The 72,089-nt window shown below is 41.0% G+C and overlaps 3 protein-coding genes across 3 annotated transcripts; all 3 read left to right on the top strand.

The window, feature by feature from the left end:
• Positions 1 to 25,120: 25,120 nt before the first annotated feature.
• On the top strand, positions 25,121 to 26,050 carry LOC145823686 (protein FAR1-RELATED SEQUENCE 5-like). Its single transcript, XM_082923196.1, has one exon. The coding sequence runs from the start codon at positions 25,121 to 25,123 to the stop codon at positions 26,048 to 26,050; it is 930 nt and encodes a 309-aa protein (XP_082779322.1).
• Positions 26,051 to 26,373: 323 nt separating this feature from the next.
• On the top strand, positions 26,374 to 26,979 carry LOC145823685 (protein FAR-RED IMPAIRED RESPONSE 1-like). The gene has a single exon (XM_082923194.1). The coding sequence runs from the start codon at positions 26,374 to 26,376 to the stop codon at positions 26,977 to 26,979; it is 606 nt and encodes a 201-aa protein (XP_082779320.1).
• Positions 26,980 to 71,051: 44,072 nt separating this feature from the next.
• Positions 71,052 to 71,603, top strand: LOC145823684 (uncharacterized). The gene has a single exon (XM_082923193.1). The coding sequence runs from the start codon at positions 71,052 to 71,054 to the stop codon at positions 71,601 to 71,603; it is 552 nt and encodes a 183-aa protein (XP_082779319.1).
• The last annotated feature ends 486 nt before the right edge of the window (positions 71,604 to 72,089 follow it).

The following is a 72,089-nucleotide window of genomic DNA, read 5'->3' as shown; positions in this document are numbered from 1 at the left end:
CTGGCTGAGTGTCAGATAGCCGAAGCAGATTGGCAACAGAGCAGATTTGAAGAACTCATGCTTTTTGACGAACACAGGCTGAAAGCACGGTACCATGTTCAAGGCTATCAACGCAGAATTACCCGGGCTTTCAACAAGAAAGCTAAGTCCAGGAATCTAAAAGAAGGAGATTTGGTGCTCAAGGACAACTGAGCTTCCATCCACGACCCTAGAGGCAAGTTCAGACCTAATTGGACTAGTCCCTACATCATCAAGTCCATCTGGTCAGGTGGAGCTGTGGTTCTAATGGACCTAGATGGCCTAGAATTCTCGCAACCGATCAACATGGACAAGTTGAAGAAATATTACCCCTGAGAGGCTCGCTAGGCCGAAAACCCGAAAGGGCGACCTAGGCAAAAGTCAGAGCACAAAAAAATTTGAAATTATAAAAACTGAGCTCGCAAGGTTGAAAACCCGCAAAGGGTGGCCTTGGCAAAAGTTAGAGCGTAAAAGGAGAGGTTAATACCCGAGTGTACCTTAGCTTGAACTACGTAAGGCTTGATTCCCATCTTTGGGATACGTAGGCAACTTCATCCTGAAGTTCAACCATAAACTTTTCCCCAATCAACTTAGTCCATTTGATCATCTCGGCCATCTTTGTCTATTCAGCATTCAAGAGTTCGGTTATGATCTCCGGTGCAGTGGTCTTCAAGCTAGGGGCAACTTTTTGTTGCTGCACAGTGTTGCGGTACTATTCAGAATAGGGGCAACTTTCCAGTTGCTGGGATCCGAGGTTGTGCATCTCAGTGACAGATTTCAGGCGTGTCTAGTTCTGATTCATATCGAAAATGGTTTTGAAAAGTTTTAATAAAAGTTGACTTTGTTCAAAATTAATCTTTTTACAATTCAGACCATTTTTGGACCAAAGCGGAAAATTTTCAGTACCAACAACCTTCAATTTCATTGATTTCAATAAAGAGTTCTCCTGCTCTTGCATATAAATTGAACTTGCTTTTATTACAATCATAAAGAAAACTTGAAAGTACGAATAAAACAATAAATCGGGGACATAGCTAAGTCAGGTGTTCTTGCGCCCCTCCCAGAGCTGGTCGAAGCCTCTAATGCCAAAGTGGGCCCTTCTTGTGCCTCTTCGTTAAGCCAATCCAAGCACTCATCAGACAAAGTGCAACTGAAAGTGGGAGCGGGGGCCAGGAGCTCTTTAGTCCTCCATGCTGTGGCATACCGGGCAAGCTGTGCGCCTCGAATCGGGAATGCAGCAGGATACTCTATCCCTTCTGGCGGGCAAGTTTGATCATGTCTGAAGTGGCGCTGGAACCGAAAAGGAAAGTAGAAGACACAGTGTGTCATGCCAATCAATTGAATCCCAGGTTGACGGGTCATGTTGTAACTCATTGCCGGCAGGTTGAGCCAAGGACAATGCCAAGCAATGCGGTCCACAGACAAATTGCACATCCAGCTGTACCACCACCCCTCATCCGGGGCATCGACCAGGCGTTGTCGAAAAAAGTAGCCGCGAGCTGAGTATGCGAGGCAAGACTCCACAATCTGTAACTTGTCCATCAACCACACCTGGGGAAGGATTGAAAAATGAGAGAATAAAGAATAGAGAGATGTTCGGTGAGAGAAAAGTAAGAAAAGGGTTTTGCGAGAAAAACCAAGCCTGAGGGCCGAGTGATGTGAGCAATACATATGTAAGATTGGGTGGGAAACCTTACCTGCAGTAGTAGTGGACTCCCCGTAAATCTGGTCGTCTCTCGGCAATAGAAGGTGTCTAAGTCCATCAATGTCTCAACCAGAGTCATGGCAACGCAACTTTTGCCCTCCTTCCAGCCTTGGGCAATCTCGATCAACCGGACACTGAATCCTCCGGAGCTTGGGGCAAACAAGAAATGAGATAGCAAGCATAGGCAAAGCGCGTGTCGTCGATGGCCCTGTCGATAATGGTCGCCACGGTCGCCAACATCAGAAAACTGGCAAACCAAGCTTGGGATGTCCAGCTCCCCATCATGAATCAATGATCGAGCATCATACAAAGTGAGGCCGCACATTTGTCCTAGGGCTTGGATGTGGCCAAATCGGAGTTGAGGCAAGATTTCCTTGTTACGCTCAGATTCCATCAAAGCTTGGAAATCCTCGAAGGTAGGACACATCTCTTGCCCGCTAAAGCTAAAGACATGTGTTACCGGATTCCAAAACCTTGTCGCGACATGGAGGAAAGGAAGATGCAGCGGAGTACGGCCCAGTGTGAATAGTGCATTCAAGCTGAAGCCCCAGAAGTTCAACTTTTCTGAGCCATCTAGAGAAGCGATCCAATTTGTGAGGTTTTGGGCAATGAGTGCTTTGCAAATTTGAGCTAAAATGAAGAGAATCCCGAAGCTGGAACTCATATAGAAGATAAGGATGTGAGTGGAGGACAGATGTCATCATTTCTGAGAGTCTTCCATCAATGGCCGGCAGTGGCTCATCAGTGGCCGGCAGTGGCACACTAATGGCCGGCAGGGATCCATTGATGGCCAGCAGTACTTCCCTTTTGCTCATTGGCTCCCTCACTGAAGACCCAGTTGTCCGTTGCAGTGGAGTCCTATCCCTTGTGTCTTTCAAGGTCTTGTTTTGTCCTGTTGAACTTTGTCGTGTCTTGTTTAAGGCGTATTATTTTATTTTTCTGTGTTAGGTCGTAATTATCTTCCTTTCATTTATCGAGTTGTTGCAATTTGCTTATCGAGTTGTAAACTTGCTAGGCTTTGTTTTGTTTATCGAGTTGTTTTGTTATTAGTCAATTCACTACCTGATTAGTGCAATTTGAGCGTTTGGTTTTCAAAACAAGAACTTTGATTTCATTTACATTATTGTGTAAAGTAATGCGATGCGATGTGGTGTATGTACAAACAAAACAATTTTTCAACAAAAAGGCTGTTTTCATTCCGTCATAGTTTCTTTTCACAAAAGAGATTGGTTTTAAACCAAATCTGGCTAACGCGGTACAATGTGCAAAACTACTAGTAAAAAGGAAAATAAAACAAAAGAAGATCAACATCTGAAGTAATAAAATGTCTGGATCAGTGCCGGTGGCCTCAAGCGTGAGAATCCGTCCTGGACCTCTTCCTGGATGAAGGTCCAGGATCTCCACCATCAGCATCTAACTTTGCCTCTGACTGCGGACTCATCGCCTCCTCATCAGACTCATCATCATCTGGGGCAGGCCTCCGTGAACTGGTCCCTTGTCCTGCTCCCTCTGCTGCTCGAGGAGGTGCTGAAGGACCCACTCCTGCTCCTGCTGGAACACCCGATGGGCCTGGCGGCAAGAAAGGAATCTGAAGGAGGGACAATCAACCAAAATGCATTAGTAATCAGAATGTATCAGAAGCAAGAAAAGGATGCACTGTGAATAGTGAATGATTTGCAGTGAATGTGTACCGTGAGTGAGGTATGAGAGCAATGTATCATATCAATGTAGCGTGCAAGCTATACAAATAATGGTGTGTTAAGAAAAGACTTCATGGCACGAAGTGCAGTTTGAACGAACTTACCGGGATGCTGTAGATACTGAGTAGGTCCATGCTCGTCTGTAGCATCCCTATCACTGAAGCCGTCATCGCCAGGGACTGACGAGTGTACTCAATAGGAGCTTGCAAAAAAAAAAAATGGTTGAAATCATTAGTACTCTGCAGAATATTAAGTGAAATCAAATGACTGTACAAGGGATGACAGTGTAGTACATACCAGAGTCGGGCCATAACCTCCGATAAGCTCGTGACTAGCTGGAGGAGGAGCAAAAGGAACCTGATAAATCTCTCTAGCTTGCCCTCGGAGTGTCATAGTAGCAGGCAGCACTGGCCATCCAGACCCCTGTCTCTCCTTAGGACCTCTCCTCCTACGAAACCTGGTCACTCCGCCTCTGCCTCTCGTAGCTGGAGCCCTCGCTCCTTTTCCTCCTCGGACACCAGTCAAAGGCGGCATCAAATGTGTCTGAATGAAGGTCGCGTAGTCGCCCTCGGCATGGAAGTAATCTATCTCCAGCCCTACCATGAACTGGATCACCTGGTCAGCGGATAACATGTGTGTCTCCCTCATCGATGGTGGAGGCGCCATTGGCACAAATGGGGCGGGTAACCCCAAAGTCTGACGTACAAAGCGCTCTCTCAGAAACCAGGCCCGACAGATCGGCCCCTCGAAGAGGATACGGTACTGAGACATAATCTGGGCAATGCGATACTGATCCCGGAGTCCTGACGGAATCACCTCCCATGGTCGCCATGTAATCTGAGAAAGAGAATCAGCAAGATGATCAGTCGTCAAATAACTAAGGCAGGTGCATTGGTTTAATTGAAATAATCCTATTGCAGACTTACCTTGCCCGCCGCAACCGTGTCAAAATGCTGCCAAAAGAACATGAAGCTCTCCCGAGTCCTACGACGGAGCGGACCGTCATATGCATCAGAGAACGGGACCATCACTGCAGTCTCCTCCACCGAATCTGGAGCAAGCATTGGGAAGTATGCATATACCCAAAGCTGTTGAACATATGTGATCAGTACAGCGTATGAACAAGAATGCAGGAAGCAGAATACAAAATGCAGTACAGTACATAACAGGGGCAGGCCTAGAAAAGCGGACATTAGATCCAGTGTGCAGTGTATGGTGTACAGAAAATGCAAAGCAGAAAGCATACAGTGTGATAGTGAGTACGGAAGGTACAAATGTTGAACAAAGCAAAACGTATAAATGCTAAGCAAAGTAATGAAAAGGGGAAATTAGGTTGTGCACCTCCCAAGCTCGCCAGTAGCCTCCAATCAATCTCCCACGCATCCGAGAAGTGGAGCTCATGTATCCATAAAGAGTAGTGAGGCCGGCTGCGCCCCAACTGTAGGAGCGGACCCGCAGAAGCACCACCAGGGTGCTCAAGAAGTATAAGCCCACGGTATTCCACCTGTTCGAAAACAAGGTGGTGCCAAAAAGGAATAGGAGGAAGCCCCTGGCATACTGCTCTACCCCCTTATCTGTCTCGGGATCCTCCTCACGGTAGTGCTCCTCAAACCAAGAGTATCTAACCATACCCGCTCGTGCAAGGGGTGGATGTGCTCCAAGCAATACATCCCATGCAGCCACCCACTCTCCCATGTCGGGATCTAGGGGAATCGGATCACCTCCCATGTCCAGACCGATGATCATAGCAAAATCAAAAGGAGTCATGGTCATCTCCCCTGTTGTGGAAAAATGGAAGGAATTGGTGGTGTCCCACTACCTCTCCACAAGAGCCCCCAGGAGAGGGCGACTCGCTGTAACCTGCGTCAGGCTACAGCAAAATATCCCGAAGCCGGTCTCGTTGACAATCCGGCGGACCCCCGCGGAGAGCACATCGTACCAGTCTCGAGCGGTCGTAGCGCCATAGCCTCGAAAGGAGTGAGATCCCTCCTGTTGAAAATGCAGGTCAAATCAAATCAACAGTGCATTGAAAATGCAGGTCAAATCAAATCAGCAGTGTATTGAAAAAGCAGTTCAAATCGAATCAGCAGTGTATTGAAAATGCAGGTCAAATCAGGTCGACAGTGTATTGAAAATACAATTCAGATCAGATCAGATCAATGATGTGTTGAAAATATGGTTATATCTAGAGCAGTGATATGTCAAAGATGCAGAGTAGTGACGCGTGAGATGCGGGTGTGTACAGTACATATAGGGTATTGATGTGTATAGTACAATCAGGTGCAGATCAGCAATGTACGAAATACAGTTAGATCAAAGCATGCGACGCAATCAGATCAAAACAGTGCAAGAAATGCAGGTGGTCGAAAGTAATACTACAGAAAAACAAAGGTGGTACCTCCACGGCAATGGCCGACAAATGAGACATCGGCTCTCTCAGTAAGAGGTCGCCTGGCACATCCTCATCGAAATTGGTAAAAGTATGGATACCTCCTGTCACCGGAATGATGTGAGTCTCCGGATGGTACACCGCGGGGTCAAAGGGATGCACGTCCAATGGTAACGGCTGAGGCTCAACCTCAGGCTCAGCCGTAAACTCGGCTGCTAACTGTACTGGGGAAAGTGCGGGAAAGCCCTCACCATGAGGCACATCGTCAGCCATCTGAGATGTATGCACAAGAACGATGCGAAAATGAGCAAAATGAGCAAAATGTTGAAATTTAGAATAAACTCAAACCCTAAGAGAGAGAAAATTCAAGGAAAGTTGAAAAACCCGAGAAAGTGAACTAACCTCGAGAGAAGATCGGGGGAAATGAGCCTTGAATGCAGGAAATGATGAAAGAAGCCTCGGATGAAATTTTTGATCAGTTCAAATCGAAGAAAACCAAGAATCCTTAGTGATGCAAGGTTGTATAGGGTGTTGGGATACGCGTAAAATGCGTGAATCTAGAGAGAAGGCACACCTAGGAAGAAAGGAAATTGATTTCTATGGGAGGGTTTGTAAGGAAATGGGTTGGTTTTGAGCCTATTTAAAGACCCACGGCTTGAAAGCCCCTTTTGCCCCAATCTGCCACCGATGGCCGGTAGGGGTACATTGGTGGACGGCAAGATGTCATCGATGGCTGGCGGTGGCCGGCGGTTGTCCCTGGTGGCCACCAAACCTTTTCCAGCTTTCATGATCTATTTGATCTTGGAATATGTTCCCGGGTCCCAACAATCCCGCGGAATGCTCAAAACTTAATTTGAAGTGCCTCTAGGGGAACTCGGGAATCATGTCCTCAACATACGATGGTAGACATCCATCAATGCACGCTAGGTGTATCCTTTTTACACATCCCAAACCCTTTGAGAGGTAAACCGGAGGTCTCCTTTTAAGATGTCTTTATTAAACATCTTTTTCTTTTGTTGATGTCAACTAGTATTCATCTGTTACGATAAACATCCATCTAGTTCACATGCATTGTTTTGCATATCTCTTATATGCATTGTCATGCATTTTCTTATCTCTATTATGCATTGTCATGCATTTTCCTTATCGCGCATTGTCATGCGCACCTTTTATGCATTGTCATGCATTTTCTTATCTCTATTATACATTGTCATGCATTTTTCATATCGCGCATCGTCATGCACACCTTACATAAATTGTCATGCATTTTCTTATCTCTATTATGCATTGTCATGCATTTTCTTTATCATGCATTGTCATGCATGTCCTTGTCACACATCATTATGCACTTCCTTATCATGTGTTGTTACCTTTGCTTGCTTTACACATTGCATGCGTTTTCACGTATGCTTTACTTACATGTGTTTATGCATCTTACAGGAGGTTACACATTGCTTGCGTTAATCACACTTGCTTTACTGATATGTGTTCATTCCTTCTATACACATTGCCTGCGTTACTGCATGCTTTACTTACATGTGTATATGTATTTTCAGGTGGTTACACATTGTGCACGTTTCGGCGTGCGCTCCACTGACATGTGTTCATACCTTTGCTTGCTTTACACATTGCATGCGTTTCCACGTATGCTTTACTTACATGTGTTTATGCATCTCACAGGAGGTTATACATTGCTTGCGTTAATCATGCTTGCTTTACTGATATGTGTTCATTCCTTCTATACACATTGCCTGTGTTACTGCATGCTTTACGTGCATGTGTATAGGTATTTTCAAGTGGTTACACATTCTGCACGTTTCGGCATGCGCTCTACTGACATGTGTTCATACCTTTGCTTGCTTTACACATTGCATGCGTTTCCACGTATGCTTTACTTACATGTGTTTATGCATCTCACAGGAGGTTACACATTGCTTGCGTTAATCACACTTGCTTTACTGATATGTGTCCATTCCTGCTATACACATTGCCTGCGTTACTGCATGCTTTACTTACATGTGTATATGTATTTTCAGGTGGTTACACATTGTGCACGTTTCGGCGTGCGCTCTACTGACATGTGTTCATACCTTTGCTTGCTTTACACATTGCATGCATTTCCATGTATGCTTTACTTACATGTGTTTATGCATCTCACAGGAGGTTACACATTACTTGCGTTAATCATGCTTGCTTTACTGATATGTGTCCATTCCTGCTATACACATTGCCTGCGTTACTTCATGCTTTACTTACATGTGTATATGTATTTTTAGGTGGTTACACATTGTGCACGTTTCGGCGTGCGCTCTACTGACATGTGTTCATACCTTTGCTTGCTTTACACATTGCATGCGTTTCCACGTATGCTTTACTTACATGTGTTTATGCATCTCACAGGAGGTTACACATTGATTGCGTTAATCACGCTTGCTTTACTGATATGTGTTCATTCCTGCTATACACATTGCATGCGTTACTGCATGCTTTACTTACATGTGTATATGTATTTTCAGGTGGTTACACATTGTGAACGTTTCGGCGTGCGCTCTACTGACATGTGTTCATACCTTTGCCTGCTTCACACATTGCATGTGTTTCTGCGTGTGCTTTACTTACATGTGTTTATGCACACTTCACTGCGTTGTCACGCACTTTCCATTGCATTGTTATGCACATTTCAAACAAAAGTGTACCGGTTAAGTTTTGTTTCTCTTTCAGGCACGATATTGTATGTACGGTTCATTTGAAGCTGGCACGACCAGACGAGCCGCACAGTCTTCGGCCTTGTCAAAAATGGGTCGTCTCTGGGCTTTGACATTCACTCCCGTCACTTTGTGACTGTTGAGTTCTGTCAAAGAGGGGCAACTGTAGACACCCCATTTTTGACCGTCCTCGGGACTTGGTTGTGCTTGCAAGTACACCCAACAACAAGTTCGACTGCCCGCCGAGTACTCGACTGTCGCGGCGGAACGTCACTAGTTCGAGCTTCCCGGACCCTGTATCCTTTCTGCCTCATTTTCGGACCCTGACTTGGTCCTTTCAGAGTGACCCTTTTGGTGCACTGTCGGCCATGGCATGGAACTGCTGGCCATGGCTTTACTCCTGCCGGCCATCAATGAACCACTGCCGGCCATTGATGATGGCTGGCACCCCCCCTGTCTCCACTGGTTTTCCTCCAGATCTTTTGAGCCAGTTGGTTTTTTGTTTGTTCCCCTCCATACACGTGTGTGGAGGGATGAAAGCCTTGCAAAGCTTCTTGAAGAAGCTTTGGCTTTTCATTCCTCTATATAAGGAAGAGCCTTCTTCCTTAGAGAGGGTTCTGAGTTTTTTGGAGAGCAAAAACTCTCTTTCTGTCTATATTGTTTGCATTTTGTGCTTAGAAATTGGATTTCCTTGCACTTTTACACTACAACACCTAGATATACACCACCACCATTGAACCAAGCTTCTTGGGAGGTCTTCTTGAGGTCTGAAAGCAAGCTTCCACCCCCTGAAATTGCTGGTTTCGAAGAGGGTTTTCAGGGGTGAGCATTTCCCCCATTTTTGCACTTTTATGCACCTTGCTTTAGCCCTCTTTGCATATTGCTTTAGGCTTTTCTTATAACTGGAAAAAGTCTTGTTTTTAAGTGCTTTTTAAGTTTGGTTAAGGTCATTTTGCTGTTTGGGGTGTGTAGCCCCCTTGCATGCTTTGTTTGGCTTTGCTTTAAGCCATATCTTGAGGCCTCCGAGCTCGCCTTAGTTTGGCCTTCCTACCACCAAAATCCAGTGGGATTTTGGTGGTAGAGGTGTGGTTTTGAGGTCCTAAATTAGAGGGGGTAGTCCCCTCTCTTTGTGTTCCTCTTTGTTTAAATTTTTGGCCTTCCAAAGGACCATCCCTCTATGCATTTTTTAGGCTTGGTCCAGGCCTATTTTTGTGACTTTTAGGACCTGCCTTGGCCCTTTCCATGGCTGGTTTGGTCATATTTTGCATGCATATAATATGTGTAGTGTAACTCCATCCATAGCTCATCAAAGTAGCATGTGTGCATAGTCTTTGTTGAGTCCATTTCAGTCCATTTTTGGTGATGTTTTACCATGCCATGGACCTGTTTTGGGTCGGTTTTATCACTCCATACTTGCATGATGCACTTGTAATGTAAATCCCCTAAACTAGCTTCATATGCTCCATGCCATGCCATGTCATTTTAGCTTGTTTGGTTTACATTCCAGCATGTATTTGGTCATCATTTGGCATGTTATGACCCTATCTATAGTTGGTTTAATCATCCTTTCCATGCTCCATATAGGTGTAGAACAAATCTTGTTTACTAGTCATTTGTGCATAATGTCATCATACTAGCATATTTTGGCTTTGCTCAAACATGATTTTATGCTTATTTTGGGCTGCTCTAGGATTGTTTTGGGCTGCCATGACCATATCACTCATGCTTTGTATAGCTATAGTGTAAATGCTTAGGCTAGTTTTGGGTTTTGAGGCCTCTATCATGCTATACATGTGATGTTTGCATACCTTGCCCTCATTCCACATACTATTTCAGTCCATGAAATATTGTTGTCCACTCGCATTTGACATGGCTTGAATGCATTGTATAGCTTGTGCTTTATGCCTCAAGAATGACCTTTTGTGCATGCCATTAAGCCCAAGCCTTTGGCTCATCATTTTAGCACATTTTGGGTCCTAATATACCATGATGTAACTCTCTTTTTGGTTGCCCAAGTCATGCCATGATTGGTTCTCATAGGTGTAGTGCATTGCCTCTTTTGTAGCCTTTCATATCCTATGTTTTAGCATTGTATGCTAGCTTGCTTTGGCTTACTTCCATGCATGTTTTAGTCTCATATCAACATGTACTAGGACTGTTTTGGGTTGCCCTTGCCATATCCTTCATGCTTCGTATAACTGTAGTGTAATTGGCCTTGCAAGCTTCGTGTTTTGGTGATTCATTCATGCTATCCTTGAGCTATTTAAATGATTTGGCATCATTTATCATCTCATTTCAGTGCATATAGTGTTGTTACGCTTGCATATTTGTCGCTTCTTAGGCACTTTTGAGAGTTGCCCTTTTAGGCCCCTTTGATGAACCTTTCGCATTTCGCATGCTTGAGTGTGTTGTATGGCTTAATTCATCGTTATTGGCTACTGATTTGGACCTAGTTGAGAGCCGTCCATCTTTGGTGTAAGCCCATCTTACCATGTTGTCGCATGCTTGTTTCATTTCGTATGTTGTCGCATACTTGTTTAGCTTTGCATACCTTCCATACTCACATGTTCATGTTGTATTTTGTCATGTTGTCCAAGGTCATCACCTCACATCATGCTTATATGCTTGTTGCATGCTTGGTTTAGTTACATGTTTGCACATTTAGGTCATGTTGCATGTTTTTCATGCTTATGTGTTGCATTGCTTGGATTAAGTGTTAATCCGAGCACGAGGAACGAGGGGCGTTTCATACTTCAAGTGATGGAACGTGTCTCAATTCTCGGTCGTCGAAGCTCTTAATGATTCATGATAGAGTTCTAGGCTTTACTTGCTTTATTTGTGCATTCATTTTCACATTGATTTGCACAAGTTGGATCTTTGGCCATCATGCATCGGGATGCGTGATTGATGGTCGTGGATCTGACTAGGCCTCTCCCTTGATGACTTGAGGTGATTTGGAGTGCCATGGTGCGTACATGTCCTTGGGAAACCCTCCATTTTCTCTATTTTTTGCTTCATTGCAGTTTGGTGTCACAGCACACCAGTGGTTGGCAGCTTGCCACTGATGGCCGGCAGTGTGCCACCCTTGGCCGGCAATGGACCATCTTTGGTCGGTAGATCTCCTTTCCTGGCTGGCAGGCCACTGGTGACTTCCCCTGCAGTGTTTTGGTAAGGTCCAACAACAAGCACTGGAAGACACCCTGCAAACAGAGCCTCTAAAGAGCAACCGGAAGGCGTTTCGAGGCGAAGAACCGAAGCGAGCATGCATGCCTCTCTTCTTCAAAACAGAGCTGGAATAGCACCGTTTACTACTTTCCCTACCTGCTTGTTGTCATTCATTAATTAGTTAATTGATTCGTTAATTAATTAAGTTGTGTAATAATTAGTTGTGGCTAGTTATTCAATTTGGTTCTGTAATAATTAAGTAGCTTGTTAGCTAGTTAATTAGGCGGCTTGTATTATTTATTCGGTCCCTCCGAGTGAGGGAAAATTTGTAATAAGTGTGGGTGCGTGTGTGCATGTCTTCTAACCCCATTTCTTTCTCCATTTTATTTAACCGCTTATAATGGTTAGATTTACGGCATATTTCAATTAGCATACCTTATGCTATGCATGCATGCATTCATTCATCTGTATTGCATGCACCGGGCTCCACGCATCATACTAACTGCATAGTATTTCAAATCTAACTTGTATACGTGTTATCTGTTGCATTTCACATGCCGTCCTAGGATTAGCTGAGCCTATTCTAGACTGCATTCTGTATGCGATACATTAGGCACTTAACATGGACTCGGATCATGCATGATTGCTAACGAGTTCTCTATTTTGGCACGGAGTACGATGTAAGTATTTATGCTTTAGCATCTCGCATGAGTGTGATTGTTAACATGACAGCATGCTTACCATGTGGCTATATGCTTATGTGATAACCTGCCTGAATGCTTGTGGGTGAAGGTTGGATTATTTGAATTGCGATAATTCATTGAAATCCGTAGTTTAGCCTACTTGTGAGTAGCAAACTTCAAACATTTCCAAACAAACGGATATGCAATGTTTTGTTCCAAATTAGGCGATCTAGTCTATACTTGTTTTGCTGTGCGCATCACATAGTAATTCTAGCTAATTAATCGGAATAAGAACGCATAATGTTTTCAAAGCTAGATATCATGGTTAGTAGAGGCCGATCTTTGATCGGGCGAGCGAGGGTGCTCACGAAGTGACCTTCTCCAATCGTACCCAAGTTCCCGAGCCGAGGCAACTTTGGTGATGACGGACACGTGGCCTTAGGCAACGAGTCAGGGTTTCCTAAATTTCCCAAAATAAAATATTTAGGTGGCGACTCTGTATCTGGCAAAGCAGTCCATGTTTGGCACTTCTTTAAAAAAAATCTATTTTCAAAAACGATTTGCCGGATTTGGACTCTTTGATGATTCATCGGTCTTGCGTTGCACTCTGTGAGATTAGATACAGGACTGTGACTTTGAGTCCTGAACTGTAGTAAGCCCCAGATGAACAAAACGGGATTTCCCTCCTGGGACGTTCGAGGACGTCTACACAACTATTAATCCCACAAGAGTATAGGAAAAAAAACAATAAACGTAAGACAAGATTATCTTGAAGCATGAGATAGAAAACATGAATAAATGTGACATGGAGATTTTAAAAACATGTAGCATGAATAGATGAAACCTAAGACACATGCACCGGACAACCTCATTCCCCCTTTTTGTCATGAATTGACGAAGGAAGCTCAATCAACTAAACCAAGATCAGAAACCACACAAGCAATGACATGATGATCAAAATGATAAAGCAAACTCCCCCTCACTAAAAGCGACCACAAACACTGAAAACAGTGAACAAAAAGTAAACAACAAAAATAATATGGTGGAGCAAGCAAGGAATTTCAGATTAGTACCTTAAAACACACAAGCCTATCCAAGAAGCACAATTACTAGTAAACACAGTGTGCACAATCTGTAAAAGATTCCTCATGAAAGAAAGTGATGCCACATGTGAAAAGCATAGTTCCCATGATAAAAGTGTGTGTGTGACTTTTGGAGTTCGACAAACACAAGATTCAAATCCTAGTAGTGATCTGATAGCTGGACCTCTGACAAGAGAATCTAAGCACAACTACGAAAAGTCAAACCACTAGGAATCAAGGGGTATTTGGTGAGTAAAGGCGGAGGCTCCCCCTCAATCAATGAATCCTTTATTTATTTTTTCTTTTTTTTTACGTCTTTTTCTTTTCTTTTTTTTGCATATTTTTTTCTTTTTCTTTTTCTTTTTCTTTTTCTTTTTCTTTTTCTTATTCTTATTCTTTTGCACACTCATTGGCGGCTGACACGCTCAAGAGTATGGAAACCGAACCAGAGAAGCGTGGATATAATAAGGATGGCCTAGTTGGTGCCTCTGAGGTAGCCTTTTCCTTATGGCTGGACTACAAAGAATAGAGGGGAAAGCAGTGGAGATGCAAAAAGATGGAAAGTGGTTAAGAGACTCAACATCACCCATGATATGCTAGTATAGGTCAAATCCTCTAGAAAAGCAAAAGATGCAATGCCAAAAGTCCATAGAGAAAAATGATCACTAAGGCGGAAGACTCCAAAATTTGCTAATCCAAGAGTATGTACAGAATGAGACATACTAATAAAAAAACACACACTCCAAAATGAGTAATGACCACAGAAAGCACACACATATTAACATGTAATGGATATTCTTATCAATTCCAATATGCACCAAGGACCACTCAAAAATTTTAAGCTTGCAAAACCATACTAAGAAAATCTTTTTGGTTTTTTTATTTTTTATTTTATTTCTTTTTCTAAACAAAGCAAGATAGAAAACGAACATGCACACATTAAGTGACTCAAAAAGAAAAAACACACAGACACCCAAAAACTAAAAAGAATAAACAAACTAACACAAGTTAAGTTTTCTCACCCAAGCCACTTTAGTATGAAAAAAGTTGTGAGAATTGCGGTTCTTGGGTGGTGTCTGGACGTTGCGGCTCCCTTTCCCTTCAATGGGAACCCGTCTCGACTTGGTGTCTAACTTCCAATTTCTAAGTCTAGGCAAATACAAACTCACTCCAAGTTTGGTCTCAAGCTGATCAAAATAACGCGATCTAATATGACCTTTAACCTCATTACTACCAATGAAGTGTCTCCTACCCCACGAGATGTTGGAATTTCTTTCATCTCTGTGAGACACTCTCCTATGCAACTTATAACAAAAAGGGCGAATATGACCATGCATACCACAGTGATGACAAATAAAAACAGGGTATACCTTCTTTTCTTTTACTTTACCAACTTTAGGAAGTTTGAGAAGTCCATCCTTATATTGAATTTTTTGTTCTCTCTTTCCTTGAGTTCTTGTATCATGAGAAGTAGATGCACTCTGTTTTTGCTCTTTGTTATCACCAAAGCCAATGCCACTCTTGTTACAACACATTTGTTGGGACTCAATTATATCCTCCAAAGTCTTTGATCCTTTGTTCCAAAGACCAATGGTAGTCATAGCACACTTGAGCTCTTCCTCTTTCTTGATCATTAGTTCTTCCAAGGCAACTTGAGACATCTCGAGAGATTCAATCTTTTCTTCATACATTGCATAGATTTGCTGTAGCTCATTCCTCTCTGTCTCACAAGTCAAGAGTTTTGCACAAAGAACTTGTCGATCATTAGCTATCTTGATTGCATCAATCCTGGCCTCGGAAACCTCATCCTTTAGTTTGACATTCACACTTTCACATGCTTTGAGTTTCATAGTGAGTTTGTCATTCAATTTGGATAAGTTAAGAGATTCCTTATACAACTTTTCATAAGCTTGCTCAAGCTCTTCATCATCAATTCTCGAGAATTCATCATCAGTGGCATTCTCAACCGGCCTCTTCGGATACTCTGTTCGTCCTTCAGTTTCAGAAGCCGCCATGAAAGCAAGGAATTGTTTATGTCCCTCTTCACCTTGATCTTCATTGTCACTTTTATCTTTATCAGATTCCGATTCATCATCCCAAGTGATAGCGAGGGCCTTATTCTTTCTCAAACGAGTGGGGCATTCTTGAGCAAAGTGGCCAAATCCTTGGCATTCATAGCATTGGACTCTTTCAGATTTCCCTTGTATCTTTCCTTGCTCCTTCTTGGCTATAGAATTAATTTTGAGTTTATCTTTGCCTTTGGATTTATGAGTATGAGTAGAGTCCAAAAGATTAGGATTCTTTTTCAGAAAAGATTTTTTTAAATTGTTTTACAAAAGCATCTGTAATCTTGGAATCTATCTCACAATCCTCATCAGAATCCTCTCCAGCTCTATGAGCACTACTAAAAGCAACATCTTTTTGTTTCTTTTTGAAATTCCTATGTGCCTCATAAGTTTGGAGATTTCCAACCAAATGATCTAGCTTGAGGTTGTCAACATCTTGAGCCTCCTCAATAGCCGTAACTTTTGGTTGGAACCGACCGGGCAAGGATCTCAAAATTTTTTCCACAACTTTGGATTCTGGTATTTTTTCACCTAAATTGAAGTTGGAATTTACAATGTCACTCAACTTCGCATAAAATTCATCAAAGGTCTCACTATGTTTCATTGAAAGGTTTTTGAAATTAGATGTGAGCCTTTGAAGTTTTGAGCGTTTCACAGAAGGAGTGCCCTCATGAATAGTTTATAAGATATCCCAAGCCTCTTTTGCGACTTCATAATTACAAATACGACTAAACTCTTCAGGTGCGACAGCGCAAAAGAGAGAATTGATAGCTTTACTATTCCAGCTACTATTTTGGTAATCAATTGTGTCCCACTTATCAATTGGTTTGGGAAAAATTACTCCATCAACAGTAATCATTGGTTCAGTCCACCCATACATGACAGATTGGCAAACTTTTTCATCAATAGATTTTAAAAACGATCTCATACGAGCTTTCCAAAAAGAATAATTGGATCCGTCAAGTAGGGGTGGTCGAACCATAGAATTTCCCTCACGTATTGAATCCATTATCACAAATCAAACAAGATCTCGTTCTAAAATAATTTTTTTTTTAAAAAAAATAGAACGACTTGCTCTGATACCAATTGAAAAATTTAGAAATCCCTTAGATATTGATTTGTGATTATGTATCAATTTTAAGCAGTAAACAACAATCCCAATCAAACAATCAAGACAAATTGACACAACGATTTTATGTGGAAAAACTACAATTGGACACCTCTAATTGTGATAAAAAAAAAAATCACAGGCAACAGCCACAAAACAATCCACTAAGAAGATATAAAGGAATTACACAGGTATAGTCTCAATTACCTAGCGAATCCACGCCCGAATTGAACCAACCTCTAAGTGTCTCTTCCAACCCCGTTTTCACCTCGGAATTGTCTTGACGATGAGCTACTCCAGAATCCATCAAAGTTTCAAGCTCGAATTCTTCAGAATCCACTGAACAACAACTCTCTCTTTTATGTAGAGCAAACAAATAATTCTTTGATGTATACTCTTTAAACCATGAGTTGAATACTCAATCAAAACATCAAAGAAAACTAGCAAAATATCTCCAGATATAAACCCTAAAACCCAAGAAGAAGATCTGGAGAAGTAATCCTAGATTTGGAGCAACTTGCGAATTTATAGAATCTTAAATCGTGAGGTCCGCTTGAGCGTGGGAATTGACGCTCGAGCGGGGACTCTAAATGACATATTTCGCACTAGGGTGTACGCTCGAGCGAGGATTTCGACGCTCGAGCGGGAAAACATGGATCACAGTATTTTTGCAGACTCACCAAACTTCTGGAACTCAGCATTCTCCGCTCGAGCGGGGGAATGGACGCTCGAGCGGAGAGGCAACTTTGAATGTATTTTTGCATTTTGCTTCAAGGGCGTTGCCCCTCGACCCTGCCGTGGCCCTGCCCTGGATCCGCCAAGGGGCGCTGCCCCCTAGACCCCCGCGAGTTGACTGGGCAGCTCGATCCCCGTCATAATCAGCAAAGTGGCAATCTTGAAAGTATTAACACCACAAACTTCTCTGCAAGGCACAATTCGGGTTGGATTCGTATATAATAAACTCATAACTTCATTGAAAATAAAAGTGCGAAAACAAGTACAACTGAAAGGAGTTTTGTCAAACGGGATTGCCAAGAATAAAAACCTAACATATGGGAAGTGGTTTTTACCATAATGGATTGATTTCGCTTGGTGAGGACGTTTTCATGTAGAAAGTATGAGGTGTGAGAAATTATGTGTTGCATTTGTGTGAGCATACGTTAAGTTTCAAGGATAGTGCTCATAGCCGGCTAACTTGCTTTGTGATCTCATTAGAAACGTATCTAATCAACGTAGTTTGCAGTGAAAGTTCCTTGGAAGTTCCGGGACAAGTGGTCATCTTTGTAGACTTGACTCGATTATGTGGCTTAATGTTTAAAGTTATTTATGTGTTGTATGATTATATGTTAAGTTGGTTTCATGTCTTGGTATGAAGAATAAATGTCTCGGGAAAGGGCTAGAATTTAGTTGATTTACGCTTGATATTGTCATTGATAGGGTGTCAGGGCAAGCTAGTAGAGGTCATGTTGGGACTAGAAGTGCCGATAGGGGACAACAGTTCTAGTAGTACCTATATCTATAGCATCGGCTGTAGGTGAGGAGATTGCATATGAGATTGTAAGAGCCATAAGGAAGGCTTTAACTTGTAATGAGGGAACGAGTGTTGTGCCGTCAAGATCACAAATGAGTTATATCGCTTTAACCCACCGGAGTTCATAGGAGGGCTAGAACCGTTGATATGCTCAGAGTCACGGATAAGGGGTTAAGAGTGACATTAGCGAGTTTTCTACTGAAAGGAGATGTTGGGTATTGGTGGAAGTATGTAAGCCCTATCATAGGCACCGATTGGGCTGCATTCACTAAGGCCTTTTGGGCCAAATGCTTTCCTTCTTCCGCTCGGGAGAGATTGAGGAAACAATTTGTGGAGTTACGCCAAGATACCACTTCTTTGGCACAATTTGAGGCGAGGTTCACGAGTTTGTCCAGATTTTCTCTAGAGTTGGTAGCAAGTGAGGAGTGTCGTTGTATTGAGTTCGAGAAAAGGTTATGCGATGATATCCGATAGAAAGTAGTGGCATGCATGCATAAGAACTATCACACACTAGTAGAAGCCGCAGCTCATGTGGAAACCATAAATCTTGAGATTGGCCGGGATGAAAGAGAAAGGGCCATATTGGTGAGTTCCTTAATTCGAAAGTACATAAGACCTAGTAGGAGGCAAAGGAGAACTGAATCTCAATCTCAAGTCCAGTCTCAGCCTCAATCTAGTTTTACCTCGTCGGGTTCATTTTTCGCGAGATTTATTCACACTCAAGTTCTCTCGAGTTAGTCACAAAGCAGAGGATGACCTTTTTGTTCCAGGTGTAGACAGTTGGGCCATGATAGGCGCCATTGTCCTTCGCGTGAGCAAGGTTTGTCTCAGTAGTCCAGGTAGGGATGATAGTGGTATTGTGTAATGGTGGAGTTTTTGTGCCTTGGTAATATGATGTAACTTCTCTTTTATGGAGGGCTTTGTGCCTATGGATGTTGTGTATGTATATGCTTTTGTGACTCAACAGTGTAGGTATGTTATTAATCTTGGAACTTGTATATGTTGGAAGGTGTTATGAAAATTTTTAATCTTAACTTTGTTGCGTAACTGTTATTATTTTCCTGACTGAAACAAGTATTGGCTTATGAGCCTTAATTTGAATTAGAGTATTTGTTGAGGAGTGAGAGCTGTAGGTTGATGAGATCAGTCTTGGAATGTGGTAAGGATGCAGTTATGTAGTTTTAAATGGGCATAGTTCGGATGAGGTGGAATTTTAGGATTGCATGAGGTTGGTTTGAGTTACTTAGTAGGTTATGAAATTGCTTGGAAGGGATATGGGATTTGTATCTCTTAATAATGATGGGGATGTTTGTGTAGTAGTTGTTGAGAGTTGATAATTGTGCATAGATGCAAAGGGGTTGCAGTATTTAAGTATTGAGTGGCATGGTCAAGACTTGTATAGGGTTCATATACGTGAAGGGAACTTGGTGGTTGGATGCTAGAAGTGTTTCTTGGGAGGAAGTACAGGTTATGTTCTCAAACAACGAGTGTAGTATGGGTAATGATTGTTTGTGTTCGGAGTAGGTAGATTACCATTGACCTTGTAGGTCTTGTTTCATGCTAAAAACGGGGGAGGGTGTTGCCATATCAGCATAAGAGTGATAAGGATTATTGGAAACACTGTTAGTGCGACGCATATTTGAGGAATTCAGTGAGATTCTAGAAATGTATGGAATGGTATGTTGAGCTCCATTTGGGAGTAAACGATGCGGGGCAACATATAGGAGTTTGAGTGCCCGGGACAAAGTTATTGAGTGGTTAGTCGATTGGTTGATATAGAGTTTGGGGAGACAAATAGTCACTTTAGAATGGTTAGATGTGAGTAGGGTGACAAGTTTGAGAAGTGCCTTGGAGTAGTTTTTGCAAGTGTTGATTCTCCTGTATGTAGTGGTGAGGCTCGGGTGAAGCTTGTCTTGAGTTGGTGGAAACTCCTTGGGTTGGGGGTGATGTATTATAGACGTTTTGCCTTGTCTGTGCCTCGTGCCTTGTGTGAGTAATAATTAACAATTATGATTATGAGGAGACGAAATTATAATGTGGTGAATTATACTTCATGCCTTATTGTGTTGTTGCATGATTGTTACCTCCACAAATTTTGATTATGGAAATGTTGTATATGTGTTGTGGCATCACAGGAAGAATGATGATTATTGTTGGATGTCGTGTTAGAATTCATCGAGTGAATGTTAAGAATGATTTAGAAAATGAAAATTATTTTCCTTCTATTTGATTGAGTGAAAAATGTATGTTAATGAGTCATGAGACTGTGATTGGTTAGGTGTTCTTAGTAACACTTTCCGTTTTCGGAAAATATTTACGAAAATTGTGGGTTGCAAGAAAATGTGTTTTTGGTGGTGAACGGTGTAAGTTAGAACACCTTTTGAGAGAGAAACTTCATACAAATGAACGATTTTTCAAAAAAAATAAATTGAAATTTTTCTAAGACAAGAAGCGATTGTTCACTGTTTTACCTTTATATGGTGGGATTGTATAAATATTTGGTAATGTTTGCTAAGTGTAATGCGATTGGGATTGTTGTATTGGGTCGTATTATTGAGCCATGCATTGTGGTGTATCTTTTTCTTTTGCCAGTGTTGGTTGGGTATTTGTTAAATGGTGGTTTCCTTTCCCGCCATAATTAGGTTTTGATCACTCAGTGGTGGTTGAGGACGTTGTTATTGGTTGGGGAGCTGTTATCCTTGGGAGTGCGAGTGGTTGATGGTGTCCCTTGTCTTTTAGACCTCAACGAGTATGTTGGTCGAAAAGGCGTTCGTGATCTCTTCCTTGTTATCCTTTTTGTTCGGCACTCTTTGGGGCTCTGAGATATTGGATCGGGATCTGGGAATCTATCCAAAGTATGGATCTAGTTTTAAGTTAGGTACTGTGTTTCTGTTTGTGTTTGGATTGCCATTTGTTTTAGTTCTTTCCTATTTTTGAGGATGAAATTTCTTAAGATGGGGAAGTTGCAGTACTTTGGAAAAATTTCTTTTTTTCTCATCGCTCGAGCGATAGATTGATCGCTCGAGCGGTCTTGCGAAGCTTCCCGTACTTTTGTAGGCCTGAGATTCTGAAAGCTGTTGATGTTCGCTTGAGCGCAGGGTTGGTCACTCGAGCGGTGTGGTGTCTCTGATGCTCAAGTGTAGGAGTGGTGGTTGGAGCGGTCTGTTCAGGATAAGCATCTTTAAAAGTCATTTTTGGTCCACTTTTCTTCATTCTTTCATATTATTTCTCTCTCTTCTTTTTGCATTCTGCCATTTTTGAGGGTTTCAAGCCTTCAAGCTGGATTTTCATCTCTTTCTACTCATTTCCTACCCCATATTCCTTATGTAAAAATAAAGAGCACGCCAAGGGCTTTCTATCCATCCGAGCGGATCACATTTTCGTCGAAGTCAGGATTTCAAGTTTCTTCCTCGTCTTGCTAGAGGTAGTTCTTTGCTTCTCTTCAATATTTTCTTATACATAGATGGGTGGTAGATTTATAGTGCATATCTTGAGGAGATTTTCATGAAACCATGTAAAGGAAGTTAGGGTTTTCAAATTATGAAAGATGAGCTTATAATTGAAGTGGAATATGGAAAATTTGAGTTACTAGAGCATGGTTTTTCACACTAAAGTAAAAAGCCCTAATTTTTGTCAAACCCTAGTTATGGTTTCTTCGTCATGAAGATGAAAGATTGTTTACTTGACCCTAAATTCTAGAAATTAAGATTATGTTTGGTCAAGATGAGTATAAATGAGGATAATTAGTCATTGTGAAAATGATTATGGTGTATGAGGATTATATTGGAGAAATTAACATTGGAAATTAAATTAATAAATCTTAGAAAGAATATGAAAATAATTGTGTTGTATAATTGAATATAAAGAGTTGATGTTAATGTTGAGAAGTAAAGAATGTAGTGAAAAATAAATTGTAATTGTTTCTAAGATAATTCTTTATGTTTATGATGGATGTGTTTTTGGATTAATGTATAATGGAAACAATAAATGATGTCGTTGGCTTTATCAATGAGTTGTAATAAAGAATAACTTGACAAATGGATGAATGGTGATATTGGAATAATGGTTCATTTCTTTCCGGCTTGTGACCGGTAAAGCGTGGCAGTCGATAGAGGTTTCACATTGCTTCCAACGTAGCGCTTGGAAAAGTGTGTAGTTTGTTGAGATATGTGACAGTTCCATGGTCCTTCCAACTTGTAACCAGTAAAGCGTGGCGCTTGATAGAGGTTTCGCCTTTCTTTCGGAGTAGTACCCAAAAAAGCATGTGGTTCGTTGATGTGTCTTGATAATGGAACCGGTTGTTGATTGTGGGCTTATGCAAGATAATTATTATGGGATTGGTATGTGTCAATTTGATAAATAGAAATGGCTTGATTTGTTTTATATAGATCAATTATTTGGTATGTGTTGAAGTAAGTATAGTTATATGTATATATTGAAGTTATGTAGACTATGGTGGTTGATGACTAGCTAATGTGGGATGTATGATCATTAGTGGCGCATGATTAATAGATCTTGAATCTTTATTTAATGTTACATAGGAACCTTAATGAAGACTGTCAGAAATTTATACAAGAATGATCAGAAGTCAAAGAAAGAGTCTCTTCGAAAAGTTTAGTGGATTTCATGAGGAATGTATTATTTATGTGTATTTTATTTTGAATATAAAAGGCACATTATTTATTTATGTATCATCCTTTAGCATTCGTGATCGCATATATCTATCGATCTTGTTGTTAAGAACCATTGTAGATCCCTATAGGACATATTTATTACTGGTTTGTAATTTCTCAAAATTTTAACAGCTAAGTTAACACGACATGATTCTCGTACAACATGCTCTTTTGCTTCTTTTTTAGGAAAATTGTAGATCAATTGGAAGACTAAAAAAATTAATAAGTGATAAAAAAATTTATAATTTTCATTATTAAAATTGATAAATTTTAGAGTAAATTACAGATACACCCTTTGAGGTTTGCTTAAAAAACAAATTATCTCATGTAATTTGAAAAATTACAAATACCCCCTTGTTAAAAAAATTTATATAACAAAATTAATTAAAAAAATAAAATTCATAATTTCTCTTCTATATAATAATAAAATTACTTAAATTATTAATTGAAACATATTTCTAATATCATTAAAAATTGTTAATTGATTTAATGATTTATTAATAAAATGAAAAATTTGTTATGAAATTAGAAATCTTAAGGGGTGGAATGTAATTTTAGAACAACTGGAAATAATTTGAATTCTAATCAAACTTCATGGAGTATATTGTAATTTAACCAAAATTTTATTATTAATTTAAAATTTATTTTTGAAATATGGACTGAATTGTAATTTGCACTTTTTTTCTTGACATTTTGTTACGTAAAAGTCATGGCCACATGCCACTAATTCAACTTTGCGCCGCAAAAATGATTAAGCCTTTTAGCTCTATGAAAAATTAAATATTTTATTATGTCTGGGTCACATTAGATGAATCAGCTCCGATTCAGACCACTAAACTATGACCACTAATCGGAGCTCTAATTACGTGGCATCAAATAAGGAAGGAAAAATCAGACCTTCATATTACAGTGCGTGTGTTTCACGCACTGTGAAAAAAAAAATAAAAAATTCCCGTCACAAAATCTGATAACAAAGGGAGAAGAAATCGTGTCTATTCTGAAGCTCTATTCCAGGGAGAAGAAATCGTGTCTGCGTTCCCGTTTTCGTCTTGCTCAAGCGTCTTCCCTCTCTCGTCTGAATCGGGGCTGTTCCAGGGAGAAGAAATCGTGTCTGCGTCCCCGTCTTTGTGTCGCTCAAGTGTCTTCCCCCTCTCGCTCAAGCGTCCTCCGCTGTCCCTCTCCTCCACCGTCCGACGTATTCAAGTTAGTGCACCGTCTCCGGCGTCTTCGTCTTGCGTCTCCCTATCCGATTGTCGTCGCTCGTCTAGGTAAGTTTATCTATGGCTTTTGTCCATCTCTTCCTCTATACTTACACATATACATACATACATACATACATATATATATATATATATATATATATATATAATAGGATTTTGAGAATGCCAAATATGTAATGAAATATACATTGAAGCTTATAATTTCCATAGCAGAGTAACAGAAATTGTATAGCTTAACAGATTGAGAATGCCAAATATGTTAATTAACAGATTACAACTCAAGTTGTAATGGCAATTAACAGGGTAAAACTCAAATTAACAGATTAGCATATTTAACAGGACCTTCTTAACATATTAACAGATTAGAAATTGTTTGGGAATGCTAATTAACAGATTAAAACTCAAATTAACAGAAATTGTATGGCTGTCAAAATTGTAAGCTATACAATTTCTGTTAATCTGCTATGGAAATTGTTAATTAACAGTTTTAAGCTATACAGTTTTAATCTGTTAATTAACATATTTCTGTCAAAATTAACAGTTTTAATATGTGTTCAAAATTTCTGTCCAAAATCTGTTAGTTAATAGATTATAACAATTTACAGTTTGGACAGTCCAAATCTGTTAAATTGTTTGGGAATCTGTATATTGTTTGGGAATGCTAATCTGTTAATTAACAGTCCAAAATCTGTATATTGTTAATTAACAGATAATATGACAGTCCAAATCTGTTAAATTGTTATAAATTTTTAATCTGATTTTGGACAGATTTTGGGTTAATCTGGTAACTTGCATTGTTAAAAATTGTTATAATCCGTTAATCTGGTAATTGTTACAATTTGAAGCTCTTACAGATTAGAAATTGTTACAATTTGAAGCTCTGTTAATTTTTGAAAGGGTAATATGTTATAGTATGTTGAAAGGGTAATATGTTATAATTTGTTCAAGAGCTTGCATTGTTAATCTGTGTGTATATGTGTAAGTATAACAAAGTAATAACAGAATAGCTTGGTTCTATTATTCTATTAATCTATTAAATCATTTGATTTCATATGGTATTTTTGAATGAGCAAGAATGGAGATTGGTTCGAACAGTGCTGAGAATCCTTTATTAAATGAGAGTGAAGAAGTTGAGGAACCGAAGAGGGGTATGTGTTTTAGCTCAAAGCAAGAAGTGTATTCATTTTATGCCAAATATGCTAAACATGTTGGATTTTCCATAGCTTATAAAACTCAAATTTGTGGCGATGATGGGGAATTAAGATATTTTGGGATTGAATGTTCTCGATCACGAAAGAGAATCAAAAAATCAAAAGTAAACCCTCTAAAGCCATCTTTGTCTACAAAAATTGATTGCAAAGCAAGGGTACGGGCAACCTTACAAAAGGATGAGAGATTTATGTTAACCACAGTTAACCTTGACCATAGCCATGACTTGATTCCCACCGACTCACGTCATTTTGCAATGAATAAGAAAATTCTTACTCCTGTGAAGAGAAGATTAGAAATTGATGATCAGACAGGGATTGAGGTGTCTAGAAATTATCACTCAATGGTTGTTGAAGCTGAGGGTTATGAGTCATCAACATTTGATGAGCGAGATGCACGAAATTACATTGATAGAGCTAGAAAATTGAGGCTTGGAGAAGGAGATTCCGATGCACTTCAAAAATATTTTTTGAGGATGTATGCACAAAATTCGAGTTTCTATTATATGATTGATGTTGATACTGACTTTCGCATAAGAAACTTGTTTTGGGTGGACGCAATGAGTTGGGCGGCTTACAAAGAATTTGGAGATGTTGTTTCATTTGACACAACATACCTCACTAATAAATATGATATGCCATTTGCTCCGTTTGTAGGAGTTAACCACCATGGACAGTCGATTTTGTTTAGTTGTGGCCTGTTATCTAGTGAAGACACTGATGCATTTGTTTGGCTATTCAAATCATGGTTAAATTGCATGTCAGATCATCCCCCAGAAGCTATAATAACTGATTAGTGCAAAGCTATGCAAAATGCGATAGAAAAAGTCTTCCCCAATACTCGACATCGATGGTGTTTATGGCATATCATGAAGAAAATTTCGGAGAAATTGAAAGGGTATTCCCAATATGAATCCATGAAGATGGATTTGCAAAATGCAGTGTATGACACATTCACAGAAGATGAATTCGAGATGAAATGGAAAGACATGATTGCAAAATTCAATCTTTATGAGAATCAATGGTTGGGGGTGTTATATGATGAGCGACATCGATGGGTTCCTGTTTATGTGAAAGATATTTTTGGGCTGGCATGTTAACGACACAACGAAGTGAGAGTATGAATGCCTTTTTTGATGGATATGTCAACCCAAAGACTACATTAAATCAATTTGTTGAACAATATGACAATGCCTTGAGAAGTAAGGTAGAGAAAGAGAAGAAAGCTGACTTCAAGTCTCGGCACAAAGTCTTTGATTGCCTAACTGTGTATGGTTTTGAGAAGCAATTTCAAGATGCCTACACCAATGCAAAATTCAAAGAAGTTCAAGCAGAGATGAAGAGACTAGTTTATTGTCAGCCGTTTCTTGCCAAAGAAGAGGGTTCAATTTGTACATATTTTGTAAAGGAAGCTATGGTAGTTTTTGGGAAGATGAAGCATGTGGACTTTGTTGTCTATTATAATTCTACCGAATTTGATGTGCAATGTATGTGCCGGTTGTTTGAATTTAAGGGCATCATGTGTGCTTACTCACTCGTTGTGCTCATTGCAAGATGCATAAATGAGGTCCTAAATAAATACATTCTACCACGATGGCGAAAAGATTTGGATAGAGGGTACACATGCATAAAAACCACAAACACTGGCTTTGGGGATAATTTCAATGCAAAGATGTATGAGAAGATGAATAGAAAATTGGTTGGCATTGTACAATTTGCTGGTTGACCGTGGGTTGGATGAAATCAAGGCAAAAGTGATGAACGATGATGAAGGTGGTGGGAGTAATGTAGCACCTTCGACTAGTAATGTACCATCTTCCCCGATTGGCAGCATTAATAGAAAGGCAATCAGTCATACCAAGTTGCTTAGTCCTTTGGTTGCTCGGCGAAAAGATTGTCCAGTTACTAAAAGAAAGGTCGCCAAAGTAGATCAAATAGTGAATCAGTTGAAGGCAAGCAAAAGAAAACATAACAAATCAAAGGTAAATTGGTATTCATTACTCTCTATTCAACTCATATTTTATTGTAATCATGTCATACATTTGAGGCATTCATTAACTTTTATGAATATAGGGTACTAAAGTGCTTGGAGGTGAAGGTGAAGGTCAATGTCAATCTCAACCTGAACGTAGTGTACGTAGAGAGCTGTATTCTTATGTGGTTGGCATGGAAAATAGTATGTGTGTGCCAGTGTGTACATCATAGGAATCTACATTGATGCAATTTATGTTATTTTCCAATTTATTTTAACATTTCATTTTAATTGAATAGGGACACATGGTCAATGCTATTGGAGGCACATCTCTCACCCCGGCAAGTGTGGACATTATGAACAGACAAAGTTTCATAAATCCCCCAACTCAGATTTATGGAGTTGGCACATCGCTTACCCCGTCGGACTGTATTGGAGGCACACCGGGATTTATGAGAACTCAACAATTCATGACTGCTATGCATCAAATTTATGGAGCCATACCATCTTCATTTGTTGACTTCAATGTACAAATGAACCACAATGACCGTGGCGGTAGTTTTCGTTAGTTGGGAAGTTGTAATTGTAATGCCTTTTATGTGACTAAACTTGGAGTTTATTTTTTTTTGGATAATTTATTTAATATATTTTTGGATTGTTTAGTTTCTTTATTTTTTGGTTGAGAACAAATTGATGTTGTTCCCTATGTTGTTATTGTTAATGTTCCTAATTGATGTTATATTTGTGCTCTATCTGTTACAAATCTGTTACAGATTTAATGTGTTCCAAAAAATCTATGTCGAAAATGTGTTCCAAATCCGTTACAAATCTGTGTGAAAAATCTGTTACAAATCTGTTCAAAAATTATGTCTGCATATCTGTCTACACCCAAATGTGTGGAAAAATCTGTCTTCAAAAGTGTGTGAGAAAAACCTGTCTTCGAATCTGTCTTGAAAAACCAGTGTCAAAAAATTATGTTCTCAAAACTGTGTGAAAAACCAGTGTTCAAAAAAGCTGTCTTCAAAAACCTGTGTGCAAAAATCTGTGTTCAAAACTATGTGAAAAAAACCTGTCTTCAAATCTATCTTCAAAAACCAGTGTGAAAAACCACTGTTGAAAAAATCTATCTTCAAAAACCTGTGTGGAAAAATCTGTGTTCAAAAATATGTGTGAAAAAATGTCTTAAAATCTGTCTTCAACAACCTGTGTGAAAAATAGATAAACAAAATCTGAGAAGAAAATGTGTCAAAATCTGTCAACCTGTGTTCAAATACACAAGAATGTATTTCAACAATCTGTGAAGCACCTGTGTTCAAATACACAAATTTGTGAAGCACCAGACTGGAAGAATCTATGTTCCAAATCAGTCCAAAATCTGTCCAAATATGTGAAGAAATTCTGTTCATAATATGTGTTAACAAGCTGTCCAAATCTGTGAAGCACCTGTGTTCAAATAGACAAATACCTAAACAGAATCTGTGTTGAAAATCTGTCAATAATCTATGTTCAACCAGACAAACAGCATCTATGTTCCAAATCTGTCCAAAATCTGTCCAAAATCAGCCCAAAATTCTGTCCAAAATCAGTCCAAATCTGTTCATAATATGTGTTCAAACAAACAAACAAACAAATAACTTTCAAGCTTCCAATCAGATAACAAACAATCCACATGATTACATATTCATACTTCTCAATCCATCATTGTAATATATCATAAATCTTCATACATATCATCTTCATAATTAATACAACACCAATTACATGTTCTAACTTGTATAAAAACTTATTACATCTTCATAATTAATATAACACCAATTACAAGCAAGATGAAGATCCCATTAATACAACACGAATTTCTATTTATGTCTCTTTGCAATTTTTGCATCTGCGCGTTCTGAAATTGATGTTGTTCGCTTTGGAATCGAAGATGTTCGCCCATACTTTGAAGTTGTTCGGTGACAGTTGGTGTATTGTCCATTCGCACTTGTCCTTCCTCCCTACGTTGTGAATTTGTAGGCAAGCACCATGCAATAAACCCACTGCAATCAGGACAACAATAAAATAGCTTATTCTTGTTTCATTCCGTCTCTGAAATTAGAATGATTGCTTTTTTCCGACATTGAGGACAATTTCTGGTGCAAAACGTCAATTGATTTGAGGTACTGCCGTTAACACATGAAGTTGACATTATCACCTATAAATGTAACATCGATTGCCATATATACTTAATTGTATAATCAAACTCATATATTGCTCATTGGGCTGACATATATATGCAAAAGAATCCAGTGAGTGAACAGGGTGGCAACACCATTCATGTTTGTTGAAATCACTAGGTTAAATGTTTTGTGAAGTCATTGATACAAAAATGTGTCATCAGATGGTTTACATTCTCACAGCGAATAACTTATAATTTCTGCATATTTGCACCTATTTTGGTTTGTTAGTTCGTGATGAATTGGTCTTTCTCTGGTAGTTTCTACCACAAAAGAGTACAACAGTTTTGACAGCTTTGAATTCTACTTGTACATATCTAATTCATATTATTCCTTATAGACAATTCAACTTTCAATTGGGGACTAGGTGTTGGAATCATGTGTATAATGTCTGCTGGGAAGGCTGAAATCAGTATGATGTCTACTAGAATGTATTGATTTGAAATGCATATCTATCTAGGTGGAGCCTAAGGCCATCCTGCGAAATTGATCTTTGAAATATATTGATTTCTTTTTTTGATTAATAAGATACATTGATTTCAAATCTTATATAACATACCATAGAAGGCTATATCATTAAACTTGAAAACCTTGAATCGCCATGCATCATAAAAAATCTACATTTCAAAACCAAAACCCACCCTAATACCTAATATAGGCAGCATAGATCTTATCATAAACATATGCAAGAAATTAATATAAATTACTTAGTGCTTCATCAATTACTAATTGCTTCCTGATGTACACATCTCGAAGTTATAATATTTGCATTCCACCACATCTAGATGTTGTAATATAAGGAAACTTGGAATTATGAATTACAAATGATCATACATTTCCTTAAAGAATGGAAGTTCAATAGTATATTCTTAATTTCTTGGAGCTTAATAATATTAAACCATGCTACATTGATTAATTGCATTTGAATTATGTAAAAGTAGTCACCTTATAACAGTACGGATGTAATTTAGACCAACCTCTTAATTAATGCATTATGCAGCATTAGTAGATATAGACATATAATAGAGACATATACCGACAAGAAACCATTCATGCACACATTAAAATATGTACTCTACTTTTGTTTATGTAACTCTTTGATCCCAAAATTGATAACCTACCTCCATTTCTAATTTTTGTTAAATCCTAACATATCTGGATCTTGATCTATCTTGTGCCTTAATGCCACCACATAATTAATTATGATTTGTTATTGTCATAGATGACTCAAGGTTCTTCCAAACAACCTTGACAGTCTAGGTCTGTGGATGGTGAGGCAAGCTTCAATTTTTTAGTAGCCAACAAAAGCCAATCTGGCAGCAATGGCACAATGCAGGGAAGGCAAGAGCTACTGACTCTTATGAAAATTGGTACCACAAACATATATAAATAAAAGGACTAAGCAAATTAGGACTAATTTTAAATCAAAGTCAAAGTCACAATCTGTCGCAGTGGTAGATTTATTGTTCCTAACATCAGTCAAAATAGTCAGTAGGAAAAAAAGTAAACTACTGAATATGGTGCTAGTCTGATCATTTTGGACCATGATAAACTAATTTATCCTTGAAGCATTTGTTCTACTAAGTGTATACATGCATACATATGATGGGACTTCTGAATTCTTATACAAAGCATATATAAATATATGATTAAGGACCAATTCTATAACCACATTGCTTATTTTTTGAAGCTGTGCTTTTTTTCCTCATGTTAATCTGCCGGTTCTGATAATACTATTTTCCTTCTATTTAAAAGTGCATCGTTCATGGATTTTAATGGCGTAATGCAGGGGAGGCAAGAGCTTCCGACTCTTACGAAAATTGGTACAACAAACATATATAAATCAAAGGACTAAGCAAATTAGGACTAATTTTAAATCAAAGTCAAAGTCACAATCTGTCTTCAACAAATTAGGGCATATATATAGAGAGAGAGAGAGAGAAATTATTTCACTGACTTGTGCACACAGATCTGTCGAGAAAACACGGAGAGTCGAGAGAAGCGAGTCCGATGGGAAGACGGAGAGAGACTCGGTCGTCGTCGGTCGTCAGAAGTTGCGCTCGTCGGGTCGCCGGGGCTGTAGAAGCTGCGTTCAACCTCGATCGTTGCCGGGGTTGGAGAGCCGCACTCGTCCGGTCGGGTCGCTGGTGTTGCAGAGCTTCGGAGAAGAGAAGGAAGAATAAAGACAGTCTTCAAATGTGTTGTGTATTGAAAATGAATTTGAAATTTGAAATGAATAAGAAAGAGAGAGAAATGGGCGAGTTCGCATCCGTTTTCCACGTAGGCAGCCACGTCATTAATGCTAATTTAGTGGTGAACGTTTAGAGGCCGGGAGCATTTTTCTTAGATGAATGGACGATGGGGGTGTTTGGCAAGGAAAAAAAAAATAGTCTGATTTAACTTAAAATTTATAAAAAAAAATAAAATAGATTAAAATAGTAAATAAGATAAAATGTCACATTAAATTTATAATTTTTTTTTCTTATAAACATCATATTTAATTATAAAAAAAAATCTAATTATCTTTCTAAATACAAAAATTTTAATATACTAAAATAGTCTAAAATTAAAATAACTTACAAAAATAGTACCTTTCCAAATACCTACATTACGATGGAATTGTTATTTCATCCAATTTTATTACAGTAAAAGGACAGTTGCAAGATTTTAACTTTAAAAAGATTAACATGTTATCAAAATTTTTGTAAAAAAAATATGTGAATGCAATATTAGTTTTTACCAATACAAAATATAAAAAATATCAGAAAACTATGTCATTAAATATTTATGTTACATGTCTTATATAAATTACAAAAATATTATTATAATACAAAATAAATCATGTGACTAGATAATTTGTTAGAAAATTATCCTGCATCATAATTTGTTAAAAGTCAAAAAATTATCAAAAAAAAAATCAAAAAGCCAACAACCTATATTAAAAAGTCAAAATTTCATTTTCTCTCTACTTTTTGCATATCTTTTCGTAAAAAATCAAAAAGTTATCTCAAACATATTTTTTGTATCATATTTTAGTCAAAAAATTAAAAAATTACTAAAAAATCATGTTCCCTAACGAGACCTTAGTACAATTCACAAATAGTTGACAATTGCGAATATCTTTCTCTATGAAGATATCTGTGAACAGTTTCAAATGCAATTTCTTTACTCTATTAAATCATTAGGTTAACATCTATTTTCAAATTTGCAAATGCCATCAATTTTGAAAAATCTATATTCATCCATAAGATCAATATCAGAGTTAAGGATCAAGTAATTTAATCATTATTTTAAAATGGTTGTTCAATTCTTGCAAATATGGCAAACGTTAACGTGTGCCCTAAATTGATTTTCTCCACATTTTTTTGGGCTACAACTATGATAATATCTTATCGAGTTGGTAATAAAATTTTCGAAGATACCTTAGGAAGGCAAACGTTATAATTTAAATATATTCAGAATCAATACTACTACATTTAAAATAATTTTTCAAAATTTTAGGGTGGTGGTCACACCTGCCACCCTCTTACCCAGTACATTCATGACCTAAGATCTATCATCTTGCAAAAAGAATCAAGCACGTGAATAGAAAATTTGCAATAATCATGGCTTTGAATTATTTGCTTACATACCAGAAGACAATAATGGATCTAGAAGGGGCATAAGGAGCGGTCGTACTTCCAAAATTTTTCCTTTTTTACACCAAAAAAAAAAAAAAAAAAAAAGCTCTTACATTATACTAAGGGGTTGTTTGTGATGACCTAAATAAGTTTATTTTTTATCTTTTTACGAAAAGATGTGCAGAAAAGTAGAGAGGTGATGTGATGGAAAAAAAATAAAAAGATGGATTATTTTTGAGTTGTCAAACTTGGCCTAAGTAATGAGTAAGATAGTCTCAAAATTATAAGGCTTCACGAGTCCAAAATTATAAAAATAGAGATATTGAGTTATTGAGTATGTTTGACATGATATTTTATATGAAATTTATCCATTATTATTTGTTTATAATTTGAAAATAGAAACGGGTTATCCTTTTATTTGTATCATGACAAAATGTCAAATACAACTTGAGATACCTAATTTTAATAGATCAATATAACAATAATTATTATTTTTTTGAATTAATGTATGGTCTTTTTTTATTTTATTTTAATTCAACTATGCTAATAAAAATTCTTTAGCTAATGGTAGTATTGTTCATTCTTTCATGTTGATAAATATTAATACTGTACTTTGTACTTTCCAAAAAACTTTCTTGAGTGTTTGAGTTAGCAGAATAAGTGAGTTTTATTTGAATTTTAGACATGAAACATAGTTGAAATTGGTAGAAAATGAACTGGTCCAAGATGGAACCAAAGAAGTGTTCTTGCAGCTAACAGTGGAAGAAAGAGGAAAATAATTAATTGTCTTTCGGAATATGATATGACATTATTTATGTAGAATTTGTAATTAATGAGAAAACACAACATACATTAAGGATGTGTTTGATTCATAAATTTTGGAGGATTTGAAAATAGAAATAGAAAATGTCTTTGAAATGTAGGTAAAGTATAATTATATTTTATTTATTTTTTCTCTTTTCTTTTCAAATTCTTACTCAAATTCATGAGCTAAACACATCGTAAGGCTATCATTGTGGAAGAAATAAAAATAAAATAAAATAAAATAAAGTTTATATTTAGATATGATAATTTACCTAAGTGTTTCAAACGCATATTAAAGAACTTTATTACGATGGATTTGAAATACTAATACAAAAAATAGTTATTTGAAATTATATTGGCTTTTTAGACAAAAAAACACAAAAGACAAATTTGGTTAAATAAGCTAATAAGACAAAATGTTATATCCAAACTATAATCATTTCACTTTTTCTCTCACAAAAGTCAAAAAAGTCAATAAACCTGATAGGATTCTATAATTAGCAATCTCATTTAACAAAACTCCTTTTAGTTGTAATTTTATTCGCTCTTTTGTTTCAGTGAGGTTGTGAGTGTTTAGATGCGAATCTAACTTGAATTATGTCACGCCTCGAAATAAATGTCATAAATCCATTAAAGATCATATGTAAATAACAATATGAATCAGAGTGTAATGTTCTTTCATTTCGTGAGAGTTAATGGTACAAAAGAGTTTAACAAAATAAATGCCCTATAGGCTTACATCTTTCCAAGACCATGTTTGGTTACAACAAAAGCGGATATAAATCCAATACATGTAAAGCCCTTAGCTTGAATCAAAACAATAATATAATACACAAAAGAGAAGCCTTCAGCTCCGATTGCTGCCAAGCTATTGCCTTTGGTGGAGGCATATCACCAACACTTTAAAATGTTTTTTCCATATAGGGTGAGCCAAAACCCAGCAGGAATAATCTAACAAAATATATGAATCTTAACAATGATATAAGTGTAATAACCGTATACAATGTCCATGATAAAAATCATTCACAACACTTTTGAGAAATCTTACTATGTCAAATTTATATCTCAATCTATTTTATCACAATTCAAGTGTCATTTCCGTTTTATTCAGACAACCAAACTGAGGATGCAATTCAGTGAGTCTCTAACCAACACAACTATTATACAAACACTTCCATTTGCCATTTTACGGGCATTTCGTCCGTGGGAATCGGCACCCATGTATATGCTTGGTTTTCAGGACGTTCACCTTGAACATACATGCCAACTTAATTTACTGGAATCAATCCCTTTTCTTCTCCCAAACATAGAGTACATCCCCTTTCTTCTGCCAGACATCATACATTTACAATGTATCAAAGACATAGTCATATTCAATGACAACGGATAAGAGATTAGTTTCAATTCCCCCAATCCTCATGCAATTTCTACAACAATCATAGCTATCCTCCACTGATAACCCAAACAGATATTCTAAACAAATATACAATCTCCAAGATAGATAAATTATCCAAACTTCCATCGCTGAGAGGTAACACATATCCAACTCTACCATTCATATAAACATCCATCCAATTTCATAACCCCAATACCAATTTCATTTATTTATACAAAATAATTATTTGAGACATTTTAGGACAAAACTCCATTTTTTTTCCAAAATCCATCCCGACTATCAAAATCAACAAATTTATCACAATGCAACCTCACATCTACTTCCATGACCATTTTTAATACATACATTTGAAAACTCCTATTTTGATTTTAAACGAAAACCCTAGGTTTATTCAAAATCCTCCAAAATCACCATACTACTTATACAATAACAGATAACCAAGTTAAAAACCATAGAGAACGTAGAAAATCCCTGCCTTAAGTTTAGAAGACGAGTAAAGGAAGAAAGAAACTTTAAAGACGCCGAAACCAAGTTTTGTTCGAACCAAAGTGGAGCTTTTGAGACGCTTTACCTCTTTCCAAAGACACTAGGGTAGAGAAACTAACGGATCTAGGTGAAATTGTAGAGAGAGTGTGAGTTTTAGAGAGAGAGGCTCTAGATTTAGGGTTTTGAGAAAAAAAGATATAAAAAAGTGATGTAAAAAGGTGCTGCTGCGAACTAATATACACACAATCTGCTTGAGTGCAAGAAGTGACGTTCGAGCATCAGACACAATAAGTTGTTCTGCTCGAGCGTAAGAAGTGACGCTCGAGCACAGAATGCACACTCCCAGTAGTTTTGAAGACAACAGACCAATGCTCGAGTGCAAGAAAGGCCACTGGTGCTGAGACCGCTCGAGTGCAGAAAGCACCACTCGAGCGTAGAATACACCCTCTCAGTAGTTTTGCAAACCTGTAAAAGTACTGAGAGTTCGCAAAGCCCGCTCAAGCGCAAGAAGTGTCGCTTGAGCGGAGGAGTAAAATTCTGGGCAACAAAAATTTGAAAACCAAGCAACCAACCTATTCTAAACGCAACCATTACAATCCAATAGCCAAACTCAAGGAAATATGAATGGAAAAGGCATAAACGACAGTACGACACCACGAAACCCGAGTCTAAGATGCAAAAGAGTTGGATTAAAACCAAAATTGCTATAATCTCCCCTCTTAAGGAATTTCGTCCCCGAAATTTCAAACCAAGTTTTAAAACTATGTTAAATCGATCACAATAAAGATAATTAATCAATTCCATCACCATGACGTATTCTCTGGTCACCCATTCTCATTAACTCGATAAACAAGTTCCAACATTGAAAGCACAATTCACATTTTTCCAAAACATATACAATCTTTACATTAAATTCGTGTTTCCAAAACATATACAATATATACAATGTTTTCATATTTTCAAAACATATACAATGTTTTCATATTTCATTAATATAATCAAAATTTCAACACATGATCAAGCATCAACAAACAAGTCCAGGTACTTCTCACGGACCTCCAACTCACATGCCCAAGTTGTTTCCTCAACCCCGTGATGTTTCCACAATACTTTAACCAAGGGAATTGTCTTGCCTTGCAAGACTTGGTCCCGACTATCCAAGACTCTCACCGGTCTCTCCTCATACGTGGCATCTTCATCTACCTCTAAGTTCGTCCAATCCAACACGTGCGATGGATCCGGCTTACATTTTCGAAGCATATTGTAGCTTGACTTTCTTCGCGCCCCCTTTCGGAGAGCTCGAACTGGTCCTACAGTTTGGACTCCTGTCACGGTTCTGAATCTAATCTCACAAAGTGCAACGTGAGACTGATAAACACCAAAGAGTCCAAATCCGACAAATCGTTTTGAAAAATCGATTTTGAATCAAAAAGCATAAAAAATGGACTGCTTTGCCAGATTACAGAGTCGTTACCTAAATATTTTGTTTTTGGAAAATTTAGAAAACCTTGACTCGTGCCAAAGGCCATGTGTCCGTCATCACCAAAGTTGCCTCGGCTCGGAAACATGGGTACGAGAGGGGAAGGTCCTAAAATGAGCACCCCTACTCGCCCGATCAAAGGATCAGCCTCTACTAAGCATGATATGTTGTTTTATAAACCTCATGTGTTCTTAACTGGTTATTAGCTAATGTTACTATGTGATGCACACAAGCAAGTATAGACTAAAACCGCGAGAATTGGAACGAATTCGACTTATGTTTGCTTTCGAAAATGGTTTGAAAATGCCACTCGCAAGTGGGCTAAAGCGCGGATTTGCCACCCTCAAGTGGGCTTAAAACATGATTTGCCACTTCGCAAAATGGGCTTAAAACTCACAATCATCGAATTGTCCCAATTCAAGCAACTAAGCCTTCATCCGCAAGCATTCATGCAGTTAATCACTTAAGCAAATAGCCTCATAGCAAACATGCTATCATGGTAACACTCACACTCATGCAAGTATGCTAAAGCGTAAAACTTACAATGTACTCCAAGCCAAAACAAAAGCTAGTTAGAAATATGCATGATCCTAACTATACAAAATGCCTAATGCAACACATACAATAATGCAACTAAATAGGCTCGGCTATCTAAGATGGCATATGAACGCAACAATTTGATACATGTATTCAAATAAGTATTGAAATATGATGCAGTTTGAATGATGCGCTGAGCCTGGTGCATGCAAGACAGATGAATGATGCGAACATGCAAGCATAAGGTATGCTAATCAAAATGTGTCCCTAAATAACCATCGAAAGCGGTTAAATAAAAGAGAGAAAGACGTGGGGTTGGAAGACATGCACATACGCACGCACGCTTATTACAATATTGCGCCCTCTCGAAGGAGGGTCCGAATGAATAAGCTAAGCTAATTATTACAAAACGAACTAATGAACTATTCTAGCTAATTAACAATTACAACACAATTGAATAACTAGCTATGCTAAGCTAATTAAAATATTACAAAACGAATTAAACTTATTAATTACAACACTTGTATTAATTAGCTACAACTAGCTAATAAAGCAATTAAGTGGCCTCACAAGCGAGGGAGACATGCATGCTCGGTTGGCTTCCTTCCGAATATCCATTGCCTTGCCATTGGCTGCCTCTGTTTGCACTCGCTCTAATCACTGAAAACTGTACCAACTTCCAGATTGCCACTGCTCCAACACAGGAACACTTTGCACAAAAATTCACTTGTAGCTGGTCGGCCAGAAAAAGTGGCTGTCGGCCACCCTAACTGGCAGGTCGGCTCTACAAGTGGCCGGTCGGCCACTGCTTTTTCCAAACTTTTGTTTTTGCTGCAACAGAGAGCAACAGAGTCAGAGCAATGCATTTTTCAAGAAATATGTGTACTGTCACCCTCCTTATCATTTCTCAAGCTCAAAGGAGTGTAGTACTTGGCTCTCAAGCCACCAACCAAGCATTTTCAATGCATGATGGCTAGAAAACCAAGCTTGCACAAGCTTAATGAATGCGCAAATGAGACTCGAAGGACCTCCACCCTATCACGCATGATCAAGGGTGTCGACGACCAAGAAAAGTGCCACGTTCATCACTTCGAGTATAAAACGTCTTATTTTTCTTATGTTTGGATTAACGTCCAATCCAAACACATGCAATGCAACACAAACATGCTTATCTTGCTCAAGTTTTATTTGGTTCATTTTGTTTACACATTTTATATTACCGATTAGTCCTTTAACCGATTAAGTCCAATGTGATTGTCCTCTAATGTGAGAGGGGTCAACCAAAGGATGATTTAGGATATGAGAGAGATCACGCCGTTGGTTAGTAGAAACCCTCAAAAGAGGATTAAAACCATTAAGCACAAGTCTCAATCTCAAGCTTAAACACAACCTCAAGGCTAACCAACCTCAAAGAAAATGGAAAAGTGAAAAAATGAGGGTGGTGGCAGATATTTTAGTGCTGAAATGGCATGAAAATGGATACTACAACATGTAAACAACTCATGTACGACATGTTCAAAGGCCAAACGCATTTAACTAGTGAAGAGCACTACACTAGAGGCATGCAATATCAAACTCAAATGACCAAACTAGTTCAAAATAGAGCTAAAACATGCCAAAACAATGGCTAAAACATGCTGAGATGGAAGTACAAAAGGCAAGAAAAACATGCTCACATGTTAGGCTACAAACAAGGCTCAAGGCACAACTCTCAAAAGCAATGAAAGAGTGAAACAAGTGAGAGTGTGAAAGAGCTATATGCACTGAAATCACATGTAAAATGATGTTACCACATGCAATCATCTCAAGAAAAACATGTTAGAGGCCTTAAAACACTAAGCTAGTGAAGGCATTTGCACTATAATCACGCAAAACAAGGCTCATATGACCAAAACCACTCAAAACAGAGTTAAAGCATGTCAAAAATGTGCTGGAGTCAAGCTAACACAAGCTAGAATAATTGGCTAACTCATTAGGCATGCTAGACTAGTAAGCATAATTGCACTACAAGTACAAAGATCAAGCTTCAAGTGAACCAACCATCCCAAAATAGAGTTGAAACAAGTCAAAACAAAGCCTAAAACATGCTAAGATCAAGTCACAAAAGGGTAGAAAAACATGCTCACATGTTAGGCCATCTACACTTGCAAACAAGACACAAGGAGGGGAGGCCACCCCCTTCTATTGTGAACCTCAAAACCAAATTTTTACCACTGAAATTCTCCTAGAATTCAGTGGTTAAAAGGCCAAAAAGAGTTGTTTCAAAAATCTTTGAAAGAGAGTACAAAAGGCTTCACAAGCCAATGAGCAAAAGAGGAGACAACCCCCCTAACTCAACAAGGCTTAAACCATCATTTTGGAACCTTAAAAATAGAGTTTTTTTATAGTTGAAAAACCAGGTCAAAACAGTGTAAAAAGATGGCCAAGCTATTGATTAAAACAAAGCTTTAAAGAGGTAAGTCTTATACCTTTGAAGCACAATAACAAACAGCCAAAATTCTGAGCTACAACCAACCTTAGAAGCTCAAACAAGGCCTCTAAGAACCTTAGCTCCAAGATGAAGGTGTTCGATCAAGGGGTTGTATGCAAATATGTAGAGAATTCCCACTTTCAAGCACAAAATATGGAGAGAGAGAGAGAGAGAGGATTCTAGAGAGAGAGAGAGAGAGAGAGAGAGAGAGAGAGGAAATTTTGCTCACAAAATTTTTCTAACCCTTCAAATGGGGGAGAGACCTCCCCTTATATAGAAAAACAAGCTACAAGCTTGTCTTCATCCCTCCATACACGTGTATGGAGATGAGCATCAGTGGATAGCAGCTGGCAAATAAATATCTGAAAAAGAAGAAAAAGGCCAACGACCACTTTAGGTGACTGACTGGCCATCAATGTAGCCGACCGGCCACCACTGTTGGCCGGCAGGCACAAGTCATGGCCAGTAAGCTAGGGGGATGGCCAACAGGTCACCCTCTCCTCCAGAAGTGAAGCAACAAGCTCTTGGTCCACAACCAAGCACAAAACAGACAAGATTAGAAGCTCCAAGGCAAGGCGCTCAGCCGAGATCTTCAGGGACTCAAAACGAACACGAGCGAGCACAATCATCGGGTGTTCAAACGATGACGTCCAAGTCTTGAGGATGGTCAAAAATGGGGTGTCTACACATACTAATATGAAACACATCATGAATCCCAGAAAGCTGTGGCGGCAAGGCCAAATGATAAGCTACCTCTCCAATCCGCTAAAGGATGTCAAAAGGCCCAATAAATCGGGGAGACAACTTTCCACTCTTTCCAAATCTCATCAAACCCCTCCGAGGTGATATCTTCCAGAAGATATGGTCTCTCACCTCAAAGGACAAGGGTCTCCTCCTATGGTCAACATAACGTTTCTAGCGACTCTGGGTAGTAGCCAACATCTTACAAACAAGTGCAACTTTCTCCACCGTTTCCCGGACTAACTTTGGACCCAACATATAGGGGATTTACACGGTCGACCATACAAGGCCTCAAGCGGTGCTATGCCAATACTCGATTGAAAACTATTGTTATAGGTAAACTCCACAAAAGGCAAGTGTTTCTCCCACGACCCCTTAAAGTCAAGAACACATATCCTCAAGGATCAGAATAGTACGCTCGGACTGCCCGTCAGTCTGAGGATGATACGCAATACTAAAAGTCAATCTTGTGCCCAAGACACTCTGTAGGCTCTGCCGTAACCTAGCCGTGAAACGCAGATCTCTATCAAAGACAATCATCACAGGGACCTCGTGCAACCTCACTATGTCCCTAATATAGAGGTCGGTAAGATGATCTACCAAGTCACTCACACGCATAGGTATAAAGTGCACTGACTTGGTTAGCTGGTCAACTACCACCCAAATTGCATCACTACCCCGTTGAGTTCTCGGAAGGCCCACAACAAAATCCATCGTGACATGCTCCCATTTCCACTTGGCTACTGGCAAGGGTTGCAACAAACCCGTTGGCCTCTGATGTTTGGCCTTCACTTGTTGACATAAGGCATCTTGACACAAACACAACCACATCCTTTTTCATTCCCTTCCACCAAAACTGGCGTTTAAAGCCGTGATACATCTTTGTGCCTCCCGGACGCACAGCAAGGCATAAATGGTGAAACTCTTGGCAAGATTCCGGCATGAAGAGGCAGTCAAGGTACCTAACACTCGAGTTAGAGTACATGTTCAAACCTCTTTCCACTTTCCCATTAGAGATCTTCTCCTAGAGGGATTCTACATCAAGGTCACCTCTTTGTGCTTCTATCACTTGGTTCACAAGTGTAGGTTGTGCAACTACTGAAAACAAGGTTGCTGACTAAACAGACTCGCTAAGATGCAAGTTAAACTCACCGATAACACCCAATACTTTCTATTTCTGGATGGCAATACAAGCTACGATGCTGATAGATTTCCTACTCAATACATTGACCACAACATTGGCCTTCCCCGAATGGCAATGTAACTCAATGTCATAATCCTCCATGAACTCTATCCATCTCCTCTGTCTCAGATTCAAGTCTTTCTGTGTAGACAGAAATTTCAGACTCTTGTAATCAGAAAACACTTCAAACTTCTCACTATACAGGTAATGCCTCCAAATCTTTAAGGCAAAGATCATCGCTGCTAACTCTAGGTTATGAGTAGGGTAGTTCATGTCATGTGTTTTCAACTGCCGCGAGCTATAGGCTACTACTTTTCACTTTTGTATCAAAACACAACAAAAACCTTCTCCGGAATAGCCCAAACCGAATAGCCCAAACACCTCTCCGGAATAATCAATACTAGAGCAGTGGTAAGTCTAACCTTAAGCTCTTGAAAAGACTTCTCACAAGTCTCATTCCACACAAACTTTAACTCCCTTCCTCGTCAGTCTAGTTAACGATGAAGCTAATCTAGAGAAATCTTTCACAAACCAATGGTAATACCCGACCAATCCCAAGAAACTACGGATCTCAAAAGCATTCTTATGTTGTTTCCAATCTTGCACTGCCTCTATCTTGGATGAATCTGCAGTCATCCCTTCCCCGGATACCACATTGCCTAAGAACTTAACTTCTCTCAACCAGAATTCACATTTTCCAAACATAGCATACAATTTGTGGGCTCTAAGCAACTCTAGCACCACTCACAAGTGTTTTTCGTGCTCTTCCTCCTTAGAAGGTGAGTAAATCAAGATGTCGTTTGCAAAAATGACCACAAAACAGTTTAGGAACTCACGGAAGATCCGGTTAATCAAATCCATAAACACAGCTTGTGCATTGGTTAGCCCAAAGGGTATCGCTAGGAACCCGTAATGGCCATATCGCATACGGAATGCCGTCTTCTGGATATCCTCCTCCCTTACTCTCAACTGGTGATAACCCGATCTCAGGTCTATCTTAGAGAAACAACAAGACCCCTCTAACTAATCAAACAAATCATCTATACGAGACATTGGGTACTTGTTCTTAATAGTTACCCGGTTCAACTTCCTATAATCTATACAAAGTAGCAAAGCACCATCTTTCTTTTTGGCTAAGAGCTCCGGTGCTCCCTAAGGTGAAGTACTATGGCAGATAAAACCCTCATCTAATAATTCTTGGAGTTGAATCTTTAACTCACTCAACTTGGCAAGAACAAATCTATACGGTGCCATGGAAATTAGTGTCGTGCCAGGCACTAAATCAATAGAGAACTCGATATCTCGATGAGGTGGTAAATTAGTAAGATCCTCAGGAAAAAATGTCCGAGTATTCACAAACCACCCTTGGCAACTCAACTCAGACTTCACCACACTCCCTACTCAAGAAGTTGGCAAGAAGGCAACTAAGTTCACACCGTCCACGCGGATCATACACAAGTGATAAGACTCTATCAATCCGGTCCCGCAAGAAATAAAAGTAATCACTGCTCAAGGTACATACAATAACCCTCTAACGGTAGCAACCTATGATAGTCCGATACGATGACAACCAGTCCATACCCAAAATAACATTAAAACTAGACATGTCAATAAACACAAATGCAAAAGAAAGTCGGCAACTGGCAACCTCTATGTGACAACCTCAACATCCCTGCTTCAAAATAGTCTCACCACCAATAGGTGACTCTACACAGAGAAGAGATGTTGACTGAGCCAACTATAACCCCAAAATCAATACACATGCAGACGAGATAAATGAATGGAATGCATCCCTATTAATCAACACATTAGCAACTAAATTGCAAAACAAAAAGGTAACTCTCACTACTGAAGGAGTTGGTATAAGATATGGTGCGATAACAGCAAACACACACCCTGTTACCCCATTTTTGACCGTCCTCAAGACTTGGACGTCACCGTTTGAACACTCGGTGATTATCCATGTTTGTGTTCGTTTGGAGTTCCCGGAGGTCTCGGCTCGCGCGCCCCGCCTCAGGATCCCCGAACTCGACCGTTTAGTGTCTGGTTTTGCACCAAACACTTGCATCTTGCCTTTGAGAGGCAGGGTGGGGGCTTGTAGACCATCCCCACCCATCACCGGCAGTGGCTAGATGCCACCGGCTGGTTTTTGCTGCCACCGGCAATTTAGTTTGCCGGTCGGCACTATTTGTTGCCGGTCAGCACTTTTTTGTGCCGGTCGGCACTTTGTTTGGCCAAGATGGCATTTTTTGCCGGCCGATTGCTGTTCATCTGCTTTTGCAGATATTTTTGGACAGCTGTATAACTTTTGCTCCCCTCCATACACGTGTATGGAGGGATCTCCCTCTTGCAAAGCTTGTCTTGTAAGCTTTACAAGAGGCTTATAGAGAGAGCTCTCTCTAAAAAGGCAAAAGGAAGAGAGCTTAGACATTTTTGAGGGAGAGAAATACAGAGAAGAGCTCTGGTTTTTCTAGGGTTAGGGTTAGATATACACTTTCTATCTCTATTTCCCTCTCATTTTGCACACTAGGTGTTTTGTGCCTTACTATTGCACACAAACACCTAGTGTTTCACCTTCCTCTTGGAGCTGAGGTTCCAAAGAGTGTGTTTTGAGATTTTGGTGTTAGATTCAAGCTCAAGAAGGCCATTGGAGCACCATTGTTGAAGAGGACTACAAGGGTAAGAAACTAGTCCCTTTTTCCCTTATTTTTGCTTTGATTTTATACCTATCTTAGAGCTGTTTTTGTGCTTGTTGTATAACATAAAAAAGTTCTGTTTTTAGGCCCTCTTTATTGTTTATTAAGAGTGTTTTGTTGTTTGAGGGGTGTTGACCACCCTTAGGCCTCAAAAGGCCTCATTTTGAGCCATTTTGTGCTAGCTCCGGGATTTTGGTGTTGAGGTCTCTTCACCACTGAAATCTTGAGGGATTTCAGTGGTGAAGATGATGCTTTGAAGTCCCAAGAAGGAGAGGGCCACCCCCTCTCCTTGTTGTCCTTGAAAAGGGCACATTTTGGCCTCTTAAAGAAGCCTATGCTTGAGTGTGTGTTGAGCATGTTTGGTTTGTTTTTCATGCTTATATATCCATGATATAACATGATTTCAAGTTGGTTTTGGAACTCCATGCATGCTTAGCATAGTTGCCATGTAATGCCATGTTTATGCCTTAATGTGCCTTAGGTTGTTAGCCTTAGTTGGAGCATGTTTTAGGCTTGTATTTGTGAAGTTTATGTGCTTATTTTGCCATGCTTTAGCTCTGTCCATAGTCGTTTGGGTTGATCTTTGCATGCATTATATAGCTCCTTTGTATTTGGGCTTGTTGGCCTTGAGTGTGTGCATGTGTAGCATGCCATCTTTGCATTGTTTTGATGATTTGGAATCATCCTACATGCTATTTCAGTCCCATTTCCATGCTTGTTGGATTGCCTTGCATGTCTCTTTAATGCTTTGAAAGCATGTTTTGCAATGCTCCATGTTTTGGTGCCTTTGCATGCCTTTGAATTTGAGCCACTTAGGTGCCATCTAAGGAGTCCTTTGGCCTTGTTTTAACATGCTAAAAAATCTGTTTTTTAGTTGTATAATGCATGCCATGTTTGGTCATGTTAAGTGTAGTTCAATGCCTTATTGATTTGCTTTGAACACTTGGACTATTTGTTGCATGTTTTGGCTTGATTTTGTTGCTTGGTTTGGCACCATCCTAACATGATTTTAGGGCTCGTGTTGCATGCCAATTATCCATGTTTCCTCCTTTCAAGTGTGCTTGAATGTTGTTTGATTTGTGCTTAAGTGTTGGCCCTTATGTGCATGTGTGTGTGCATGCCATTTAGCCTTCATTTCATAGAACTTTGGCTACTGTTTTAGGCCTTTTTTAGAGCCACCTAATTCATGTTTAAGTCCATCTTTGCACTCATTTGTATTGCCATATGCATGCTTGTATGCTTGCATGAGTTGATTGCCATGCCATGTTGCATTCCTAGCTTGTATGCCTAGGTTGCATTGCATTTCGCATGCATGCCTTGGTCCTTGAATTGGTGATAGGAATTGGGCCTTATTTGTTTGATTGGTGTGCATACATTTGAAATCAAAGATGCATACTCGGTTCTTTGGGCCACCATGCATGGAAATGCATGATTGGTGGTCCAAGAACCGAGGCACATGTCCCTTTGAGTCATCACAATGATAAGAGACATGGTTGATGCATACATGCCTTGAAATATGCTGCCATGCCTTGTTTTGCCCTTTGTTGCTGTGAGTTGCAGGTTCTGCAGGAATACTCTGCCGACCGGCAGTGTAATGTGCCGACCGGCACATTTTTCTCTGCCGACAGACCCTATTTTGTGCCGATGGCCATACCACACTGCCGGTGGAAGTTCCATTCAGCCGGTGATGATCCCCTCTGTCCAAGGATGTAGTCCTGAGGCTTTGACAGCCTCCAGAGGAGGAAAGGAAGGAAAACAGAGGCAGCTTGTGCATGGTGGCGCGTTTCCCGAGACGCTTTCCTGCTTTAATTAATTTAATTTAATTTGTTAATTAAATTAGTTAATTTGTAATATTAATTAGCTTGCGTAGTTAATTAATTTGTAATATTTATTCGGTCCCTCCGAGCGAGGGCAAATCTGTAATAAGTGTGTGTGGGTGTGTGAATATCTTCCAATCCCCACTTCTTTCTTCCCTTTTACTTACCTGCTTTGATGGTTAGTATTAGGTCACATTTATTTTAGCATACCTTATGCTATGCATGCGTGCATCCATGCATTTGTATTACATGCATTAGGCTCGGTACATCACGCTAATTGCATCAATACTTCAATTTTCAAACTGAATACGTGATAATTGTGCATTTTCACATGACATGTTTAGGATAGCCGAGCCTATTCTAGCAACATTTTGTATGCGATGCATTAGGCACTTCACATGGACTTGGATCATGCATGTTTGCTAACAAGTTCTTTGTTTTGGCACGAGTACTATGTAAGTATTTCTGCTTTTAGCATATCGCATGAGTGTGAATGTTGCCATAACAGCATGCTTAACATGTGGCTAGATGCTTATGTGTTAAACTGCTTTGAATGCCTGTGGGTGAAGGTTGGGTTGTTTGAGTTGGAAAAACTCGTTGAAATCCGTATTTTAGCCTACTTGCGAGTAGCAAATTCCAAAGCATTTTCAAACCAAACGGATATGCAATGTTTATTTCCAAATTAGGCAATCTAGTCTATACTTGTTTGCTGCGCGCATAACATAGTAATTCTAGGCTAACAATTGGTTTAAGAACACATAAAGTTTTCAAAAACGGATATCATGGTTAGTAGAGGCCGGTCTTCGGACCGGGCGAAAGGGGGTGCTCATAGCTGACCTTCCCCGATCGTACCCAAGCTCCCGAGCCGAGACAACTCCGGTGATGACGGACATGTGGCCTTCGGCACCGAGTCAGGGTTTCCTAAATTCTCCCATAAAAAAAAATATTTAGGTGGCGACTCTGTATCTGGCAAAGCAGTCCATGTTTGGCACTACTTTTTTTCAAAAAATCTGTTTCTCAAAACGATTTGCCAGATTTGGACTCTTTGGTTCAGATTTAGAACCGTGACACAAATCGAGTCCGAACTGTAGCATCGAGGCCCCACGCGGGCGCTGTTACAGTTTCTGGCGACTCCGCTGGGGACATTTAGAGAGCTAGACTCGAACTCGTGATATCCTGTTTTGATCTCATTTATGTGTTTCTTTGCATTGCATGTGCATTGGTGCGCCTAGGAACACAGTGTTTGCCATCTGCCATTCCTGAACGGTTTGCTGGAGGCTTGTCTTGTCAAGGCATGTCCATAAGGCTGACCGGCTATGGGCTCTGACAGCATGGGAACACAAACCCCGGTTTTTTTCCGGGGCACCCTTTTGACCATTCGACCTAGTGCATATTCGGAATCCATAGTGACCATTCCAAACTAGGACAGGTTGCTTACCCGATGCTAAGTTGTTTGAAACCGTTGTGTGCGTAGTGAAACCCTAGTTCCTGACGAAATAGGACAGGGAAACCCTACCCCAACATAGGGGTGTTTTGGCTCTCTCTTACTTGCTATGTGCTTCTAGAGTGTATCTCTACAGGAATGCATATACCAATTTGTGAGTTTGAGTATCGGGCCCGAGGGCACCAGAATCAGTATTGTTGAGAATCAGTTATCAGGAATCAGTTATCCGCGGGTATCGGTTCAGTTTTCGGGAACAGAAATTTGGGAACAGTGATCAGCAGTAGGGTACAGTTGTTTAGCTACACCCGTGTTTGATCAGTTTGGGCTGAAATGCTGTCTGTTTTTCCTTTCAGTTCAGAGAGTCGCAGAGTTGAAACAGAATAGTCAGTGTCTCCCCCTTGCTGAGGCAGGATTTATGGCGGCACAGAGTTCAGAAGAAATTGTGGTTATGGCAGCTATATCGGAGCAGGGGACCGCTCCGCAGAGTGAGGCCAATATCAGTATGTCATACCCGCCCAGGTCGCCCGTTGTGCACCCGGTTTGGGCTCCCCAGTTATACCAGGCTCGTGAGCCCACCACCTTCGAATTGATGGGGATGATAGGCGATCTCCAAAGGTCTGTGGCAGACCTCGCCTATGGAATGACGGCTTCACCGCCAGCGGCACCGTATGCCGGGAATTTTGTACCACAGGAGCCCCCGCTACTGGGGCGGATTGTGATAGAGCTTAGCCAGTCAGAGGTGACTTCCGGCTATAGCCACGACATGCCAGCACCAACCCAGACCCTCGATCAGGCTGAGGCCAGGGGAAAGGACAAGGCAAAGATAGACGCCGACCCCATTGAACAACTGCTGTGGGCAGTCGAGGCTCTGAAGGCCAGAGGGATGAACAAGCAACAAACATCTGCAATAGTGACCAAAACTATAGATGATGCTTTCCCCGCTCCAACCAAAGGCGGTTCAAGCCAGGCAGAAAACCGAGATGGGCCCCGTCATGCCCAGACAGTTCCTGTTGTTCCCAACCCTGCACCGGGAAAGGTTCAAAAAGCCAAGGCAGTGCCAGCCGATCCTTTCGCCAGCGCATCTGGCAAGAATCCTCAAACTGCAAAGTACCTGCCCCGAGGGCGCAGGGTCTTTCACGACCTCCACATGCCTTTGTCTAGGGCATTGTTAATATTGGCGAAGAATGGGCATCTTAAGCCTTTGGAGCCCCGGCCGCTCCCGAAGAATCTCCCCGCCACCCATGATGCTACCTTGTACTGCGCGTACCACCAGCAGTCCGGTCACAGCACCGATGGATGTTCCCGCCTTCGTCATGAAGTGCAGGATTTGATTGATAATAAGGTTATCCTACCACCTACCTCAGGCAAGCCCGTCACCACTCAGTTGTTGGATTTCGAGGGCTCAGATACTGCGAGTATGTGAAGAGAACCGCCTGCGGGCAACATTTGGTACATTTTGGGATGAAGCGTCTGGCACGCATTTTTGAGCATCGGTGAAACCGAGTTTTGTAAATCCCGGCTTGGATGCCGAGTCAGTCTTGTGTTTTGAGTCTGTCTCTTTGTCTTGAGTCAGTCTTTTTTTTTGCTTAAGGGTCTGTCTTGTTGTATCGAGTCAGTCCCCGTTGTATATAATACCAGGTGATTCTGGGGTTGTTGCCTCGAACACCGTTTTGTTTTGTAATTATTATCTGTTTTTGTTTTGAGTCTGTCTCTACCGAGGGGCCAGTTACACCAACAAAGCCGATTGAAACAGCTGTTGCTATCTCAACCTTCATGCTTGCTTTCAGCATAAGGACCAGAGAATTTGAATGGGCTGACAGTACATCTCGCCTGCTCTCCTGCGCACCAAACTCATAGCATTAACCTAAGTTTTTCAAAAAAAAAAACTTTTGAACACTGCGGTGATGAAAACGAAGGGGAAGGAATTCCTCGGGTTTTGCAAAATTTTGATCATTTTGAGAGAAAGAGAGGCGTGCTGAGCCTTTTTATGAATGAAATCATGCTTGTCGGCGTGAGTACTGAGAAGGACCCTGGCCTGATCCAGATTGGTTCCACACTATCTTCGGCGCGAGCGATTCGTCGCTTTCTTAAAAACTTTCAAAAGCAAATGTTTTACGCAGCCCTGCGAAGACCTGTGTGGAATCGCTCTTGAGATTGCGCAACCTAGGATCGCTCTCAGTCTCAAGATTCAACCTATTTGTTTTCCAAGTTTGAACCCGTTTAGAATATTCAGAAAGTTCAACGGACAAACGCCATGGAGGCCCGTGTGGCCAGTTTCGAAACAGCCCTCGAGCAGAAGGCACCAAGGCCGAATCAGAAGGAGTAGATCTCGCCGGAAGAAGCTCGTAGAGTAACCCTGATGGATTCTCCGCAAATCAGTGCAACAGCCGTTCTCCTAGACACAGAGAGGCTTCAATTTCAAAAAAAAAAACATTTGGCATGGACTTGCTACACTTTTACCCTTTGAGAGGCTCGCTGGGCCGAAAACCCGGAAGGGCGGCCCAGGCAAAAGTTAGAGCAAGAGAAAAATACAAAGAAAATGAAAAAAAAAGAAAAGCAAAAAAAAAGAAGAAAAGAAAAAGAAACGAACAAAAGAAAATGAAAAGAAGCTCGCAAGGTCGAAAACCCGCATTGGGCGCCTTGGCAAAAATAAGAGCCAAACAAAGTGAAGGTTAAAATACCCGAGTGGACCTTAACCGGAACTACGTAAGGCTTGATTCCCATGTTTGGGATACGTAGGCAACTTCATCATGAAGTCCAGCCCCCAACGCTTTCATAAGCGTCCCAGTCCATGCAATGGTTTCGACTTCAAAGTCTAGTCGCCAACGCTCCCAAGGCGACTGTGTCCATATATTTGTTGTGACCGTCTTCGTCACCTCGGTGTCTGAGAGCTCGACCACCGCCAATGAAGACTGTCTGCGGACTGCTGCGGCACCATCCAAACAAGGGGCAACTTTCCGTTGCCACGAGCCACTGTGAGCCGCCTTCCAAACTAGGGGCAACTTTCCGTTGCCTCCCACCCCCCTTCAAACCAGGGGCAATTTTCCATTGCCTCCGATCCGAGGTTGCGCATCTCGAAGGGTAAGTTCCGTGCTTGTTGAGCATCAGCTGTTTGAAAAATAGTTTTTGAAAATTTTTACTGAAGTTGACTATTTTCTCGAAAACTATTCCATTTTCCAAAACCGGACCATTGTCTTGGACCCAAAAAAGGAAAATTTTCAGTGCTTGCAGCCTGACTTGCATGTTTTTCAAATAAAAAATCGAACAAGTACGTTAATCCGACTCTCATTTTGATCAAAACCGTTTTAGTAGAAGGCAAAAACGAAAAAAGGTTAAAATGATGAACTAGGGGCACAGTTGAGCCAGGCGTTCTGTCTCTCCCCCGTCATCGACGTACTTGCCAGAAGAGCACTCTGCCCACCAGAAGAGATAGCTGTGAGCTAACGGTATTGACCATGAACCCACACCTTTCTATTTATCCATCAATCACCCCGGGGAGGGATGGAAAATGAGAGATTGAAGAATAGAGAGGTGTAAGTTGAGAGAAAAGTGAGGAAAAGGGTTTTGAGAGAAAATCCGAGCTTGAGAGTCGAGTGATGTGAGGATCACAAATCAGAAAGGGTGGGAAAACAATACCCAGATTGAACTGGCTCCTCGTGGTCCGAGGTCTCCCATCTTCGTTTACGCGTCTGTGTGTCGTGTCTCTTTCATTTGGCGGTCTCGTCTTTTGTTTTGAGTCTCTCCCGAGCGTGTCTCGTTGTGTTTAGGTCGTGTACCTCTTTGTTTGAGTCCTCCCCGCTGTGTTCAGTGTTGGGCTCGATATCCCGGTTTGAAAAACCCTCATTCGATTTCAAAAAAATCGCTTATGCTCAGAATGCTGTGCCATTCTCTACATTTGAATGTGTTTTGACTCCAACCGGTTCCATCTTTGAGGTCCGTCTTGTCAGATTGGGCTGTTTTGTTTAGAATTGCCGTATGCAGAATGAATCGAATGTTGTGTTATGGGCTGTGTGTAGATTAATCCCCAACAGAGTAAGGGCTGTGTGTCCAGAATCAGGCAGTGGGTTGCTTGGGTTATTTTGCTGTCGGCTGTTTAACTTATCTGATTATTACAATGCAAGTGTTCAATTTTCAGAAAACCAATCAATTCCATTTACATTGAGGTGTAACATGATGAGATGCGATGCAATGCATGAAATGTGTAAATGTAAACACTTTTTCAGATAAAAAGTCTGTTTCATTTACTTAGCTTTTCAAATGTACAAGTTTTGGAAACAAAAACCTGCCTGCGACAGTACAAGGTAATCTATCTACCAACAAAAAGAAAAGTACAAAGAAAGAAAGAAAAGATAGCAAAATCTGCATCGAGCACTCCGGAGGGCTGTCAGTCCGTCCTGGTCCTCTTCCTGGACGAAGGTCCAGGAGCATCATCAGCGTCGTCATCAGAGCCCGAGCTAGAACCGTCTCCGGTCTCCTCCTCCGATGACCCTGCCTCCGCCTCTGACTCCTCGTCGTCGTCATCGTCCGGGACTGGAGCTCGCGAGCTACTCCCGACGTGAGTACGCCCTCCCCTGGTACGGGGAAATATCCTGCCCTCCTCATCTCTCCCCCGAGCAGGGACAGAAGGTCTAGCTGGAGCACCTCCCGCCATGGGAATCTGGAAAGGAGGCTGAAAAGTACACAAAAGGGAAATGCATCAGTACACTGTGAACAGTTTAAAGGTGCAGAATGCAGTGTATGAATACAGTAAGAATGCCGTGAGCAGTTTATCAGTGAAGAATGCAGTATGTGAATACAGTGTATGAATGCCGTGAGTAGTTAAACAGTGCAGAATGCAGTGTATGCAGTGTTCAGATACTGTGAGATCAGTGTGTCAGGTGTTGTGCCGTGAATCAGATTATGCGAAGCAGTGTATGAATGGTTTGAGGCCAGTGTCAGAAGGACATACCGGTATGCTGTAGACGGCTAGAAGGTCAAATGTCCGCTGGAGCATCCCCATCATCGAGGCATTCATCGCCAACGACTGAGGGGTGTACTCAGAAGAAGCCTGCAAAGGTATCAGATGCATTAGTATTCTGTGGAATATCAAGTAAACTGAAATGAAATAACTGTACGAAGTACAGTGATACATACCGGCGGAAGGTCGGGGATGTCAATGAACTCATGCCCAGCCGGTGGAGGGGCGAAGGGGATCTGATAGGTCGCCCCACCCTGCCCCTGGAAAGTCAGTACAGCGGGCAGGCCAGGCCAGCCAGCTCCTCGTCCTCCCCGCACTCCGCCCCTACCACGGACCCGGGCCCTCCTCGAAGATCCGGCCCCTGCTCCTGCTCCGCTCCCAGCCGCCGATGCCACAGGCCTGGCCCCCTCTGCTCGACGGCCGCTCAAAGGTCGCATCAGGTACGTCCGCACGTACTCCTGATAGTCGCCGGTGCCTCGGAAGCCGGCCTCCTCCCAGCCGATGGAGTAATCATCCAGCTGCTCAGGGGTCAGCCCCTCGGTCTCCCTCATCTCTGCAGGAGGGTGAACCGGGACTATCTGCTCAGGTAACCCGCGGGTCTGGCGTAGAAAACGCTCCCCCCAGGTACCAAGCCCGACAGACCGGGCCCTTTAGCAAGATCCGGAAACGCGAGGTCTCCTCAGCACCAGGGAACCGACCCCGCATCGCCGACGGCAAGGAAGCCCATGGCCGCCATGTGATCTGAAAGTAATAGACAGTTTGTTATCTACTGTTATTGAAACATGTAGTGGGAAAGCGAAGCTAAACGAACTGAAAGTAAAGCATACCTCTGTGGGGGTGATGGTGTCGAAATATCGGCGGAAGAAGCCGAATGTCTCCCGTGGTCGCCGGGTGCATCCCCCGTCAAAGCGACTCGAGAAGGGAACAGCCGGAGGAGGCTCCGCAACTGGCACAGGTGCAAGCCTAGGGAAGTAGGCGTAAACCCACAACTGCAAAACAGATGTCAGTATGACCATCAGATAAAGCAGGATATACAGAATGAAGCAGAAATGGCATAGCCGTGTGTTGAGCCGTGTATTGTGTACAGTGTGAGCAGTGTACAGTCAGTGTGAAGCAGAATGTATGTGCGTGCCGTGTGTACAGTATACAGTAAGTGTAAAGCAGACTACAGTGTGTGCAGTGTACAGAGTACAGAAAGTACGAGACAGAAATGAAAAAAGCGGAGAAGAAGTATACCTCCCAAGCCCGCCAGTAACCTCCGAGCAGCTGGCCGCTGCCGCGAGAAGCCGAGCTCATGTACCCATAGAGGGTGGCCAGAGCAGCGCCGCCCCAGTCGTAGTGCAAGATGTCTCGGACGTCCACCAGTGCACTGAGAAGGCAGAGAGGCACGGTGTTCGCCCGGTCGGCGAAGATAGTAGTCCCGAACAGGAACATGAGGAAGCCGCGCGCACACCTCTCCTCATCCTCCGGAGTCATCTGCACCTCCTCCCCCAATACGGGCTGGACCCTGAACTGTGCCTCGAACCAGGAGTACCGCACGAAGCCTAGACGAGCTAGCGGTGGGGCCTCTCCCAGTAGATGGACCTGAGCGGCGGTCCACTCATCCATGTCAGTGTCGAAGGGGATCGGATCACCCCCTACCCCGATGCCTGTGAGCATCGAGAAGTCATAAGGGGTCATCGTCATATCCCCTGCGGCAGAAAAGTGGAAAGAATCGGTGGTGTCCCACCACCTCTCCGCCAGAGCGGCAAGAAGAGGTCTGCAGGTGGACAACCTAGAGAGCCCTCGGCAGAAGGTGCCGAAGCCCGCCCGATCCACGATGCGCTGGACCGCATCAGGGAGCTCGTCATACCACTCCCGTGCACCAGTATTCCCATACCCGCGAATGGTATGGGAACCCTCCTGCAAACAGAAAACGACAATGGCAAGACAACATTCAAAATGCAATTTTGAAAAGACAGATATGGCATGTATGCAAGTTTGTCAGATTCAGGCAGATACCGGGTGCCGGTGTGCTTACAGAAAATACGTGTGCTGTGTCAGCGTGTTTGGGTGTTCCAGAACAGATGTAGCATGTGTGCAAATTTGACAGATTCAGACAAATACTGGGTACCAGTGTATGTGCAGTAGAATGCAGTGTGTGCCGTGTGTTTGAGTAATTCAGGGCTAGTGCAGTGTGGGTGCATGTGTCAGTCTCAAGCAGATATCAGTTGTATGTATGTTTACAGTCAACTACGGTCTACGGCATATCAGGTTTCAGCAATTAAAGAATACAGCTAACTATGGCAGTTTTGTATCCTACATTGCAGAAAGTAAAGCAGAAGATGAAGAGTTACCTCGGGAGTGCCGAATGAAAGGTGGGAGGTAGGCTCACGCAGCAGTAGCTCAGGGGCCGCGTACCTCTCGAAACTCCGGAACTGACGCAGGCCGTCTGGGGGCAGAACGTGAATCGCCGACCGGTAGGTCGCCGGGTCGAACGGGCGCTCGCTCAGTGGTAAGAGCTCGAGCCCGGGATCCATCTCGTGGTCCGGGGGAGTCCCGCCACGTGGAATGTCGTCCGCCATGTAGAGAATGGTGTGAAAATGGTCGGAAAAGGGAAAACCGAGCCGGAATGCGAAGAGTCAACCGAAAAGTCAACTCCTGAGAGGGTCGAAAATGGCCGGGAAGGCCGGAATGTGAAAAGGCACGGAAATGAAGAGGAAAGTGAGGGGAACAAACCCCGAGAAGGCGAGAACGCCGAACGAGGCACCGAAACGAGAATGTGATCGGTGGAAAATGTCCGAAACGCGAAGAGGATCGCGAATCCGACGACGAAACGAGCGTAGAACGCGAAGAAACGGGCGAAAAATGAGAAAGAAGCACTCTAGAGAGAGAGAGCAAAGGATTTCGGCGGTGGAGAAGTGAAGAAATAGGGCTTGAAGCCCTATTTTATAACACTCGAGGTGAAAAGACAGAACTGCCCCGATTCAGGAACTGTTTGCCGGTCGGCAATGTTTTGTGCCGGCCGGCACTTTTTTGTGCCGATGGAATTGTTTTTGTGCTGATGGCCAGCCGGTGGCCTCCCCTTACTGCCGGTGGGGTTCCCACAGCCTTGTTTAGGCCATTTGAGAAGTTTGTGGTCTTCATAGCTCAAGAAAGTGCAAGAAAGTGCATCTCCGACGCTCAACCGGCCTCCGTTCTGACCGCGGGCCGTGTCTCCAGTGCGTGGCACTCGAATTCGTACAAGGTGTATCCTTTTTGTATCCTTTTTGAATTCAAAAGTTGCCCCATGTGTGTTGCACGAACTCATCACACTACTTCGGTGCATTACATTGCACTGTCATGCGCCACACATTTGCATTGTTATGCACGTGTTACATGCGTTGCAACACGCACCCCTTTGCATTGTGATGCATTCTGGAATACGTGCGTTGTTGCGCATTTAAGCCCATTTACACTCAGTGTGGCATGCATGTCACACTTGGCATCGCACTGTTTTGTGCATTTCAAACTTCGCGCTGTTCTGCGCATCGCACTGTTTTGTGCATTTCAAATCTCGCGCTGTTCTGCGCATTGCACTGTTTTGTGCATTTCAAACCTCGCGCTGTTCTGCGCATCGCACTGTTTTGTGCATTTCAAACTTCGCGCTGTTCTGCGCATTGCACTGTTTTGTGCATTTCAAACCTCGCGCTGTTCTGCGCATTGCACTGTTTTGTGCATTTCAATTTCGCGCTGTTTTGCGCATCTCATTGCATTTTGCATGCATTCCATCGCACTGTCCTGTGCACTTGCGTTGCCTAACGCATTGCGCTATTTTGCGCATCATACCGTCGTGCAATACCGCTGGTCTGGTGAGACCTTAAACACACATGGTCTGGCGAGACCTTAAACACGCACGGTCTAGGAGACCTTAAATCCTTTGGAGGTGCGAAACCTTCAGCGCATTGTCACGCGTCTTGTAAATACCGCCGGTCTGGCGAGACCTTAAACACGCATGGTCTGGCGAGACCTTAAACACGTACGGTCTAGGAGACCTTAAATCCTTGGAAGGTGTAAGACCTTTAGTGTTCGCATTGCCGTGCACTTCTTGAGCCGCGTGTTGTCACGCATTCCATGCAACATGCATTTCACTTGCATCATTTGCATTTCAAAAAAAACAAACAAAAACATGCATTGTCATGCATACATTTTGCATCCCGGTCTAGGAGACCTTAAATCCTCTGAAGGTGCAATTCCTTCGGTGTTTGTCGTGCCCGAACGACTTTTCGGTGGTCTGGTAAAGCCACCTGTCTGTGCTTGCGATGAGTTCCTAGAAGACCAACTGGGACGGTGGAAACTAGAGTTCGAACGGCTTATGCCTAGAACGCAAAGGTTCGGGAGTTCCGAGACTAAAGTCTGGTTTAAATACCCAGAGGTTTACCCTCGGCTTGAAATCTGTATGGAAGCCCCATAGGTTGAGGCGGCATGTCTACGCCTCAGTTCTAGATACTGAACCAACCTAGTATATCACCCTGTTGGTAAGATAGGGAAAGTTACAATCATAGTCATTGCATCATAGTGCATTGTCATGCATTTGCATTGTAGTTTGCATGCATTCATTGCATCACCTTCCATCCATGGCTTGCGCCTTTCCAGGTTGAGCTTGGTCTGGTATGTGTCCTTACATTTCATGTTAAAACACAGTTCTGTATGTGTATCGCGCCGATTCCACGTTGATATGTTGGTTGAGGGTTGCGGCACCTTTTCTGTGTTACACATGGCTCGTACGTGTGCATGCCTTTCCTAGGCAAGATTTGGTTTGGCTTGCATGCCATATCCATTGTATCCATTCCATTGCATATTTGTAAATATTGCATTGTAGATTGCATGCATTCATTGCATCACCTTCCGCCTTTGGCTTGCGCCTTTCCATGTTGAGCTTGGTCTGGTATGTGCCCTTACTTTTCATGTTAGAACACAGTTCTGTATGTGTATCGCGCCGATTCCACGTTGATATGTTGGTTGAGGGTTGCGGCACCTTTTCTGTGTTACACATGGCTTGTATGTATGCATGCCTTTCCTAGGCAAGATTTGGTTTGGCCTGCGTGCCATATCTATCCATTACATTGTAGTGTAATTTTTGCATCCGGCATTAGGATCGTAGTCCTTCCTCCAGCGGGTTGTTTCCCCACTTATGTCAATTCCACCCAATGCTTGTTCTTGCGTCTGTCTACAATACTCATAGTTCAGTTGACCGTTCTATGGTAGACAGACTTGTTACCTCCATCAATCTATTTGACATAGGTGTGGTTTCGAACCGCTCGTGATTGGATCACGATCCAAATGCTTTGCATGTAGCTTGCATTGTTTCAATTACATTGCATCTTCATTTGCATTGTTTATACATTGTTTTGTATATATTGCATTTCGTTTTGCATCCATTTTGCATTGTCATGCATGTTGCTAACCATATTATACCTGTTAAGTTTGTTTTCTTTTCAGGCACGATATTGTATGTACGGTTCATTTGAAGCTGGTGCGACCAGACGAACCGGACAGGTATTGTATCTCCCGAGTGAGACATTTTGAGAATTCCATAATTCTCTTACATCCTTTCTGCATTGTAGTGTAGTTTGGCATGCTAGCTTAAAACTGTTGCATGTTTGCTTCGTTACAGCTTTCTTTGCATGATCATAAGTTATGCTCGGCTCCGTGCATTGTCTTGCATTTTGCCCCTGCCTCCGGGCGCATATCTTATTTGTATTGCATGTTTGTCTGAGTCTTCGGCCTTGTCAAAAATGGGTCGTCTCTGGGCTTTGACATTCACTCCCGTCATTGTTATGACTTTCGAGTTCTGTCAAAGAGGGGCAACTGTAGACACCCCATTTTTGACCATCCTCAAGACTTGGACGTCACCGTTTGAACACTCGGTGATTATCCATGTTTGTGTTCGTTTGGAGTTCCCGGAGGTCTCGGCTCGCGCGCCCCGCCTCAGGATCCCCGAACTCGACCGTTTAGTGTCTGGTTTTGCACCAAACACTTGCATCTTGCCTTTGAGAGGCAGGGTGGGGGCTTGTAGACCATCCCCACCCATCACCGGCAGTGGCTAGATGCCACCGGCTGGTTTTTGCTGCCACCGGCAATTTAGTTTGCCGGTCGGCACTATTTGTTGCCGGTCAGCACTTTTTTGTGCCGGTCGGCACTTTGTTTGGCCAAGATGGCATTTTTTGCCGGCCGATTGCTGTTCATCTGCTTTTGTAGATATTTTTGGACAGCTGTATAACTTTTGCTCCCCTCCATACACGTGTATGGAGGGATCTCCCTCTTGCAAAGCTTGTCTTGTAAGCTTTACAAGAGGCTTATAGAGAGAGCTCTCTCTAAAAAGGCAAAAAGAAGAGAGCTTAGACATTTTTGAGGGAGAGAAATACAGAGAAGAGCTCTGGTTTTTCTAGGGTTAGGGTTAGATATACACTTTCTATCTCTATTTCCCTCTCATTTTGCACACTAGGTGTTTTGTGCCTTACTATTGCACACAAACACCTAGTGTTTCACCTTCCTCTTGGAGCTGAGGTTCCAAAGAGTGTGTTTTGAGATTTTGGTGTTAGATTCAAGCTCAAGAAGGCCATTGGAGCACCATTGTTGAAGAGGACTACAAGGGTAAGAAACTAGTCCCTTTTTCCCTTATTTTTGCTTTGATTTTATACCTATCTTAGAGCTGTTTTTGTGCTTGTTGTATAACATAAAAAAGTTCTGTTTTTAGGCCCTCTTTATTGTTTATTAAGAGTGTTTTGTTGTTTGAGGGGTGTTGACCACCCTTAGGCCTCAAAAGGCCTCATTTTGAGCCATTTTGTGCTAGCTCCGGGATTTTGGTGTTGAGGTCTCTTCACCACTGAAATCTTGAGGGATTTCAGTGGTGAAGATGATGCTTTGAAGTCCCAAGAAGGAGAGGGCCACCCCCTCTCCTTGTTGTCCTTGAAAAGGGCACATTTTGGCCTCTTAAAGAAGCCTATGCTTGAGTGTGTGTTGAGCATGTTTGGTTTGTTTTTCATGCTTATATATCCATGATATAACATGATTTCAAGTTGGTTTTGGAACTCCATGCATGCTTAGCATAGTTGCCATGTAATGCCATGTTTATGCCTTAATGTGCCTTAGGTTGTTAGCCTTAGTTGGAGCATGTTTTAGGCTTGTATTTGTGAAGTTTATGTGCTTATTTTGCCATGCTTTAGCTCTGTCCATAGTCGTTTGGGTTGATCTTTGCATGCATTATATAGCTCCTTTGTATTTGGGCTTGTTGGCCTTGAGTGTGTGCATGTGTAGCATGCCATCTTTGCATTGTTTTGATGATTTGGAATCATCCTACATGCTATTTCAGTCCCATTTCCATGCTTGTTGGATTGCCTTGCATGTCTCTTTAATGCTTTGAAAGCATGTTTTGCAATGCTCCATGTTTTGGTGCCTTTGCATGCCTTTGAATTTGAGCCACTTAGGTGCCATCTAAGGAGTCCTTTGGCCTTGTTTTAACATGCTAAAAAATCTGTTTTTTAGTTGTATAATGCATGCCATGTTTGGTCATGTTAAGTGTAGTTCAATGCCTTATTGATTTGCTTTGAACACTTGGACTATTTGTTGCATGTTTTGGCTTGATTTTGTTGCTTGGTTTGGCACCATCCTAACATGATTTTAGGGCTCGTGTTGCATGCCAATTATCCATGTTTCCTCCTTTCAAGTGTGCTTGAATGTTGTTTGATTTGTGCTTAAGTGTTGGCCCTTATGTGCATGTGTGTGTGCATGCCATTTAGCCTTCATTTCATAGAACTTTGGCTACTGTTTTAGGCCTTTTTTAGAGCCGCCTAATTCATGTTTAAGTCCATCTTTGCACTCATTTGTATTGCCATATGCATGCTTGTATGCTTGCATGAGTTGATTGCCATGCCATGTTGCATTCCTAGCTTGTATGCCTAGGTTGCATTGCATTTCGCATGCATGCCTTGTTCCTTGAATTGGTGATAGGAATTGGGCCTTATTTGTTTGATTGGTGTGCATACATTTGAAATCAAAGATGCATACTCGGTTCTTTGGGCCACCATGCATGGAAATGCATGATTGGTGGTCCAAGAACCGAGGCACATGTCCCTTTGAGTCATCACAATGATAAGAGACATGGTTGATGCATACATGCCTTGAAATATGCTGCCATGCCTTGTTTTGCCCTTTGTTGCTGTGAGTTGCAAGTTCTACAGGAATACTCTGCCGACCGGCAGTGTAATGTGCCGACCGGCACATTTTTCTCTGCCGACAGACCCTATTTTGTGCCGATGGCCATACCACACTGCCGGTGGAAGTTCCATTCAGCCGGTGATGATCCCCTCTGTCCAAGGATGTAGTCCTGAGGCTTTGACAGCCTCCAGAGGAGGAAAGGAAGGAAAACAGAGGCAGCTTGTGCATGGTGGCGCGTTTCCCGAGACGCTTTCCTGCTTTAATTAATTTAATTTAATTTGTTAATTAAATTAGTTAATTTGTAATATTAATTAGCTTGCGTAGTTAATTAATTTGTAATATTTATTCGGTCCCTCCGAGCGAGGGCAAATCTGTAATAAGTGTGTGTGGGTGTGTGAATATCTTCCAATCCCCACTTCTTTCTTCCCTTTTACTTACCTGCTTTGATGGTTAGTATTAGGTCACATTTATTTTAGCATACCTTATGCTATGCATGCGTGCATCCATGCATTTGTATTACATGCATTAGGCTCGGTACATCACGCTAATTGCATCAATACTTCAATTTTCAAACTGAATACGTGATAATTGTGCATTTTCACATGACATGTTTAGGATAGCCGAGCCTATTCTAGCAACATTTTGTATGCGATGCATTAGGCACTTCACATGGACTTGGATCATGCATGTTTGCTAACAAGTTCTTTGTTTTGGCACGGAGTACTATGTAAGTATTTCTGCTTTAGCATATCGCATGAGTGTGAATGTTGCCATAACAGCATGCTTAACATGTGGCTAGATGCTTATGTGTTAAACTGCTTTGAATGCCTGTGGGTGAAGGTTGGGTTGTTTGAGTTGGAAAAACTCGTTGAAATCCGTATTTTAGCCTACTTGCGAGTAGCAAATTCCAAAGCATTTTCAAACCAAACGGATATGCAATGTTTATTTCCAAATTAGGCAATCTAGTCTATACTTGTTTGCTGCGCGCATAACATAGTAATTCTAGGCTAACAATTGGTTTAAGAACACATAAAGTTTTCAAAAACGGATATCATGGTTAGTAGAGGCCGGTCTTCGGACCGGGCGAAAGGGGGTGCTCATAGCTGACCTTCCCCGATCGTACCCAAGCTCCCGAGCCGAGACAACTCCGGTGATGACGGACATGTGGCCTTCGGCACCGAGTCAGGGTTTCCTAAATTCTCCCATAAAAAAAAATATTTAGGTGGCGACTCTGTATCTGGCAAAGCAGTCCATGTTTGGCACTACTTTTTTTCAAAAAATCTGTTTCTCAAAACGATTTGCCAGATTTGGACTCTTTGGTTCAGATTTAGAACCGTGACACAAATCGAGTCCGAACTGTAGCATCGAGGCCCCACGCGGGCGCTGTTACACCTGTGTGTCTCTACTCAACCTGCTCACTCCTCGAAGCATAAGCCTAATACATTGACTGAGCCAAGGAGGCTCCCTGATTGGCCCTCGAGGCCTGTGCTAACTGTGCTGGCCGGTGGCTCTATGTTTGCCTCAAACCAGACGCACCATGTGTGCCGCCCAACTGTGGAAATAACCTCTTCATGTGCCTCGCCTACCCACACTGATAACAAGTGAGCGGCTGGCCTCTCCTCTGACTTTGGCTCTGAGAACGAGCTGAAGACAATGCAAACCGCTGCCCTTCTCCTCTCTGTGAGCAAGCTGGAGACTTGTGGCCTAACTAACCGCATTTGAAACAAGTGACATCTCCATGACCACCTCTTCCAGAACCCGAACTCGGTATTGGAAAAGTGGACCTTGACTGAGCTCTTTAGGGCTGCTGTGGGTTAGAACTCCTCTGCCTTTTACTGTCCCACTAAATATCCTGACTGCTCTTGGAGCCCCCCATCCTCTCCTCCTCCATCTGCATTACGGTCTCTAGATGAGCCACCGCTTCTACAAGGGGTCCATACTCTCTAATCATTGACCTAGCCACTTTGAACAATAGCCCAGTCTTCAATCCTTTCTGAAACTCTAAACAACAGCGCACCTCACTCACCATGAGTTCTAGTGTAAACCTCGACAATCTAGTAATTGTGGCCTCAAACTCTGCTACTGGAGTATTCAACTACACAAGCTTGGAGAACTGATCTCTCAACTTCTCCCGAATTGAGAGAGGCAAGAACTTATCTTGGAAGGCACTAAAAAAAGCCTCCTAGGTCATCGTAATGCGCCCATGCGCATACTTTCACCACTGACCCGCATCTCCCTTCAGTTGGAAGGATGCCAAGGTCACTCTCAACTGGTTATTCTTGATGCCAAGCATCTCGAATGTCTTCACTGTTTGTTCTAGTCACTCACCCACCTTTAGTGGCTCCTTGGGATCACCCAACTCATTCAGATTCGACTGGAAAAAGTCCCGCTTCAAGAAAGACGGCCCTACCTCAACTCCTTGGGCTTGGACTTGATTATCAGCTCTGAGAATGTTCATAGAATCCCGCAATGCTCTGGCCATTTCGTGGGCTAAGGCATCCATGGCCTGTTGACCCACTGGTTTGACTACATTGGCCTGACCAACCCCTTCTTCTTGAGCCGATATATCATCCGGTAAAGACACCTCATGCCTCCTAGGCCTACCATACCTACCACCACTACATCTGCGTCCTAACATCCTAATGAAGGTAACACTAGAGATTAGCACATTTACAAATGTAAAGAAACTAACTTGCTTGCGTCCTAATGCAGTGGACAACAGTAATTCACTCCATATAAACACATTGTCATATAAACATATATGAGTTTCATTTCCAGATAATGATTGTCACCCAACATTGCAAAAGTTCCAATTACAAACAGCAGTGATCAAATGCTCTTCTAATAGGACTTCTAGAAACCCGTAGACTCAATCGACATCCTAGAAACTAAATCCCATACCTGTATAACTGCATAAGCCTGTTATCATGTACGCACATCATATATACTGAAGTCTCTATCAAGCGAGACAAACCCGTTGTGGCAATAACCACTTCACCCAAAGTATTCAAACCCAATACACTCTGATACCAAGTTGTCACGCCCCGAAATAAATGCCATAAATCCATTCAAGACCATATGTAAAAAACAATATGAATCAGAGTGTAATGTTCTTTCATTTCATAAGAGTTAATGGTACAAAAGAGTTTAACAAAATAAATGCCCTATAGGCTTACATCTTTCCAAGACCATGTTTGGTTACAACAAAAGCAGATATAAATCCAATACATGTAAAGCCCTTAGCTTGAATCAAAACAATAACATAATACACAAAAGAGAAGCCTTCAACTCCGATTGCTGCCAAGCTATTGCCTTGGTGGAGGCATATCACCAACACTTTAAAATGTTTTTCCTATATAGGGTGAGCTAAAGCCCACCATAAATAATCTAACACAATATATGAATCTTAACAATGATATAAGTGTAATAAGCGAATACAATGTTCATGATAAAAATCATTCACAACATTTTTGCAAAATCTTACTATGTCAAATTTATATCTCAATCCATTTTATCTCAATTCAAGTGTCATTTCTGTCTTATTTAGACAACCAAACTGAGTATGCAACTCAGTGGGTCCCTAACCAACATAACTATTATACAAACACTCCCATTTGCCATTTTATGAATATTTCGTCTACAGGAATCGACACCTATGTATTCGCGTGATTTTTGGGACTTTCAATTTGGACACACAGGCCAACTTAATTCAATCGAGTCCATCTCCTTTCTTCTCCCAAATATGGAGTACATCCCTTTTCTTCTTCCAAACATCATATATTTACAATGTATCAAAAACATAGTCATATTCAATGACAATGAATAAGAGATTAGTTTTAATTGACCTAATCGTCATGCAATTTCTACAACAATCATAGCTATCCTCTACTGATAGCCCAAACAGATATACAATCTCCAAGACAAATAAATTATCCAAACTTCCATAGGTGAGAGGTAACACATATTTAACTCCACCATTCATATCGACATTCATCCAATCTCATATTCCCAATACCAATTTCATTTATTTATACAAAACAATTATTTGAGACATTTTAGGGCAAAACTCCCTTTTCTTCCAAAATCCATCTCGAGTATCAAAATCAACAAATTTATCACAACGCAACCTCACATTTACTCCCATGACCATTTTTAATACATACATTTGAAAACCCCTCTTTTGATTTTAAACGAAAATCCTAGGTTTATTCAAAATCCTCCAAAATCACCATACTACTTATAGAACAACAAATAACCAAGTTAAAAACCATAGAGAGTGTAGAAAATCTCTGCCTCAAGTTTGCAGGACGAGCAAAGCAAGGAAGAAATTTCAAAAATGCCAAAACCAAGTTTTGTTCGGACCAAAGTGAAGCTCTTGAGATGCTCTACCTCTTTTCCAAAGACACTACGGTAGAGAAACCAACAGATCTAGGTGAAAATGTAAGGAGAGTGTGAGTTTTGTAGAGAGAAGCTCTAGATCAAGGGTTTTGAGAAAAAAGATATAAAAAAGTGATGTAAAAAGGTGTTGCTACGAACTGACATACGCACAGTCCGTTCGAGCGCAAGAAGTGACACTCGAGTGTGCATTCACTGCTCAAGTAAAAGAAGTGATGCTCGAGCGCAGAATGCACACTTTCAATAGTTTTACAGACAATAGACAAGCGCTCAAGGCCAAGAAAGGCCACTCGAGTGCAAAAAGCACCGCTCGAGTATAGAATACACCCTCCCAGTAGTTACGTAGAATTGTAAAATTACTGAGAGTTCGCAAAGTCCGCTCAAGCGCAAGAAGCGCCGCTCGAGTGGAAGAGTAAAATTCTGGGCAACAAAAGTTTGAAAATCAAGCAACCAACCTGTTCCAAATGAAACCATTACAATCCAATAGCCAAACTCAAAGAAACATGAAGGAAAAGGACATGAACAACACTACGACACCACGAAACTCGAGTCAATGATAAAAAGGGTCGAGTTAAAACCGAAATTGCTATAAATTATGCCTATGAAAAGGAGTTTATGATCTTGATCCTTTTGTGTTTGCCACTTTGCTGACTATGTGTGGGGATCGAGTTGCCTGGTCAGCTCGTGGAAGCATAGGGGCCAGCACCCAGGCGGGGTCAAGGGGCAGCACCCTTGAAGCCAAAATTGTTTGACCGCTTGAGCGGTCATTTGTGCGCTCAAGCTGTGAATAGGAGCATCTAGTATCTGTGCCTACAAATTGAACTTTTGGAAAAGATGTTTCACTGCTCAAGTGGTGAAATGTGTGCTTGAGTTGTTGGCCTATATATTTTCCACAACATTTACTCACACCACTTGAGCGTTGAAGTGTGCACTTGAGTGGTCTTCACGATCCTGTTTACTGTAAAGTGTGTCGTTTGATATTTTTAGGGTTTAAGCCATCCAAATTCTGGAAGTGCTGAGCTACTAATGTTTTCTATATTGGAGGGTAGTTTTATAAGTATTTTCTAGATGATTTGAGAGTGATCGGTAGATCTACAAATTTCATATTGGTATTATCAAGGGGTTTGTTTTAATTTTTTTATTCACAAAAGAGAGAGCTGTTCTTTGGTGGATTTTGGGGAACTTGGGTCTGAAATTTTGGTGGATTCTGGAGTGGCTCATCATCGTTGATTCGATATCAACATTGTGCATTCAACGTTGGGCAAGACAATTCTAAGGTGAAAACGGTGGTGGAAGAGGCATATCGAGATCGGTTCAATTCAGACGATTCGCTAAGTAATTAAGGGTATACATGTATAATTCATTTTTGTTTTCTTAGTGGATTGTTTTGTAGCTTTGACCTGTGATTTTTTATAACATTTGGAGGTGCTCCAATTGTGAATTTTTCAAGGTTAAATTGTTGTGTTGATTTGTTATTGATTGGTTAATTGAGATTGATATTCACTATTTAAAATTGATACAGAATCATAAATCAATATTTTGGAGATTTTAGATTTTTCAAAGCTAAACCAAAAAAACGTTTAGTCCCAAGCTAAAATTTTCAAAAAGCAAACTAAAAAACCAATTGTCAAACTCCTTAGTATTATCTTTTTAGATACAAAAATGATACTAAAATACATATTTTTAGTTTTTCTATCCACTTATAATACCTAACTCCTTAATATTTTTATTAAATCCAATATCAAATCTCTTGATTTGAAATACATCCAACAAATAATTCCAAGTGTGTCATTTTGAGTTTACAAACTATTTAATAAAAGTAAGTCATTATATCACACTTGTAAACACTATAACATACAAGAGTTTTAGAGACTTTTTTTTTTTTCCTTCAAAAGTGAAGCATTTATTGCAAAACATATTTCGGGACTAATTCCTGTGGCCAAGAGGATGGGATAAGCTTTCCTCTATATATTTATCTCTTCATATTCATCTGTACTCCTTGTTGGAGAGCTATTCCCCTTATTGTTCTATGGTCTCTAATAGGAATGAGTAGGGGCATAATTTGGGCCCGACTCGATCCATCCCGGCCGGGGCTCAGGTCGGCCCATGTCGGGTCAACCAGACTCTTGCAAAAATTTAGGCTGGCTCACAAGCTAGAAAATTAGGCCCAGGCCCAGGTGTATTCGGGCCGGGCCTCAGGTCAGGCCGACAGGCCTAGGACTAGGCTTAGGCTCAGGCTCAAGCTCAAGCTCGGGCTCGGGCTCAGGCTCGGGTTCGAGTTCGGGTTGAGTTTAAACAATTTTTTTTTTTTTAATTTTTTTTAATTTCTTCTACCAAAATCTTACACTAAAAATGACATTAGGCCTTGGGCAGGTCGGGCTTTAAGTGGGCCTTGAGTGGGTCGATGGGCTGGGCTAAGTGGGTTGGGCCCATGGACCTGGCTAGGCTTCAAAATGACAGCCTAGGCCCAGGCCTAAGGTCTCGGACCTAACTAGGCCGTAGGTAGGCTTCGGACTACCCATGGGTCGTGGGCCATTTTTACACCTCAAACTCGTGAGTTCATTTTCACTGAGGCCCAACCCAACTCCTCAGACCCGTGTGAGCTTATCAAAATTAGAAGAACTCCATGGCTGTAACAACCTATTTTGAGTAACCGCTCGAGCAGTCAATTGGTCACTCGAGCGGATAAACAGAGCTCCTAGTACCTTTCTCGTTTGCAGGCAAGACCGTTCAAGCAGTGGAGTGGTTGCTTGAGCGAAGATGTCAAGTTTCTAGTAGTTTCAATGTAGTTCTAGAAAACTCCTAAGACCTTGTGTATACTGCTCGAGCAGTGGATAGTTCGCTCGAGTGGTCTGCTTGCTTTGTGTACATCGCTCGAGCGATGGAAAGTTCGCTCGAGCAGTCTGTTTGGGGCAATAGTTTTAAGTTTTGATTTAAACAATTTTTGGATTCACTTTTTCACTCTTTTTCTCTCTCTAAACCATATTTTTTGAAAACCATAGCTCCTAAACACTAGATTTCATCTATTTTTAACTAGAATCCATTCTTGCTCCTACATTAAAGTTGTTTATCTCATCAAGAGCTATATTTTAGACCGATGGATCTTGTTATCGTGGAGGTTCATCTTTGAGTTTTCATCTCCCCTCTCACAACTTTTGAGGTAACAATATCTTTATCCTTGTATATTTATATTTTGGTTTAAATGTGTGTTAATCTTATGGGATGAATGTATGATTTGGAATGGGTGATATATATATATATACACACATATATGGACATTGATGGTGATAGTCAGTTTTGACTGAAATTGGTGAAAAATTTGAGTATATACTAATAAAAGATATTGTAAAAAACATAAATCAAGAAAAATAAAGACATGAAAGGAAAAGCCTTAAAGTTATTGGGAAACCCTAAATGTTGTTCATGGATTATGATTGATAATGGAAGAGAAATGGATGGGTAAATTGGAATAATATAGGGATTCTTTGTGTTGTGATAAAAATAAAGTTTTGGAATGTTGCTTGTTGTGTGCTATGGCTTTACCTGCGCGGGGAAATTGAGGTGCCCACCTACCCGGTCATGTGAGGACGACAATGTGGGGATGTTTGAGGTGTCCACATGCTTGGTCGTGTGATGACGACAAATGTGGAAAAGTTAAGGTGCCCACTGGCCATCCATGTGAGGACAGAGAAATGTGGAATTAAATGTAAGGTTGTGCTTTGTTCTATAAAATTAGAAAATTAGTATCCATGGGTATCGGTTCTGATCATGCATATTTTAAATCAAATCTATATATACTTGGTTAAATATATCTCTACTAGGCAATTGCTCATTCTTATCTGACAACTTTAAGGACTTGGAGAGCAGCAACTAACCCAATGAATTAGAAGAGATTCAAAATTTTGTTTTTGTTAAAGACATGATGAATATGGAACACAATGTTTTCAATGTATTTACTTTCTTTTGGGACTAAGAATCCTTTTGTTCTTTGAAAACTTTGATTTAGAAACACTTAAGCCGCGAGGCATTTGCCATAACTTCCTCTAACTTGTTGAACTATAAGGATTCATACTAAAATTTATAAATGTTAATCTATAGTTCAATGAGAAAGAGAGCTTTTGGAACTGATATTATAATTATCTTGGTATATTGTGCATGTTGTATTTGACGTTTAGTTGGAATTATTTTGGGGGCGTTACAAATTAGTATTAGAGTTAACCAGGTTTGAATTCCTTAAGCTCGTGAGTTGTGGGTTGTGCCATAATGGGTTTGTTATGCCAGGAAGAAATATTCATTGCTATATGATTAGTTGTTTATTTGGTTATGTGGGTATGGGATCAAACTTCTCAGATAAGACTTGTGTTCATCGAACTCATCGAAGTCCTTTTGGAAAGGCACTTGATTAATGCTTTTTCCATTTGGAAATCCTTGGGCATCGTGAAATAGGTTAATATCTTGGATGGGTGGTTCGTATGTGCTCTATATGACAAGATGCATATGTGGATTGTCTAATGTGACTTAAGTGTATATATGTTTTCATGCTGGTTCATTTATGACGGTTAAAATTAAAGTGCGAGATCAATAGTCCCTAATTTAAAATTTTATCTCTAATTCTTATAGGATGTCTAGACGTGTTATAGATCGTGGCAGACCTTTTCGGGATTGTCGGGACATTTCGGTCCAACCAAAGATCTCTTCACAAGAAGAATGAGTGAATCAGAATAATGTGGCCTCTCCACCGGCACAAAACGGGGATGGGGTCTTTGGCTTGAGAAATGGCTGGGGCTCTTAGAGAGTCCACAAAAATTCTTAGAGCAGAGAAAGCAGCTAGGACTGTTGAAGGAGAGTCCAGGGCTTTGTTTCTGAAAAAAGGAGTTCTTCTGTTCCAACCCTGCTGAATTTTATAGCGACGCTGAGCCATTAAAGGTTGATGAATGGTTTGACTAACTCACTAAGTCGTTCGAGATCTCAGACATCCATAAGGGTAGGCCATGTCATCAATTCCAAGACCAGGAAAAAGTACGGATAGTATGGGGCAAAGTGAAGTTACTTGTTATCGGTGTGGTGAGCCGTGTCATAAGTCTGTTGTATGTCCACAAAGGGGCAGTCAAAAATGCCAAACCTTGACTCGTTCTCAAAGCCAGACACCGAGTAGAGGCCAATCTCTTGTCTGTTATCAGTGTGGCCAGTATGGTCATATGAAGAGGTCTTGTCCATAGATAGCCAGAACAGCTAATACTTTAGGGTTCCGACCAGTGGGAGGTTTTTAGTCAGGTTTGAGTCAAACGCAGACTCATCAACCCAAAGTCCTAAACCCTAAACCCTAAACCTTAAAAACCCTAAACCCTAAACCCTTAGTTTGGACAGGTATCTAGGGCGGTACAGGGTGCCACTTCCACATAGTCCATGCAACCGACCTATGTTCAGAGGGGAGATCGAAGTAAGCAGGGACCTCAAGGGCGAGTTTATGCCATTACACCATCCGAGCAGCCTTCTAGACCATCAATAGTGAGAAGTAAATACATTATCTTCATTACTTGGGCTAACGTGTTAATAGATACCGGAACATCACACTCATTCATAGCATCTGCATTTGCATCTATTTTAGGGTCAGAAAGTGAACAACTAGAGTCTCTGCTCATGGTAGAGCCACCTATTGCGGGTAAGGTTGTCTTGAATTGGCGGTGTCACGGGTGTGTAATTGAGGTCACTAATCGCCGGCTTCCTTTCAGTTTTGTGGTATTAGACATATCGAGTTTTGATGTCATCCTCGACATGGATTGGTTGCCCTCTTACCATGTGGTTTGCGAATATTCTGATGTCTTTCCTGAGGACCTCACCAAATTACCACTTCATCGTGAGGTCGAGTTTTCTATAGACTTGGTGTCCGGCACGACACCAATCTCCATGTCACCCTATAAGTTTGCTCTTGTAGAGTTGCTCGTCTTGAAGGAGTAGTTACAAAAGTTATTAGACAAGGGCTTTATTTGCCCTAGTACCTTACCATGGAGAGCACCAGCTCTCTTTGCCAAGATAAAAGATGGTTCGTTGTGATTGTGTATGGATTACTGCAAGTTGAATAGAGTTACAGTTAAGAACATATATTCGTTGCCTAGGATAGATGATCTGTTCGACCAGCTTAGGGGCTTTTGTTGTTTCTCAAAGATAGACTTAAGATTGGGTTATCATTAATTGTGAGTGAAGGAGAAGGATATAGCAAAAACGGCTTTTCGTACTTAATATGGCCACTATGAATTTCTTGTAATGCCTTTTGGCTTAACAAATGCCCTTGCTACTTTCATAGACTTGATGAACTGAGTCTTCCACAAATATCTCGATAAATTTGTGATAGTCTTTGTAGATGTGTAACATGCCCGGGGAGTACCCGCTCGCGTTAAACAGTTCGGACTCCCGAGATCTCTTTGATCTAGTCTCACGAGTGCA

This window comes from Camellia sinensis, chromosome 4 (genome assembly GCF_055761805.1).
Source record: "Camellia sinensis isolate YWXY chromosome 4, ASM5576180v1, whole genome shotgun sequence".
In the NCBI taxonomy this organism is placed as follows: domain Eukaryota; kingdom Viridiplantae; phylum Streptophyta; class Magnoliopsida; order Ericales; family Theaceae; genus Camellia; species Camellia sinensis.
This window is presented reverse-complemented; position numbering and strand designations above follow the sequence as displayed.

What these genes read in the sequence shown, in the direction of transcription:
- LOC145823686 (XM_082923196.1), top strand. Translation starts at nt 25,121, where the DNA reads ATGGAGATTGGTTCGAACAGTGCTGAGAATCCTTTATTAAATGAGAGT.
- LOC145823685 (XM_082923194.1), top strand. Translation starts at nt 26,374, where the DNA reads ATGAATGCCTTTTTTGATGGATATGTCAACCCAAAGACTACATTAAAT.
- LOC145823684 (XM_082923193.1), top strand. Translation starts at nt 71,052, where the DNA reads ATGCAACCGACCTATGTTCAGAGGGGAGATCGAAGTAAGCAGGGACCT.